The sequence below is a fragment of the Neoarius graeffei genome, chromosome 5 (assembly GCF_027579695.1).
Source record: "Neoarius graeffei isolate fNeoGra1 chromosome 5, fNeoGra1.pri, whole genome shotgun sequence".
NCBI lineage: Eukaryota > Metazoa > Chordata > Actinopteri > Siluriformes > Ariidae > Neoarius > Neoarius graeffei.
The window spans coordinates 65499096-65571184 of record NC_083573.1 but is presented as its reverse complement, the minus strand read 5'-3'; the positions used below and the strand labels follow the sequence as shown (position 1 = coordinate 65571184).

At 40.3% G+C, this 72089-nt stretch overlaps 1 protein-coding gene across 1 annotated transcript; it reads left to right on the top strand.

Annotated features, from left to right (window-relative positions):
* The first annotated feature begins 63067 nt into the window (after positions 1 to 63067).
* On the top strand, positions 63068 to 65848 carry pou3f1 (POU class 3 homeobox 1). Its single transcript, XM_060920655.1, has one exon. It carries the CDS (start codon positions 63072 to 63074, stop codon positions 64185 to 64187), a length of 1116 nt encoding a protein of 371 aa, XP_060776638.1. The 5' UTR covers positions 63068 to 63071; the 3' UTR covers positions 64188 to 65848.
* The last annotated feature ends 6241 nt before the right edge of the window (positions 65849 to 72089 follow it).

The following is a 72089-nucleotide window of genomic DNA, read 5'->3' as shown; positions in this document are numbered from 1 at the left end:
GCTGATTAAAATTCACATAGTCGGCAGATTTCGGAAATTGTGTGATGGATTGAACGAAAACCTTGACCCACCTGTCAAAAAATTACAAGCTTTCTCTGATGATGGAGATTAATTCTCTGCAGTAACATTTTGCCTGGTCCTTAGAATGCAAATAAGGACCTAGGAGCATCAGGTTGGTAATTGTTCATTAGTAAGGTGGATGAAAATTGATTTTCAGTCACAGTGGCCAGAATGTAAATGTACATAAGTAAGCTTATAAATTTCAAATGCAACTTTTCATAAGTAAACAATAATACAGCACCATTTCAGTGGTCACATAAGTGGCATGTTAAAGTTTTAAAACTGTTGAACTTTTTTGTGGATTATTGCTCTGAACTGATTGTGATATCCCTAGCAGCAGGATGTCCAACATGTACTAAATCAGCAAATCATAGCGGAGCTACCTGAGCAGAGCCCTATACTTAAAGGAGATATGCAGAACTTTTATTTTTGAATAAATTTCTGAGTGGATAGTATCTCCATCCTTGACTTTTGTATGTTGCATAAATGGGAACAAAAAAATATATATTTTTGAGATTTAAAACCAACTGCAAAGTTGGCATTCGAGCTGCCCCGCTGAGCCAGCCAGCCCTGAGTGCGTGACGTCACAGCGTTAACCAGTTTTAAGGCCGAGGCCTTTGACAGCTATAGACCAAAGTCACATAAATAAAAATTTATGGTGAAAGTAAGAAATACCGTTACCGACTTGCTCAACTAAGACTGATTTGACTTCATTGATTGTGGGTTGACTCTCATTAAAACAGGATAGGTGTTATAACTTATGCAACATACATGTACGTGCATGCATTTTCACTGATAAAATGTAAAAGGCTAATTAAATAATCAGATTAACTGAGACAATCACATTCTGAAGCAAATTAGATAATCTTATACTGGTAACTTAAATACACAATACAAGTTACATGTATTAATCTAAATGCAGGTAAACAATGAGTTGTTTTTGTTGTTTTGTATCCAAATGAGAGTCGCAGCTTACCTGTCTGTGTTCTCGCTTCTTGAAGGCCGATCTTGTGGCCGATTGTTTTGAAACAATCTGACTTTCAGTTCTTCATTCAGCTCTCCGTTCATTTGCTTCTTCCATGTAAGGGCGAGATGGCAGCAATATCCAGTTTAGAAATCAGACAGCTGCTCCACTCATTCTCCATTTTCTCCATACTGAGTACTCCGCCATTACTGCTCGGCTCAGGCAATTACTAAAACCCGGGACGGGACGGAACATCACCGGTTTTAGCAACAACTGCAGGGAGGTCACTGCCCGAGCGATAATATGTCACATCCCATCCTGTCCCGGGTTTTATCAACAACCCTCAGCTCACACTCTGGGAGAACTGGTGCAACTGAACTTACTTTCCTTTTTTTAAATAAATAAATAAATAAATAAATACTTTCCTTTTCTTGTAGTTTCTTTTAATTGTGGGTACTGCACCCTCTTTCAATACAGGCTTATAGCCAATGCTCCTCAACAGATCAGAGGTTTCGTACGAGTCTTCAGTAAAATGTGCAGAGCAGAGGAGAGACCACTTCATAGGTGCCCAATGTGCCCGTGAACTTCTCGCAAAATGCGTCCAAATCTTTGCAGTTTGAACATTCTTGGGCCATGAATGCAACATAAATCCACCTTCCATCATGTTGCTGGTGGGTGCAGCAACACATCTACGTGGCATGGCGATACATTAGCTCAAAATGGAGGATTGGAGTTGCAGGCAGCTCTGTGTTTTAGCATAGCAGAAGTGGCGATGAGACCGGTAGACGTCCTGCTGTGAAGTTACGGACGTCAAGGTCATTCACTCAGACTGCTACCTATATGAATCACTTTAATAGTAAAAATTACTATATTAGATTTATTGTTAACGCTTAAAACTATTCCTGTACCATTCTTGCCATTTATAAACGAAAGTGAGGCCATGGTTCTGCGTATATGCTTTAAGAGAATGCATCGACCTGATTTTTGATGGCTTGACTGTACGATGTCCGTACATACATGTACCACTACAGGGAACCCGATCATAAGTGCAAGGCAACGTATCTCATAAACATGACCACTGGACAATGAAATTTGTATCTTTATTTACATAAGATAGATTAGTTTTATCCAGAGCCTATTTTTAATTTGCTTTTTAAAAAATAACATGGGATTATCCCTTCCTAGAACTGCCACCTTATTGTGGTGGAGGGGTTTGTGTGCTTGAATGGTCCTAGGAGCTATGTTGTTGGGGGCATTATGCCCCTGTTAGGGTTTCCCAAGGCAGAAAGGTCCTAGGTGACAGGCCAGGCCAAGAGCAGTTCACCAAACCCCCTTATGGAAATGAAAAAATCAAGGACCTTGGCGTCGCCCGGTATGGCGCGGCCAGGGCCCCACCCTGGAGCAAAGTCCGGGGTTGGGGCTCGTATGCGAGCACCTGGTGGCCGGGCCTTTGCTCACGGGGCCCAGCCGGGCTCAGCCTGAAGTGGTGACGTGGGCATGACCGCCTGTGGGTTCACCACCCACAGAGGTAGCCGTAGGGGGCCGGTGCAGTGTGGATTGGGCAGCAGTCGAAGGCAGGGGCCTCGACAACCTGATCCCCAAACACAGTGGCTAGCTATTGGGATATGGAATGTCACTTCGCTGGGGGGGAAAGAGCCTGAGCTTGTGCGGAAGGTTGAGAGGTACCGGCTAGAGATAGTGGGGATCACCTCCACACACAGTTTGGGCTCTGGAACCTAGCTCCTCAAGAGGGGCTGGACTCTCCACTTCTCTGGAGTCATCCACGTTGAGCAGCGGTGGGCTGGTGTGGGCTTGCTTATAGCTCCCCAGCTCAGCCGCCATGTGTTGGAGTTTACCCCAGTGAACGAGAGGGTCGCCTCTCTGCACCTTTGGGTCAGGGAAAGGGCGCTTGCTGTTGTTTGTGCCTACGGGCTGAATAGCAGTATAGAGTATCCGGCCTTCTTGGAGTCCCTGGGAGAGGTACTGAGAGGTGCTCAGACTGGGGACTCCATTGTTCTACTGGGGGACTTTAACTCTCACATGGGCAACAACAGTGACACCTGGAGGGGTGTGACTGGGAGGAACGGCCTCCCCGATCTGAACCCGAGTGGTGCTTTGTTATTGGACTTCTGTGCTAGTCATGGTTTGTCTATAACGAACACCATGTTCAAGCATAGGGGTGTCCAAAAGTGCACATGGCACCAGGACACCTTAGGTTGGAGGTCGATGATCGACTTTGTTGTGATTTCATCTGATCTCTGGCCCTATGTCTTGGACACTTGGGTGAAGAGAAGGGCTGAGCTGTCAACTGATCACCACCTGGTGGTGTGTTGGATCCACTGGTGGAGGAGGAAGCCGGACAGACCTGGCAGGCCCAAACGTATGGTGAGGGTCTGCTGGGAACGTCTGGCTGAGCACTCTGTCAGGGAGGTCTTTAACTCCCACCTCTGGGAGAGCTTCTCCCAGCTTCCAAGGCAAGGCAAGTTTATTTATATAGCACATTTCATACACAATGGCAGTTGAATGTGCTTTACAGAAGTAAAAACAAAAACAGTAAACAATAGAGAAATAAAATTACATAAAATAATTTTATTTTTATTCTAAAACAGGCGGCACGGTGGTGTAGTGGTTAGCGCTGTCGCCTCACAGCAAGAAGGTCCTGGGTTCGAGCCCCGGGGCCAGCGAGGGCCTTTCTGTGCGGAGTTTGCATGTTCTCCCCGTGTCCGCGTGGGTCTCCTCCGGGTGCTCCGGTTTCCCCCACAGTCCAAAGACATGCAGTTTAGGTTGACTGGTGACTCTAAATTGACCGTAGGTGTGAATGTGAGTGTGAATGGTTGTCTGTGTCTATGTGTCAGCCCTGTGATGACCTGGCGACTTGTCCAGGGTGTACCCCGCCTTTCGCCCGTAGTCAGCTGGGATAGGCTCCAGCTTGCCTGCGACCCTGTAGAAGGATAAAGCAGCTAGAGATAATGAGATGAGATGAGATTCTAAAACAATTAATTAAAAGAATTAAAAGAAAATAATAAGAATTAAACAATAGTAAAAATAAAATAATAAAATGAAGTAGTAGTTCAAATAGGATGAGAAAAGGGAGGCGGGGGACATTGAGTCTGAGTGGACCATGTTCTCTGCCTCCATTGTTGACGCAGCTGTTCGGCGCTGTGGCCGCAAGGTCTCCGGTGCCTGTCGGGGCAACAATCCCAGAACCCGGTGGTGGACACCGGAAGTAAGGGATGCCATCAAGCTGAAGAAGGAGTCCTATCAGGCCATGTTGGTCTCCGGGACTCCTGAGGCAGCTGATGGGTATTGGCAGGCCAGGCATGCTGCAGCTCGGGCAGTTGTGGAGGCAAAAACTTGGAACTGGGAGGAGTTCGGTGAGGCCATGGAGGAGGACTGTCGGTTGGCCTCAAGGAAATTCTGGCAAACTGTCCAGCGCCTCAGGAGGGGGAAGCAGTACTCTGCCAACACTGTTTACAGTGCGGGTGGGGAGCTGTTGACCTCGACTGGGGATATTGTCGGGCGGTGGAAGGAATACTTCGAGGATCTCCTCAATCCCACTGTCACGTCTTCCATTGAGGAAGCAGAGGCTGATGACTCAGTGGTGGACTCATCCATTACACAAGCCAAAGTCACTGAGGTGGTTTGCAAGCTCCTCGGTGGCAAGGCACCGGGGGTGGATGAGAGCCACCCTGAATATCTCAAGTCTCTGGATGTTGTGGGGCTGTCTTGGCTGATACGCCTCTGCAACATCACGTGGCGGTTGGGGACAGTGCCTTTAGAGTGGCAGACCGGGGTGGTGGTCCCTCTTTTTAAGAAAGGGGACCCTTGAGTGTGCTCCAATCACACTTCTCAGCCTCCCCGGGAAGGTTTACTCCAGGGTACTGGAGAGGAGAATTTGGCCAATGGTCAAACCTTGGATCCAGGAGGAACAATGCGGTTTTCATCCTGGTTGCCGAACACTGGACCAGCTCTATACCCTTCATAGGGTGCTCGAGGGTTCATGAGAGTTTGCCCAACCAGTCCACATGTGCTTTGTGGATCTGGAGAAGGCATTTGAATGTGTCCCTCGTGGTATCCTGTGGGGGGTGCTTCGGGAGTATGGAGTTCGGGGCTCTTTGCTAAGGGCTGTCCAGTCCCCGTATGAACGGAGCAGGAGTCTGGTTTGCATTGCCGGCAGTAAGTCCGACCTGTTCCCAGTGCATGTTGGACTCCAGCAGGGCTGCCCTTTGTCACCGGTTCTGTTCATAATTTTTATGGACAGAATTTCTAGGTGCAGCCAGGGGCCGGAGGGAATCCTGTTTGGGAACCACAGGATTTCATCTCTGCTTTTTGCGGATGATGTTGTCCTGTTGGCTTCTTCAAACCAGGACCTTCAGCATGCACTGGGGCAGTTTGCAGTCGAGTGTGAAGTGGCTGGGATGAGAATCAGCACCTCCAAGTCCGAGGCCATGGTTCTCGACCGGAAAAGGGTGGCTTGCCCTCTTCAGGTTGGTGGAGAAGTCCTGCCTCAAGTGGAGGAGTTTAAGTATCTTGGGATCTTGTTCACAAGTGAGGGAAGGATGGAGCGTGAGATCGACAGGCGGATCGGTGCAGCCTCCGCAGTGATGCGGTCGCTTTACTGATCTGTCGTGGTGAACAAGGAGCTGAGCCAAAAGACAAAGCTCTTGATTTACTGGTCGATCTACATTCCGACACTCACCTATGGTCATGAGCTTTGGGTAATGACCAAAAGAACAAGATCGCAGATACAAGCAGCCGAAATGAGTTTCCTTCGCAGGGTGGCTGGGTGCTCCCTTAGAGATAGGGTGAGAAGCACAGTCACTTGGGAGGAGCTCAGAGTAGAGCCGCTGCTCCTCCACATCAAGAGGAATCAGCTGAGGTGGGGAGGGCATCTCTTTCGGATGCCTCCTGGACACCTCCCTGGGGAGGTGTTCCAGGCATGTCCCCCTGGGAGGAGGCCCCAGGGAAGACCCAGGACACGCTGGAGGGACTATGTCTCTCGGCTGGCCTGAGAACGCCTCGGTGTTCTTCCCGAGGAGCTGGCCGAGGTGTCTGGGGAGAGGGAAGTTTGGGCTTCCATGCTCAGACTGCTGCCTCCGCAACCCAGCCCTGGATAAGCAGAAGAAAATGAGATGAGATGAGATGAGATGAGATGAGATGAGATGAGATGAGATGAGATGAGAACATGGGATTATTTACTAACACATTTTACAGAAAATATTCATGACAGTTTCATAAAAAACTAGTTAAAACAGTTTTATTAGTCCACTAGCTTGTTAAACAGTTAACAGTTTCTGTCGTGGGGAGGAGACAGATGTAAAAGTATGAAGAGCTTTATTAAAAACAAGCTAGCAAACAGACCCAAAACGTAGAAAAAGGTAGAGTTGAGAAACAGGCAGTGGTCGAGTGAGGTACAGACAGGATATCAGAGGTAAGACAATACTCACAGTCCAAAAACACAAACAGGGCCAAAACTAGAAAAGCAATGCAAACTACAAGGCTTGGTAATGTCAGAGGCAGGGTACAGAATGTAGACTTCACAAAGTCTGTGCATTACTTAGAGTCCTTATATGTATGTGCTGTGATTGTGCTCTAATCAGGAACAGGTGCATGGTAATTAGTCCTAATGGTGCTGTGTGCACGTTCTAGTCTGCAGCTGCGCACTTGGAGCCCCAACGCAGGTGGATGTGACTGATGTATCCAGATAACTGTTTGACATATCAAATTTGATATTCAATTGTTACTATACAGTAATGATGTAAAGTGAAAGTGCTGGTTCACTGCTGTCCACAAGGCACCCAGCAGAGTCACACCATAATAAATGTCGTGTTGTTGTTTCTGGTGCATGATGTGCGGTGTCAAAGAAAGGAATAAATATGCATTCGTAACTGCAATGTGTATCTCATTATTGGTATCACAGTCACAAGACAAGGCAGCAATTTACTGACACAAAATACACAATTCGGTGTAATTACAAAATTTGGTGATTTGTATGCTATAATATTATTCTATTCAGGCTGATTTTATGCCCTTGCAAACGTTTTGCTCATGCACTCATCAGGAACTCTGCCTTTAGGCAGTGCCTATATGCCTATATATATATATATATATATATATATATATATATATATATATATATATATATATATATATATGAGTGATTCCACGCTTATGGGTACTGAAATGGGGACATGAACTTATTCACCTAAAACCATTTCTTTTTTTACCATCAGGTCACAAAACATGTAATCTTTAATGAATGATATGTTAAAAGATAACTTTAATTTTCTGAGATGTAATAAAAACATATTTATATGCCAAAGTCAAGCCTATGAGTTCCAAAATGATGTCTGTTACATTACTTCTGTTACGATTGTCCATCTCGCGTCTGTTACAAATTAATTACAATCTAGCTATATACCGTGTTAATCTTATTGAAAGAATGTGTATGTTTATTCTACTACACACGTTTATTAATTATATTTGCTAAAACATCACCTTCCTATGTTTCAAAAAGTAATTCTACATTGTTAAAATTGAGAATATATATGTCCACAACACTTCTGTTACGTTCTGACTTTGGCATATAAATATGTTTTTATTACATCTCAGAAAATTAAAGTTATCTTTTAACATATCATTCATTAAAGATTACATGTTTTATGACCTGATGGTAAAAAAAAGAAATGGTTTTAGGTGAATTTTTAAAAATAAGTTCATGTCCCCATTTCAGTACCCATAAGTGTGGAATCACTCATATATATATATATATATATATATATATATATATATATATATATATATATATATATATATATATATATATATATATATTATTATCAAGTGAGTATATGTGTTAGTGAGACAGTGAGAGAAAGCCTGGAGCAGTGCACTTCCAATGATCTTCCTCATTGAGTAGTTTGGGTGTTGTGGAGGTCAAGAAGGTTAAACATAAGGTCATGACACTGAGCTTGCCCTCATACTCCTCTGCTCTCTGTGCCCTAAGGTAGGCACTTGAGTTAAGTCCAGTGGAGTAAAGCGATAACTGACAGAAAGAACACAGTTCTTGTATAAGATTGAAAAATCCCTGCTGGAGATGAAACAGCATGTTGCTGAGAAAGAAAACACACAGAGAAAGAAAGCACTGTGCATCTTTGGATTTCACTCACTGAATTTTCCAAAGATCCTCTCTGTCAGTAACCCATTTTTAGCTACGTTGTGGAAATATTTACAAATCACGAAAATAATACATTTCCTCATGTTAGGACTAATAGCTCTGCAAATAATAGAAAATGATGAATCCATTGAATAAGCATCAAGCAACATGATCACACATCTAGTTTCATTTTCATACTCCAGATCCAGAAAGACAATTTAACAGGTTGACCTTTTATTTTTTTTTATTTTACTTTTTTCAAAGTGATGTTTTCAGAGAGCGCAATAATCATAATCTGTATTTTTAACTTTCACTGAGCTCAAGAAACTGACACAAGCAGGTTTAATGAACTATTTTTTAATTAAATCAACAAATGCATTTTTGAACAAATAAACAGCATGTCTTGCTGATTTTTTTGTGGTCCCACAAAAATGGCAGACAAACCTGATGGAGACTGTCTATCACACGTTAGAGCCTGTGGTGCCGTCAGGTGAAATTAGAAGAATGAAGCCTATAGTGAGGAAATGAAGGAAAACAGTCATAGAGGTAGATATCATTTTTCAATTTGTATCCGGGGGGATATGGTGTCCCTCTGAAGCAGCTCTCTCTCTCTCTCTCTCTCTCCTTCTCTCTCTCTCTCTTCGCTGAGTGATGGTGAGGAGAAAGAGGTGGAGCTTTAGCACAGCTCACTCACTTCACCTCACATCACCAGTGGATGTGCTGAGCTAACATATATATATACTGTATATACTGTATATGCATACACACACACACACAGGATGTTTAAAAAAATGTGATATTATTTGAGATGTAAATATCCCAGAAACTACATAGTCTAGGCAAATGAAACTGAACAGGCTTAATGTTGAGCGATATAAGATTTATTCTTCAAAAGCTGAATGAGAAATTCAAAGGTATGTGGATTCTATGAATGATTTCACAAATTTTCATTGTTTGTGAACCATCTCTTGAACCACTCGACCATCTCTTCCAATGCTGGTGATCGTCCAGATCCTTTCGGCTGCACAGACAGCCTTCCTCTTTGAACTTTTTGTGCCGTGTCCAGATCTGCATTGCAGTTGGTGCATTTTTAGAGAATTCTCTCATAAAAGCACGCTGCACAGTCTTGTTCGACTGTATTCGAGTGTACTCTAACACACAAAACACCTTTTCTTTTCCAGTGAATGGCATTTCTATACTTAAAAAATATAAAAACAAAAAACACCTCATCTCATTATCTCTAGCCGCTTTATCCTGTTCTACAGGGTCGCAGACAAGCTGGAGCCTATCCCAGCTGACTACGGGCGAAAGGCGGGGTACACCCTGGACAAGTCGCCAGGTCATCACAGGGCTGACACATATACACAGACAACCATTCACACTCACACCTACGGTCAATTTAGAGCCACCAGTTAACCTAACCTGCATGTCTTTGGACTGTGGGGGAAACCGAAGCACCCGGAGGAAACCCACGCAGACACGGGGAGAACATGCAAACTCCACACAGAAAGGCCCTCGCCGGCCCCGGGGCTCAAACCCAGACCTTCTTGCTGTGAGGCGACAGCGCTAACCACTACACCACCATGCCACCCCCACAAAAAACATTAAACATAAAATTTTGACCTGTTTCACACATGCTGTTAAAATTTGAGGTAAATTGAACAAGAATTGGCAGTTATTTTAGATATATATGAGAGAGGATGTTACACAGTTGCACGAAGATATGAAGTTTATCTTCGAGTGGTGAATGTATAACGAGTGAGCAAAGAGAACGAGTGATATATTTTTCAACACTCAAAGATAAACTTCATATCTTCGTGCAACTGTGTAATGTTCTTTATACTATATGGACACATCCAAAAAAAATATGCAAGTTAATCAAAAGAATTTTAATTTTGAATTGGTTCGCCATTTTGACAACGCACATCTAGTCAGCGGGAAAACACTGGGAGTGACGTCATCAGAGTGAAATATCGGGAAATATGTCATTCAGATCTGTGATGTATTTCATATGAAAAATGCAAGTTTTTCAACACGAGAAGATAAACTTCATGTCTTCAAGCCAACATATGACTTTTCTCTTTATTATATAGACACATTCACAAACAAAAAGTACCCAAATTTATCAAAACAATTCATTGGAAGCCTAGTTATTCTACTCCTTTAAGTTATGGATCATCATAAAATATTATGCTTGTGCTCCTCTCATTTTACAAGCTTTTTAATGTTAAATATTCTGAGTTTGTTTATTAGAGGTCATGCATAAGAATGTATGGCAGATTTAACTATGAACATTAATGACTGAGTTAATTATGTTTAGCAAGATTATGTTGAGAGAGAGAGAGAGAGAGAGAGAGAGAGAAGCCCAGGGCCACCCCAGGAATGAATTTACTGTCTGGATTTTCTGTGAGAATCCGCCTTGAAAACCACTAGCTGTTGAAAAAAGAGAGGAGAAGGAAAAGAAAGGAAAAAAAACAGCTGAAGATGTAAATAATTCATGCAGACAATATGACTTTTTTATGTAAATTTGGTGCATTAACCCTCTATTATAATGATGGACGACAGATATGGGTGATGTTTCCTTGGTAAGAGCTAATGGATGACCATCATAAATTCACTGCACATTTTATTGTGTTGCCAGGAAAATTGTGCCTGCAGGCAACGTTGTTTACTTTTATGTAGAAAAAAAAATATCCCGTCTGTCTTCAGAGGGGAGAGAGGAGGGAGCAAGAAAATAATGGGCGCGATAGTGAATGCCTTGTTCCACACCTTTTGCCACATTTGAGGTGGGTTCAACCCAACTGTCTACACTGTGCATGTGTGTGTGTGTGTGTTCTGCTACCCACTCTTCTTCCTCCTCTTCCTCATTGTGATATCATTCCAACATGACTCCATATTAGTGTCCCTCAGTTTTGTTCCGTTTTCTTTTAACTGACCTTCATCTTGTCATCTGCATAAAGTAATAATGCCTGTGAACAATTTGCATTTAACTCTCTACATAAAGGTAACATGATGTTATTACAATATGTCGTGTTGAATGTATTCTTCACTCGGAAAATATTGGTATGTTGTCATTGCTGAAATGACTCAATGCTGTCATTTATCATTGCAAAGTTAATAGACTCTTACACTTCCTGTATTCTTTCGCCATCGTTTTTCATCATTCTGTGACAAATTAGAATCTGTCTTTTTAAGAACACTTCCAAAAGAAAAAAAATGACAATCCCAATTTATTGTACTGATATTGAGCACAGTGTCTGTCAGCGAGCTACTAGAATGCGGTGAACTTACCAGCTGTGTGTGTGTGTGTGTGTGTGGGTGTGTGTGTGTGTGTGTGTGTGTGTGTGTGTGTGTGTGTGTGTGTGTGTGTGTGTGTGAGAGAGAGAGAGAGCAGATGGCAGAGAGCAGGTGTTCTGCAGCAGGCAGGCTGGTGAAACACCTCAGGATTCAGCAGAGCATCAGTGCCACATCTGGCCACCGGACACAAAACAGGCTGTGATCGAAAGCAGTGCGTTCTATCTGCACATTATGTTTAGGGTCTGTACTTGTCATGGGCCCTTCTCTTTCTTTTTTGTCTCGAAATTACAGTAAATATGCTACACGATGGCAACTGAAGCCAGCCTGGTTAGCATATCCTGCTAAACATATAGATGATAATTACCTGCACAGCTGTCTGGTGCCATGTTTTGTAATAGGTCTCGCCTCACTGCCTGGTCCTTCGAGACTCTTCTCTGTGCGTTGCTAATTTCTCAATTTGTCCGCTGCCTTCTTCTCCACTTTCCCACAGTTAACCTTGCTCTTTCTATGCCTGCTCTTATCCCCCCACGTTCTTCCCACTTTGTACAATCTAGGCCACTATGCCTTTTTTTTTCTCTGGCATTGACATTGCTATGATTTATTCCACTGAACTGAAGGTACTGCCTTCAGTGGTTTGGAATGATTCATGGACAGTTGCCATGTATATAATAGCATATAACAGTGTTTCAGGGAAAATACTTTTAGGTTCATTAAAAAATGCACATAAGAATAATTAACAAATTAGTCATCTGTTCTGTCAAAAGGAAAGGCAGGTGTCTCTAGGTGTGTGTGTGGTGCCGAGTCTCATGCTACTCCTCTGGAATACCAGGTAGTGATTGATAAAGAGGGACTAAGACCTCTGTTCTAGCTAATTAAACATCTTAGAACCTTTACTGAAAGTGGAAACCCATGTGGTGATCTACACAGGACTTTTAAAGATTCTTCCATAGGGATAAACCAAAAGAACCCCTAGTGTGCTAGATTTCACCATATTTTTTTGAAGACTTTGGTTCAGAGAGAAAGATCTGAAGATCTCAAATCACTCATCCACTTCAAGGTTTCAGAAGCACAGGCCCTGAGCTCTGGCTGGGGTGCAGGTGGCAGCTTCATCTGGAATTACGGTATTACAAACATCCAATTGGGGAGTCTTTAGAAATGATCTCTAGTATCTTTTGCACAGGACTTGTATACATAAAGAGATTACATCTTGATTATTTTAATCACACATATCTTCTTCAGTGTTCTGCCTGTCATCCATCAGAGTTTCTAGGGAACGTTACAGTAGTGGTTTCCCGTTGCCTTCTACCGGATTATTATAGAGGTTTTCTCCTCTCAACCTCTCAACCACTCTCTCACACACACACACACACACACACACACACACACACACACACACACACACACACACACACACTCCTAGTGGCAATTTAGAGTAGCCAGTTAACCTAACTGCATGTCTTTGGACTGTAGGGGAAACAGGATCGCCCGGAGGAAACTCCACACAGAAAGGCCCCTGTCGGCTGCTGGGCTCGAACTCAGAACCTTCTTGCTGTGAGGCAACAGTGCTTTTGGTTGTTGACCACTCTATTGGAATGTCCTACACACACACACACTTTTGTACTTCTATCTTTGGGGGAACACTCATTGACATGATGCATTCCCTAGCCCTTTACCCCAACCATAACCATCACAACTAAATCCCTAACTCCAACCCTTATCCTAACCCTAACCTAAACCTAATTCTAACCTGATCCCTAAAACTAAGCCTTAACTTTCAAACAGCCGTTTGAAGAAGTGAGGACCAACCAGAATGTCCTCACTTCCCAAAATTGTCCCAACTGTATTGGATCAAAGAATGTTCTGGTCCTCAACATGTAGCAAGTAGAAGTACACACACACACTTACAGATCACTTACTGCTTACTGTACAGTGAATGCACTACAATGTCAAGGGTCCTACATCACAACTGGTGTTTAAAGCCCAGCAATTAAAATATTAATCATCTTACTATTAATTAAGGTGGTTAAGTGCTGGTTGTGGTTTTATTAGTGCCACCATTTGGACGCCTAAGTGACACTCCTAATGGGGCCACTCTAAAAGAGTGTAATTGGGTCTGGCAATTCCATTTATTTGCACGGCCACTTGCCTGTCCTTCTGCCATCAATAATTCATCTAATTACCGATATTGTGGTGCAAGTCACTCTCAATTTAGGAGACAAACATGATTATTTTATAATAATACTGCTCAAAACATATGCATTTTCTCTCTCCTAGCATTAGTTCTATTAATTGTTAATGCCATGTTAACACAATGAGTAAGACAAACCCAAATGAAAGAACAAAAGAAGATTATATCATGACCTTTACAGCATGGATTAGCTAAGCACTGATTGGGCACTTGGACAAAAGTCAGCAGCAAAAACAAATGGCTATATCTGCTTTATTGTTTAAGATTTTTTTTATTTAATATATGCCACCTTTGGGTGAAAGACAGACAGCATTTCAGGTGCTGAGAAAAACAAGTGCAGACTAGTGGAATCTCTGCAGCCCATAATGATCTGGGTAATAATGATGTCAGCAGTGCTGCTGGAGCCGAGCCGCTCTGCTGTGTGTGAGTATAGCTGATGTAGATTATGTGGGGCAGTAAAACAGAGAGGAACTCCCCTGTATATGCGGGAGGTAAATGAAGTCTCAGGGGTGTAATATTCTCCAGCTCCAGCAGATACATTTGTTTAATTCTCATCTGTCAGAAAGCCTGCTCCGGCCCGCATATGTGCATAAAAGAAACGGAGGGGGAGGAGAATTAACGGGACAGAGGAAAGAGAGAGAATTATGCACGCAGTTAAATACATGCTTCTTGGATTCTTCCATGTCTGCCATTGATAAATATTACTCCAATCCATGGTTGCCTAACTTTCTTGTCTGTTCATATCTGATATATCTTTTTTGTTGTTGTTGTTGTTGTTGTTTTGTGTGTGTGTGTGTGTGTGTGTGTGTCTTTCACTGGGTTTCCATTGCAGTTTTGTGCACAATAGAAGCGATATTTTAAAAATTTCAACAAAACACAATTTGAATGGTCTGTGTTTCCATGAAGCGATTTTGTGCGATTAAAGCTGGATTTTCTCCTCTCACAATATTTTTTATCTTGCAATAGCTCTTACAGAGTGCTCTTTTTTCAGAAAAGTACTGTTCCCATTTGCTCTTCATGTCAGGAATGTAACTGAAATACAGAAAACGTGTTTCCATTTCACTTTTGCAAAATGTTGCTTTATCAAATCATCTGAAAAACCACCTCACATGAGGATAAAAACTTTTTGCGATATTTAAGAACTTGCTTCGAAATTCATGTGTTTCCATTACTCAATTTTTAGTTCACTATTTCAAATTGCAGGTTAAGCAGGTTAATCGAAATACAGCTACTGAAGTACCAGGGAGACACTGGAGCTCAACACATTCTTGGCCATTTCCAGCACTCTATGGAAGAATAGATCCTCACCCCCTCAGTTCAAGAGTTTCTTATTATTGCAAACCTTATGTAGTGAAATGCATCATTTTTGTCTGAAAGATTGTTCAAGTTCCATGCAGTTTATAGAATATGAATCTCATCTCATTATCTCTAGCCGCTTTATCCTGTTCTACAGGGTCGCAGGCAAGCTGGAGCCTATCCCAGCTGACTAGGGGCGAAAGGCGGGGTACACCCTGGACAAGTTGCCAGGTCATCACAGGGCTGACAGTTAGACACAGAGAACCATTCACACTCACATTCACACCTACGGTCAATTTAGAGTTACCAATTAACCTAACCTGCATGTCTTTGGACTGTGGGGGAAACCGGAGCACCCGGAGGAAACCCACGCGGACACGGGGAGAACATGCAAACTCCACACAGCAAGGCCCTTGTTGGCCACAGGGCTCGAACCCGGACCTTCTTGCTGTGAGGTGACAGCACTAACCACTACACCACGTGCCACCCTAGAATATGAATATTCTCATTCTCATTATCTCTAGACGCTTTATCCTGTTCTACAGGGTCGCAGGCAAGCTGGAGCCTATCCCAGCTGACTAGGGGCGAAAGGCGGGGTACACCCTGGACAAGTCGCCAGGTCATCACAGGGCTGACACATAGACACAGACAACCATTCACACTCACATTCACACCTACAGTCAATTTAGAGTCACCAGTTAACCTAACCTGCATGTCTTCGGACTGTGGGGGAAACCGGAGCACCTGGAGGAAACCCACGCGGACACGGGGAGAACATGCAAACTCCACACAGAAAAGCCCTTGCCGGCCACGGCCCGGACCTTCTTCCTGTGAGGTGACAGCGCTAACCACTACACCACCGTACCGCCCAAGAATATGAATATTGTGTGTAATAATATTAACCTAACCAAAGTGAAGCCTAATCTCTTCATAATCTTTCATTCATTCATTCATCTTCAGTAAATGATTCATCCTGGTCTGGGTCACAGTGGATCTGGTGCCTATCTCAAACACTGGACACAAGGTTGGAATACACCCTGGATGGGACATCACATAGAGCAAATTTGGAGTAGCCAATCTGCCTACTAGCATGTTTTTGGGAAGTGGGAGGAAACCAGAGAACCCTGAGGAAACCCATGCAGACAAAGCAAAAAAATGCGAAATTGCACAGACGGTAACCTGAGATCAAGATCGAACCAGGGACCAGGTAGGTGTGCCACCAAGACACTGTGATTAACCTACACTCTCAGAAAATAAAGTACATTATTGTACCTTTAGAAGTACAATGACTTGTCACTGGAGCAGTACCCTCTAAGATACTTATTTGTACCCTTTATATGCTGCTTGGGAACATAGATGTACCTTTTTGGCCCTAAAAAGGTACACATAGTCACATTGAGGTCCAATAATGAACCCTAAGGGGTATATTAGAGTAGATTGTACCTTGAGGGACAGAAATAGACTCCTACTGTACTCCTATTTCTGACAGTGTAGTGTTGGTAAAACCAGTCATTATGTACAGTATCAGTCAAAGTTCAGATACACTTTCTAATTCAGTGTTTTTTCTTTATTTTTATGAATTAAAATACACTTTTTGTGTTAAAATAATGATGGATGCCATTTCTCTTTACTTAGCTGAGTGGTTCTTGACATAATATCAGTGTTGTCGTCGTCACTAAACCTCAAGTCCGAGTCCAGTCTCGAGGCCCCAGTGTTCAAGTATGAGTCAAGTCCAAGTCATTAAAGGAAACTTCAAGTCAAGTCCACACGACTCCAACCGCACCATTTGATGGTGGCTGTTGCTGCCTTTATGTGAAACCATCTCTGCTACTGTGTTGGACTAACATTACTGCTTGACAGCCCCATTTTAGTTAATATGCTACAGATAAAAAAACTTGTCCATCACTCAGAAAGCTCTGCCATCAACAGGGCAAATAACATAAGAGAGGGTTAACACTAGCTAGTTAATTGGTCAGCAAGTCCTGCTATCAACAGGGCAATGAACATAGCATGTCACTACTCTGGATGGAGTCTTTCCAAATGACAATTGAAGTTCAAGGTTGTCCCCATCATCTCCTCAATAGTTCTTCTACATATGGAACACATAGAAGTGCATTTTTTCCCACTGAATGAGAAGTCTGTATAAGGAAAGCAGACAATCCTAGGGGCTTCTTTCCAGGCATTTTAGCACCATTAACATTTGTTTGTTCATGAACACGACGTATGAACAGGTGAATGTGCATTCTCTTGCACAAAATTAGTATAAAAATTAATGTAGATATAAATATCTTAGGTGGCACGGTGGTGTAGTGGTTAGCGCTGTCACCTCACAGCAAGAAGGTCCGGGTTTGAGCCCCATGGCCAGCGAAGGCCTTTCTGTGTGGAGTTTGCATGTTCTCCCCGTGTCTGCGTGGGTTTCCTCCAGGTGCTCCGGTTTCCCCCACAGTCCAAAGACATGCAGGTTCGGTTAACTGGTGACTCTAAATTGACCGTGGGTGTGAATGTGAGTGTGAATGGTTGTCTGTGTCTATGTGTCAGCCCTGCGATGACCTGGCGACTTGTCCAGGGTGTACCCCGCCTTTCACCCGTAGTCAGCTGGGATAGGCTCCAGCTTCCCTGCAACCCTGTAGAACAGGATAAAGTGGCTAGAGATAATGAGATGAGATAAATATCTTATACCAAATTATTATGGCATGTTACAAAAAAATAAAGAAAAAAACTAAGTCCTCGTCTCCAATTTACGAATCCGAATGCAGTTAATGCACGAATCCGAGTCCAAGTCCGAGTCATCAGTGCTCAAGTTTAAGTCAAGAGTCCTTAAAATTAGGGCACGAGTTGGACTCAAGTCAGAGTCCTGGACTTGAGTACTACAAGCCTGCATAATATGGATTACTACAGTTGTGGAATAGGGCTATTTACTGTATTTTTATTATTTACTGTTTGATCCCAAATACATTAGGCCGCCCATTTTTTATCTTTAGGTTCACGGATTTTTTCAACATATTTTTGATGATGTCGGTTGAAATAAAAATAAAAGTGTCCTTGTCCAATTTTTTTTTTTTTGCATGGCAAAATTTCAATGTCAGATTAAGATTTACATACATACATACATACACACACACACACGTGTGTGTGTGTGTGTGTGTGTGTGTGTGTGTGTGTGTGTGTGTGTGTGTGTGTGTTCTTGTGTATAAGTTTATAACACGGACTAGCATTCCAGTACTTACTTCTCTGAAGGTATATGTGGTCATATGACCGTTGAGCTCTCATGAGCACATCGAAGGCTGATACATTCGTGCTACTTGATTCGATAGGACTCTCTGTGGCACCATCCTCTTCTAATTCCACAGTCAGATACTTGCAGCCAAAATCGCGAACTAACGTTATGGCAGGCATATTCGGCATCGCGCTCGTTACATTACCACCTTCTTTCTGAGAACCAAAGATCGTTTTGATCTTTTCATTGTTTACTTTCAATGCTTGAGAGACGAAATCACCCACGTTTTGGTTAGTGAGACAGTGAAAAGACTTTTCTTTACCACACTTTATGCTTACATACAGTTGAGGCGATAGCTCGGAATCCATGCTGTCAGCGTCAGCCATGGTCAGCACGAGGTTGACACTGTCGTAAAGCGGTCATAAATACCATAAAAACATTCAAGTGAATACTCAATGTTGTAAATAGTTTTGTTTTCGGACTCGGCTGAAGTAGATATATACAACACACATTGTCGTTTGTATTTGCGATTCTGATACTTTTTACTTAAGGAAATATGACCTAGTACCAGGGATACAGTGCTGTTACAAGAAAAATATGTGACTATTTTTTTTTTACATTTCTTTTTGTACGTTTCAGCGGTAAAAATAAAAATATGCACAGACTTTTTATTTTTCTAGCGGTAGTATTTAACTGCCGTTGGCGGATCCATGATCCGAAAAATCTAAAATGAGTCACCTTAAGAAGGCAAGAAATTGCACTAATTAACTTTTGACAAGACACATCTGTTAATTGAAAAGCATTCCAGGTGACTACCACATGAAGCTGGTTAAAGGAGAACTGAAGTCATTTTTAAACTTGCTTTATTTCTTAATTAACGTGTTATTCAATTACGTTTTCTGTTTTAGTAACCTTATATCGTGACTCGTATTGGCAACTAATTGCAATTAAATATTATACTTATCAGCCTATTCGTTTTTTAGCCATGTTGAATTTAGTTCGTTTGGTCCGCGGCAGGCGTCGCTTATTTGTGCGATCTTCATGAGACTTGTGCGAGACTTCGAAACGTGAAGTGCCAGCCAGGTGTCAGTACCGCCATTTTGAAAACTGTTTTCCAAATGAAATATTGCACAAAAGTGAGTTTAAATGACAATTACTGCCTACTTTTTCAAACCTTCCTGATTGCTATCAAAACAAACAAAACTTCCGGCTTGATTACATCAGCATTCGAAAGAGGGCGCGCGCATCTTTTGACAATGTTGGCAGAGGTTGGTCACTTTGATTTCTGCTGTACGTTTTACTTCTGTCCTACGATGTCTCGCACAGGTCTCAGCGAATCTCATTTATGGCCATTGCTTTGACATATGGACTGATATATTACAGAGCATATTTCAAACACTCATAACTTGCTATAGCAGTGACAAAATAGCTATCAAAAAATGCATTCCTATATTTAATAAAATGAGATAAATAGAATTTTGATAATAAAAAATTTGCCTTCAGTTCTCCTTTAAGATAACACCAATAGTGTGCAAAGCGTCATCAAGGTAAACGCTGGATACTTTGAAGATTCTAAAATATGAAACATATTTTAGTTTTTAACACTTTTTTGTTTACTACATAATTCCATATATGTTCCATTTGTTATTTCATAGTTTTGATGTCTTCAGTATTGTTCTATAATGTAGAAAATAGTCAAAATACAGAAAAAACAATGAATGAGTAGGTGTGTCCAAACTTTTGACTGGTACTGTATTTATAATAAGGGCTAATGTTGTCTGATTTTGCTGTGGAATTAGAGAAAGTAAAGAACTCTTGATTAGGTGTATACACCACACAGTGAGTTAGAAAGCAAGTCCCATCTGTGCCATTATTATTTGAATTGGTAAAAAAGAAATGACTTGCATCTGAAACATGGGCCCTTCTCTATATTCAATATTGGCATGGATTTAGGTGAATTACGAAGCTGAAAATCAAGGCTAATTTACACCATTTGAGCAAACTATAAATAAATGTCACATCTAGCATCCAGGCCTGAAGTCATTTCCTGAATCGAGTAGATTTAAGGCAGTTGTTTTCAAAATGTTTTCAGGATAGTGTTTCGTACATACTATTTAGTGGAACTGTTGTGGAATCAAAAATTGACTCTCAAACTCATCCTAGATTCACGAACCTCATTAAATAGATATTCCGGCATGCAAGGGATATCAGGAATGTTGAAGTGTAATAGCAGCTGCAAAACCTGAAAGGGGGCAGTATGTTGTGACAAAAACTGCAAACATGTGATTGTGATTGTGACGAGGACATGTAGAGTGATGACACCTAAAAAGGTGTGCTCTGTACATCGAAACACCTAGAACCATACATCTAATGTGAAGATTCCTAGAAAAGCAGAATCATGTGCACCTAAACACCTACAACCTTTCACCTAGAATAAGGGCACTTAAACACCTACGTAGAACCATACCTCTACAGTGAGGACACCTAGAAAGGTGGTATCTGTACTTTGTATGCCTAAACACCTGGTACCATGCATGTAGAAGGAGAAAACCTAGGTGTACTCTGTACACCTAAATAGCTAGAACCATAGGCTACACCTAGAACAAGAACATCTACAAGGTGGAGTCTGTACTCTAATTCAACAGATTTTAAGCTCCTACACTTCCCTTAGATGCAGGACAACATGAATCATGCTGCACCTGGAATTAGTCACTTTAATAAAGCAAATATGTGTTCATCTCTTTGTGTTCGTTTACCTGGTGGGTGGTTCCAGCCTGGTCCTCAGCACGCCTTGGAGTACAGCAGCTGTCACTGCAAATGCGCATGTCATTGAGGGGAGACATTAATTGCCTTTGCTGGGTGGCAGCAGCGCAGCGCTCAGGTGTGTTCGGGGGCCGTCGGCGTGCAAATGAGATTTGGAGCTTCGCCGGCACTGTCTCCTTGCTGGAAATAATTGATCCACGGGGTCCACCTCAGAGGTGCACCTCCTCTCTCCCACTACAGTCCTTGACAGTCTCTGAATCTCTGATTGGTTAGCAGTCAGCAATAAATGACCAGCCCCTGACCTGGAACCCCCCTTTTCCCCAACACACCACTCCTTCACAAGGACGTCCAGAAGCTGAGGTGGTCAAACTAAGATTGTTTTTACTCTCCACTGTCCTCCATATAGTACTTTTACAACACACACACACATACACACACACACACTCATTTATGTTTGTTGTCGCTGGTCCAAGTTTTAATTAACTGGGGAGCACTTGCTCGGTGCCAGGATTCATGGACCACCAACACCAGCAGTTATTAGCTCATCCGGCTGATTGGTGATGAGCTTATGCCATCATGTGCATCCATCCATCATCCATTGTCCGTCCAGCGTAATCCACATTTCACGAAAATCGCTTCTTCTCTCTCAGTTCTTCACCGATTTTTATTCTTTTTGGCAGGAAGGTACGTCTGCCTGGGGTGCATATGGCTTCTATCCAAATTTGCATAATTGCAATTAACAATGAAGATATGGAGTAATTAATTCCTAACAAGCAGTTTCCACACAAATCGCTTCTTCTCTCTCAATTCTTCATCAATTTTGATTCTTTCTGGCATGAAGGTAGGGGTACCTCGGGTGCATATAACTTCTACCAAGATTTGCTTAATTACAATTATTAATGACATTATGGATTAATTAAGCAGGGGTGGCACGGTGGTGTAGTGGTTAGCACTGTTGCCTCACAGCAAGAAGGTCCAGGTTCGAGCCCCATGGCCAGCGAGGGCCTTTGTGTGGAGTTTGCATGTTCTTCCTGTGTCCATGTGGGTTTACTCCAGGTGCTCCGGTTTCCCCCACAGTCCAAAGACTTGCAGGTTAGGTTAATTAGTGGCTCTAAATTGACCATGAGTGTGAATGGTTGTTTGTCACTATGTGTCAGCCCTGCGATAACCTGGCGACTTGTCCAGGGTGTACTCTGCCTCTTGCCTATAGTCAGCTAGGCTAGGCTCCAGCTTGCCTGCAGCACTATAAAACAGGATAAGCAGTTACAGATAATGGATGGATGGATGGATGGATTGATTAAGCCTTAATGAGCAGTTCAACAAAAATTGCTTCTTCTCAGTCAGTTCCTCATCATTTTGGATTCTTTCTGGCAAATAGGTCGGTATTCCTAGGGTGTATATAGATTCTATATATAGCTTGTATATAGCTTGCAATATTTATTGCGCAAGGTGGCCCACTATCTAAAGATAGTTCCTTCTGGACTAGACGGGTCCGGACTGAGCTACGCCGTCATTTATGGTCTTATGTATTATTGAGGAATCAGGGTGTTGAACTTTGAACTGCAAAGTCATATACAACTTTTTCATATTAGGTTCAAAGTGTCATGAATAAATGTATCTTCTTGTGTGTTCAATAAAAATCAAACTAATTTCCCTGTTCAAATTGTAAAAAAAAAAAAAAAAAGCTCTAAAACACTACATTTATTCCTTGAGTTGCATGATGTACAGTATGAACAGGATATTAATTATGTATTAATGTAATTTATTACATACTTAATTTTCATTTTTTTCAAAATATCAATTTCTAATTGAAGTCTAAAAATGAGCAAAACATGATAAACAAATGATATCACATGTAAGTGGTTCACTTCCTCTTGACACTTCGCCCGTAGTCAGCTGGGATAGGCTCCAGCTTGCCTGCGACCCTGTAGAACAGGATAAAGCGGTTAGAGATAATGAGATGAGATAAGACTTCTCAGTCACACTTTTTTTGTGGCTGCATATGCACTAGAGGGTCTCCATTATATTTCACCTTATGCAGTGAGCATTTATCGTCCATTTGGAATAAAAAAATGTCATGTATTGTATAAGAAATATTAAAGTGACATATCAGCGACAATAACACATTACTGTGTGTAAATAAGTAATATTTGTGGAAATCCAAATAAACTCATCTCATTATCTCTAGCCGCTTTATCCTTCTACAGGGTCACAGGCAAGCTGGAGCCTATCCCAGCTGACTACGGGCGAAAGGCGGGGTACACCCTGGACAAGTCGCCAGGTCATCACAGGGCTGACACATAGACACAGACAACCATTCACACCTACGGTCAATTTAGAGTCACCAGTTAACCTAACCTGCATGTCTTTGGACTGTGGGGGAAACCGGAGCACCCGGAGGAAACCCACGCGGACACGGGGAGAACATGCAAACTCCACACAGAAAGGCCCTCGCTGGCCACGGGGCTCGAACCCAGAACCTTCTTGCTGTGAGGCGACAGCGCTAACCACTACACCACCGTGCCGCCCCTCTAAATAAACTGTGTATCTGAATTAGAAACATTAAGGTTTATGGTAATTGTGATGATATTGGTTCTAATATGAATGCAATGTGCATTACTGCTAATGTTGCAAAAGTAGTACTCTTGCTTTAAGAAATTAACCCAGACATCAGTTTCTTGGGGGCGGCACGGTGGTGCAGTGGTTAGCACTGTCACCTCACAGCAAGAAGGTCCTGGGTTTGAGCCTAGCAGCGGGCAAGGGCCTTTCTGTGTGGAGTTTGCATGTTCTTCCCCGTGTCCGCGTGGGTTTCCTCCGGGTGCTCCGGTTTCCCCCAAAGACATGCAGGTTAGGCTGATTGTTGGCTCTAAATTGGCCATAGGTGTGAATGGTTGTTTGTCTCTGTGTTAGCCCTGCGATGGTCTGGTGACTTGTCCAGGGTGTACCCCGCCTCTCACCCATAGCCAGCTGGGATAGACTCCAGCTTGCCCGTCACCCTGCACAGGATAAGCAGTTACAGATAATGGATGGATGGATGAATAACAATAATAATTTTACATCCAATGCTTCCTAAAAGGAAATAGACACATGGCATGTACATGTTCCTCTCACATCAGCACATCAGTAATTTATTTTGAAGACTAGTATGATACACTCCCCAGACACTTTAATAGAAACATCTGTCCACTTCCAAGTTTATGCAATCATGTGGCAACAGAACAATCCATAAAATCTTGCAGATACAGGTCAAGAGCTTCAGTTAACACCAAAAATCAGAATGTGGGGAAAATGTCATCTCAATTTCTCTGACCAATGCATAATCACTTGTGCCAGAAGGAACGGTTTGAGTAGCTCAGGCTCAACAAAACCGGTGAAGATTGAAATAAGACCAGGTGTTGTGTCTCCAGTCTTCAACTTGATGTTTTCCATGGGCTTGTTCCTACTGTAGCTTCTGATTCTTGCTCTTGGCTGACAGGAGCAGAAGCTGATGTGGTGTTCTACTGTTGTAGCTCATCCACCTGAAGGTTTGACGTATTATGCATTCTGAGTTGCTTTTATGCTGATCATGGTTGTTCCTGTCAGTCTGTCCATTCGCCTCTGACCTCTCTCATTAACATACCATTTCTGCCCACAGAACTGCAACTCTCTGGATGTTTTTTTGTTTTTTGCACCATCCTTTGTAACCTCTAGACGCTGTTGTAAAAATCAAAACAACCTGTCTGGCACCAACAGCCATTTTGTAAATTGAAATACCTTTTTTTTCTGCTCATAAAGAACAATCTTTGGACTTTTTTTTTAATAAAGCATTTTGTAAATCCTCATTACAGAGCAGATTTTTTGTTTAACATTATCCAAGTGAATGTGGATACAGGGTCTGCAGATTGGGTGGGTGGGTTTTAGTGCACATTGCTACAGGAAGAGATGAGAGTTATGTGATCTGATTAATTAAAAGCATGCATTCTCCTGTTCACCCTTCCATGCAGCATGTAAGCTTGTTTGAGTTTTACAGCATGATCCCACGAGGGGTGTGTGGGTGGGTGGGTGCGTGCGTCTGAGGAGTTACTTTAGTCTCTTTAGTAACGTGGCTTCTTCTCTTGCTTTTCAGGGAGCACTAGTCATAGAAGAGGGGGAGTGCTTAGTGTGTTTCATGGTTAATTCTGTGTCAATTAGTTGACTGCTGCCTTCCCTCCAGTGAACAGCACAAGCCTACAGAAGCCTACAGAAATCCTCTGGCTTTGACAGCCGCACTGTTCAATCATTTATCCTAAGGCCCCGGGCCACGTATCAGTGTCAACAAACATTCCACTGAAATCATATGAACCCGCCTCTGTTCTCAAGCTCTTTTTTTCTCTCTCACACTCATGCAGCCCTTTCATTCCCACTTCTATCTCCTGCTCTTTCTTCATGCTCCCAGCTCCCTTTCTTTATTTCCTTTTCTCCATGTGGAGTCTTGTGTAAAGAAAAAGGCCTTGTGGTTTGTTTTGCTGCAGTATAACAGTGTAAATGTCTCTCTGCAAATTCAGAGCAAATGTGCGGATGGTAGTTTAAGTTGTTTATTCCCTTTGGGACAAATGTCAGCAATTTGAGCTGAGAACATAATCCTGTCATCCTTCCCCATCTCAGTTGATTTGTATACACCAAAACTCATCCAAGTTGGTTTCAAGCTGCAGTGGATATGATTTGGTTTATATATATATATATATATATATATATATATATATATATATATATATATATATATATATATATATATATATATAAAACAGTTATTCGATGAAATCAAGTCACACATGAGCTGATAGCCATGTATGATGAGACTGAGTGGAATAACTGTTTTATTCTATCCACATTCACTGGATTTTGAGAGACAGAGCATTTTTATTTTTTTGCAAATTCAATAAATAAAAACTTTGTATAAAATGTCATTTCCACTTCAAAAGTAAACAAACTGGCAAAATGACAGTAGCAATTTATGAAAAATGCTATAATAATAATTATTGAAAAATAAAAAAAGATACATGCTTACCATGAAATACTTTCATTCCATATTTTGTTGTATTTTGGGGGGTTTTGTTTTCGAGTAGAGTTTTTATTTTGTCCTCGGTTGGTTCAGCAACACGCGCCGTCATTTTGTTTTTCTTCTTTTGGGTTTTTTGACTTTTAGCAAACCAACTTAAAGGTGCATTACTGCCACCGACTGGGCAAGAGATATGGGGGGGGGGGGGGGGGGGGAGACAGGCACCTATATTCTTTTAGATATTTCTGTTTCTTTTAAATACTTGATAACAAAATGATATATCTGACTCAATGTGCTCCACCATTTTGTTTTTCTCTACACACAGTATATGAGCTGATAGCCTAGTAGTAGAGTAGCCAATCAGAGCACGCAATTGCTGATATCCAGTGAATGTGGGTTGGAAAAAAAAAATATATATATATATATATATATATATATATATATATATATATATATATAATAAAAGAAAAATTCTCAAAAAGATGGTATTCCTGAGTAAGTCACTGTCAGGGCCATTGATTCTGGTTTATTTAGGGTTTTCAGACACTATTACACATACGTAAGTCATTTCACCACAACTTTAGAAAGATATCCAGCTTCGCACATAGCTGATATTAGTGTATAAGCTCACTAACTTTATCTAGCTAGCAAAAAGATACACTGTGGATGAATAACAAAATACACACCAAAAGCAACCAGGCATGTGAGTTTCTTGGTTCTGTGCCATGTTCTCATGTGTGCACAGAACCAAAGGTTATAATGCACTGTGTGCTTGTAGACTGCTGAGGGATCAGTGCACAGCAAACACAAGCACCAAAATGGCAAACACACATTCATGTTATCAATGTGTTTTCATAAGCCTTTGACCATATTTACTTTTTACATAATTATTACAAATACTGTTTAAAATAGAATATTTATAATTTCTCATTTTAAAATGTATCTGTTTTGAATTTATGAAGGAGCAAAACTTAATGGCTCAATATTTCAAACCATGGAATTATCAGAGCATTTCAAGGAATTTACCAAAACTCAATATCTGTTCTACAATCAGCCTGTGGTTTTATTATCAGTTGTCTAGTAATTACACATAAATCACTGGTGGAGTCTTCAATCTTTCCTCTGCTTTCAGTCAGGAAAGTTCACAGAAAATCAGGAATAATCATTTTTTAAAAATTGGAGAATAACATATCTTTTTCATTGCCTGTGTTTTCTGAGTGAGTAAACTGTAGAAGTGATGGAGACCAATAAACAAATGCAGGTGTTGATTAGTAAACCACACAAAACTGTCTCCACATGTCCTTGTAGACAAAGAATATTCATGGTGGGCTCCTGGTTCAGGACCTCAGCAGTGTTGTGATGTGTTTCTACCTCCTCGGATACTGAACCCAATACAGAGGTCCATACATCTAACACGATATTGCCCCATACATCGAACGTATAGTGTGTATTATTCATCCACCTCTCCATGTGGCCTGCCTCATCATTGCTTTGGGAATGAGGCAATAATTTTGATCACACGTCTGACTGATTGCTCTTCCGTATAGAAAGCAAACTTTCTCAGTCTTTCAGCTCTAGTATAACTATATATACTTATATTATATGGATACAAGTGTTTTATTGGGAAATACACCACTCGTATTTTTCATATGAGCTACATCATGATTCAAAACCATGACATAAATCTCTATATGTCACTTGTGAGGAAATTGGTGAATTGTTTTGATAAATTTCAGCACTTTTTGTTTGTGAATGTGTCTACATAATTAAAAAATCACACATTGGCTTGAAGATATGAAGTTTATCTTCTCGTAATGAAAAACTTGAATTTTTCATTTTAAAAAAATACATTGCGGATCTGAGTGACATACACTACCGTTCAAAAGTTTGGGGTTGCCCAGACAATTTTGTGTTTTCCATAAAAAGTCACACTTTTATTTACCACCATAAGTTGTAAAATGAATAGAAAATATAGTCAAGAAATTTTTCTGGCCATTTTGAGCATTTAATCGACCCCACAAATGTGATGCTCCAGAAACTCAATCTGCTCAAAGGAAGGTCAGTTTTATAGCTTCTCTAAAGAGCTCAACTGTTTTCAGCTGTGCTAACATGATTGTACAAGGGTTTTCTAATCATCCATTAGCCTTCTGAGGCAATGAGCAAACACATTGTACCATTAGAACACTGGAGTGAGAGTTGCTGGAAATGGGCCTCTATACACCTATGGAGATATTGCACCAAAAACCAGACATTTAGTAGAATTTAGCTAGAATAGTCATTTACCACATTAGCAATGTATAGAGTGTATTTCTGATTAGTTTAAAGTGATCTTCATTGAAAAGAACAGTGCTTTTCTTTCAAAAATAAGGAAATTTCAAAGTGACCCCAAATTTTTGAACGGTAGTGTATTTAAATAATATTGGCTGGCTTTTTTTCGTGGTATATCAGATATATTCCTTTCAGCTAGCATGATATTGAATGAGTCAAAGATGAGTTCAATATCATGTTAGCTGAATGGAATATATCTGATGTACCATGAAAAAAAGCCAGCCAATATTATTATTATTATTATTATTATTATTATTATTATTATTATTATTATTATACATACACATCCATTTCAGGTGTTCAATGCATCTTTCTCTCTCAAAATTCTCTCAGAATCTTTCGTATTTCATAAAGCAAACCTGGCAGCCATGTTTGTTTACAAATTGTCACAGTCACTCGCTAGTGCAGAAGTTTTATGTCTCCGATGTGTGACGTCATGTTGTCTTGACAACCATGCAATATCGTAAACCATATTCAATGCTCATTCTCCATTGGGTAGAGTGACGTAATACATGTAGTATAAGTGATATGCTAACAATATTGCATGCTATCAAACCAAATGAATGAAACCTGCTAGAAGGGAATAGAACACGTTTTTATTCCATCAAAAAAGTGTCCTGTATGTATAATTCCTGATATTTCACTCCAATGATGTCACTCCAAGTGTTTTCCTGCTGACTAGACACGCGTTGTCAAAATGGTGAACCAGTTCAAAGTTAAAATTCTTTTGATTAACTTGCATTTTTTTGTGGATGTGTCCATATAATATAAAGAATATTACATATAAATATATGTACATATAAATTGCATATGTGTCGTGGCACTGGATTTTTGTACCAGATGCTCTGTTTACAGAATGCATAGAAACGGTGTTGAAAAGTGTGATATTTTTGCACCATTTTCGCTAGCGGATCCAGTAACTATCAACAAATAATCACCTCAATAGCACCTGTATGGGATACATTTACCACTTTTAACATCATCCATGACTGTGTTGGACTGAAGCTGGTTCTACAGGACTTGAGACAGGGACTCGTTTTAAATGACTACCATGTAGTTACTGTCCAGAACCAGAAATGAGTCAACACTCGAGAGCATCCATTCATTGTACATGTACTGACTGAGTCCGAGTCCTGGTCTCCATGTTTTCAACACTGCATGTTCAGAGGTTAGAAAGAATAAAGACACACTGTATGACTGACTATCTTGTATCAACAACAGTTCTAGCTTTGTTGGTAACATTTTGTATAGGTTAAAGTTGGTCCCATGTTTGAAACAGAGTATCAGAGACTAATATTCTGACACCATTGGCACAGTGCCAAAAATGAATTTGGCATGGTACCAACCAATTAATAATGCATCAAATTAAATTACCTATAACTGTTTTGCAAATCCATAGTAAAAGTAGTGTCATTCTGGTACAAAAATACACTTTAGGCCTAGCTAAAACACCATGTACATCATGGACATTTTGAAGGCTTTCTGCCTGGAAAATGGACCATTCTGGGTTGCATGCACATGATTTCATGTTAGATTTGCAGTAACTTCCCCTGGTTCAATTTCACTTAGGTTTGTACTTCTGCACACAGAGGTTTGGTAGTGTAATGCAGCAAGTATAACTCAAAATCCATAATCTGAGCATCTGGTATGAAAATCTGGTGGATTGACACATACAGTATAAACATTACATAGAAATATATAAATACATAGAAATATATAAAGAATGGTGGTGCAAAGATATGAAGTTGTGGCAGCGGGGGCGTGGCCAAGCAGCAGTTTGTGAATGGAGGGTGGGGTCAGGGAAGGTAAGTGGCTAAGTCATTCCACCTGCTGTCGATTTAATGTGGGTGTGTGTTTGTTACAGGGATGGAGCATAAAAGGAGAGGGAGAAAAGGAGAAAAGGAGCTCTCTCCCCAACCACAATGGATTTGTGTGTGAGTGAGTGAAAGAAGGAAAGCTAAAAAGCAAAATAAAGTGTTGTATGCAACCATCAACTCTCACCTGCCATGCTTCTGTGCTCCACCCACATCAGGAAGTGTTACAGTGGTGCTGAAACCTGGGTGGAGCACAGAAGCATGGCAGGCGAGAGTTGATGGTTGCATACATATGTTATTTACCAGCTGGGAGGTCCATATCATGAAATACCGTGACCGAGGTCTTGAAAGTACTGATCGAGGCCCTCTGGCCCGAGATCAGTATTCAAGGCTGAGGTCACGGTATTTCACCATACGGACCGACCTTAAGCTGGTAAATAATATGTTTATTTTTTTCTTTACCAAATTCTAACAGAAAACGAGAGCGCCCGAAAGGGAAAACCGAGCCGAGCCACCATTTTGAATCATCATTCACGGCTGTAATGCAAATGGCTTCCTCCTCGGTATACAAGTGCACTTCTATGGCAGGAAAACAACTACTTTTTGCCGCCTATTTATACAAAATTGAGTCATTCAGGATTCGGACAGGGCGGCACAGTGGTGTAGTGGTTAGAGCTGTCGCCTCACAGCAAGAAGGTCCGGGTTCAAGCCCTGTGGCCGGCGAGGGCCTTTCTGTGTGGAGTTTGCATGTTCTCCCCGTGTCCGCGTGGGTTTCCTCCGGGTGCTCCGGTTTCCCCCACAGTCCAAAGACATGCAGGTTAGGTTAACTGGTGACTCTAAATTGACCGTGAGTGTGAATGGTTGTCTGTGTCTATGTGTCAGCCCTGTGATGACCTGGCGACTTGTCCAGGGTGTACCCCACCTCTCACCTGTAGTCAGCTGGGATAGGCTCCAGCTTGCCTGCGACCCTGTAGAACAGGATAAAGCGGCTAGAGAGAATGAGATGAGGATTCAGCCATGTTTTTGCTTGGCGTTAGCAAGTTAGAGGTTTTTAGCTTTCTCCTGAAATGTTTTCTTTTAGTTTGTCTTCCTCAGGGTAGTAAAACTCGCTTTCACTGTGAAGATTGTCGTTATCGCTATCCATGCTGTAAAATTAATGCTATTTTCCTGAGAAATGCTGGCAAAAATGTATAAGATTATTGACAATCTTATAAATAAATCTTATTAAAAAAAGATAAATGTTGACAAAAAAAAGCTACTATGTTCTTTGTTGTGAACGAGCGAGTTGCCAGAGGTCCGTAACCGGGGTCTGTACCGTAGAATACGGACCCGCTTGCCAGCCAATCAGAGTGCAGGATTGGATGGAAACCGCACTGCGAAAAAAATAAACCACTTTATTTTGCTTTTCAGCTTCCCTTCTTTCACTCACTCACACATGCATTGTGGTTGGGGAGACAGCTCCTTTTCTCTGCTCTCCTTTTATGCTCCATCCCTGTAACACACACACACACACCCACATTAATCGACAGCAGGTGGAATGACAGCCACTTACCTTACCCGACCCCACCCTCCATTCACAGACTGCTACTTGGCCACACCCCCACTACCACAGGAGCTTATCTTCTCCTGTTGAAAATACTTTCACTCGTCTGCTTTGTTCATTCATGAAATATGTTCACCACTGGAAGATAAACTTCATATCCTTGTGCAGCTGTGTAATATCATATATATATATATATATATATATATATATATATATATATATATATATATATATATATATATAACCAGTCAAAAGTTTGGAAACACCTTCAAATTCGATGTTTTTTCTTTATTTTAATTAACTAAAAGACACTTTGTGTCTTAAAGTAATGACTGTTATTTCTCTTTACTTAGTTGAGTGGTTCTTGACATAATATGGATTACTACAGTTGTTGAACAGGGCTATTTACTGTATTTTTATTATTTACTCTTTACTGGTTGATGGTGTCAAATGCATTAAGAAGGCAAGAAATTCCATTTTTGACAAGACACACCTGTTAATTGAGAAGCATTCCAGGTGACTACCTCATGAAGCTGGTTCAGATGATGCCAATAGTGTGCAAAGCTGTTATCAAGGTAAATAGTGACGACTTCAAAGAATCTAAAAAAAATTTGTTTTTTCAACACTTTTTTTGTTTACCATATAATTCCATATGTTCCATAATGTTATTTCATAGTTTTGATGAGTTCAGTATTGTTCTACAATGTAGGGAAAAAAATAAAAACATGGAATTTGAAGGTGTTTCCAAACTTTTGACTGGTACTATATATATATATATATATATATATATATATATATATATATATATATATATATATATATATAAAAGGATCTGGGCTCGAGTCATTTTGTAGAGCGATTTTGCTGAAATCAGAAGGTTCTTTTCAGTATTTCCATGTCTTCAGATTAATGGACCCCAATTTAAAAAAAAAACTAATCTCCTTTCTCTCATATTAGAAGGAAAAGTGTATGATGAAAGGAAAAAATATTACATTTCCTCTTTACCCATGTTGAGTCTGACACTTAAAACCAGTCACTAATTCTGCCACATTGCTTCTTGGTATGTTTTTACAGATCTGCTGGCAAGATCTATAGTCAAACTGTGAACATTGTCAATAAATGTGAATGCCATAACCCAGGTAAAATTATTACTAACTTGTAGTTTGGACTGATTATATTGCTATCACATCCTAGACTGGTCTTCTACTTTGCTTAGGGAAAATCTCAAGACAAGGTTAGGTTTTGTTTCTACTACAAGGCATGCTCTATGAGCAAATGTCTTAAGCTGAATAAATATTACAGTACTATATCATGAAATTAAATATTTTCTAGCAGTTCTTTCTAATTGAAACCTAAGAAATTAGCTGTGTTTTACTGTAATGCATAATTGACGGTTCACTTCTGACCGGAAATACAGCTGATCAGAATTCAGCTGATCTGAATGAATAACCAGTTTCTAAGGTGTGGTGACAGACAGGCAACTCAAGTCTGTTCTGTACAAATGCAAACTTTTTAAACCATTTGACTGTAAAAATGTTTTAATACCTCGTGAAAATACGGCCAGAAGGAGACAAACATTAAGAAAAGTGTAAAATGCACTGTACAGCTAGGTCAGTGTGGTTCATGAATGAACACAGAGCTCTGTTTTGGTGCCAGCTGGCTAAAACTACACAAATAATTCTGTGGCACAACATGGGCCAAGCTGGAGTCATGCCAGTATAAACCATCAGCAAATTAGTACCCAGGATGAGATCACATAAAGAATCTCATGTTTTTCAACATTGGTGTCAAAAGTAGACTTGTACTGGTTGTTGTATACTACTATATCTATGTGTTTGTTTAATTCAAGCATTTAATTTCAAATAAATTTGAATTTGAAATATTTGAAATAAATAACTTACTGATTTAAAAAAAATCAATTAATTAATTTATGTAAAATCTGTTATTACTTTCTGAGAACCAGAAGATCAAGGCGGTGAAGCAATTTATCCATATTTAGATGTATCACTCTATTTACACCATGTGTAAGAAGGATGGTATTTTTCTGCAGTAGGGGTGTGCCACCTCTGTTCCCACACACACGGACCAGGACTCATTCTTCAGAAGTTAATTTCCTGATTTTCATTTAGGAGTGGCATACTTTCAAAAGTGCTGTAGATTTTTCATGTCACGTCTTTGTCTTGCTCAATCTGCATTTTTCGGCCCTGTGTCAGTCATTGTAGAATGCTTCCTGTTTATGCTCTGTTGCTGCTAATAAGCTAGCAGTAAAATTACTGAAGCTAAATTCATGTCTGATTTCAGCTGTAGTAACATAGGGGTCGGGTTAGGGTCAGGGTTACAGAGCTCCTTAATGCTAAATTATGCAAACCTTGATGATGAGTAAGGAATCTGTGTATTAGAATTTGATGCAAACATGTAACAATGCTTAAATATTAGTTGTGTTTTTTTTTTCCTTCAAGGCACAGTGAAGGAGTGGTCATAAGTGCAGTTGGCACACTTAAAAGTCAACCTTTCAATTGGCATAAAGATCCAAGCCTGAATGGAATGAGGTGGCCCCATCTAACCCCACTCCAAGCCCTGTCAGCCTATCAGTGTGGAATTCATCCAAGGTTATTTCATCAATGGCTCATGTATCTTCTGGGATTGACAACCCCTAACAACACACGCTTACACTCAACCACTTCACTCATGTTTTATTTACTTTGGCTGATGTGTCAGATTTGGCAAAATGATGACAAGATATACAGTGGTGCTTGAAAGTTTGTGAACCCTTTAGAATTTGCTATATTTCTGCATAAATATGACCTAAAACATCATCAAATTTTTACACAAGTCCTAAAAGTAGATAAAGAGAACCCAGTTAAACAAATGAGACAAAAATATTATACTTGGTCATTTATTTATTGAGGAAAATGATCCAATATTACATATCTGCGAGTGGCAAAAGTATGTAAACCTCTAGGTTTAGCAGTTAATTTGAAGGTGAAATTAGAGTCAGGTGTTTTCAATCAATGGGATGACAGTCAGGTGTGAGTGGGCACCCTGTTTTATTGAAAGAACAGGGATCTATCAAAGTCTGATCTTCACAACACATGTTTGTGGAAGTGTATCATGGTACGAACAAAGGAGATTTCTGAGAACCTCAGAAAAATCGTTGTTGATGCTCATCAGGCTGGAAAAGGTTACAAAACCATCTCTAAAGAGTTTGGACTCCACCAATCCACAGTCAGACAGATTGTGTACAAATGGAGGAAATTCAAGACCATTGTTACCCTCCCCAGGATTGGTCGACCAACAAAGATCACTCCAAGAGCAAGGCGTGTAATAGTCGGTGAAGTCACAAAGGACCCCAGGGTAACTTCTAAGCAACTGAAGGCCTCTCTTACATTGGCTAATGTTAAAGTTCATGAGTCCACCATCAGGAGAACACTGAACAACAATGGTGTGCATGGCAGGGCTGCAAGGAGAAAGCCACTGCTCTCCAAAAAGAACATTGCTGTTCATCTGCAGTTTGCTAAAGATCATGTGGACATGCCAGAAGGCTATTGGAAAAATGTTTTGTGGACGGATGAGACCAAAATAGAACTTTTTGGTTTAAATGAGAAGCGTTATGTTTGGAGAAAGGAAAGCACTGCATTCCAGCATAAGAACCTTATCCCATCTGTGAAACATGGTTTTGGTAGTATCATGGTTTGGGCCTGTTTTGCTGCATCTGGGCCAGGATGGCTTGCCATCATTGATGGAACAATGAATTCTGAATTATACCAGCAAATTCTAAAGGAAAATGTCAGGACATCTGTCTATGAACTGAATCTCAAGAGAAGGTGGGTCATGCAGCAAGACAACGACCCTAAGCACACAAGTCGTTCTACCAAAGAATGGTTAAAGAAGAATAAAGTTAATGTTTTGGAATGGCCAAGTCAAAGTCCTGACCTTAATCCAATCGACATGTTGTGGAAGGACCTGAAGCGAGCAGTTCATGTGAGGAAACCCACCAACATCCCAGAGTTGAAGCTGTTCTGTACGGAGGAACGGGCTAAAATTCCTCCAAGCCGGTGTGCAGGACTGTTCAACAGTTACCAGAAACGTTTAGTTGCAGTTATTGCTGCACAAGGGGGTCACACCAGATACTGAAAGCAAAGGTTCACATACTTTTGCCACTCACAGATATGTAATATTGGATCATTTTCCTCAATAAATAAATGACCAAGTATAATATTTTTGTCTCATTTGTTTAACTGGGTTCTCTTTATCTAGGTTTAGGACTTGTGTGAAAATCTGATGATGTTTTAGGCCATATTTATGCAGAAATATAGAAAATTCCAAAGGGTTCACAAACTTTCAAGCACCACTGTGTGTATATACCGTAAAATACCAAATAATAGCCCAGGCGATTATTTGTCTCAATCACGTAAGAGACCCGGCGCGTATTAGAGACTAGGCGGCTATTTGGAACAGGCGATTAATTCCTTCTTCACAAATACCTTCCCCAAAATCTACCTCAAAACGGGGAAAAAAATCATTCTCAGATAGGCCTACTTTTAACCAGTATAACTTACAGTTTGTTTAGAGTTAGATTACAGATAGCACGGTGCCGACTTCGGGGAATTTTGAAGACGCAGAATGCATCTTCGCATGGCACAGTCGGGGTGGATAAAGGATAAATCACACACCTTTTCCTGTTAATGACTAGTTAAGCGCATGCTTTACAAAATAATCAAGAAACCACACCATTGTCTGTGCGCAGCACTGTGATTTAATTACTCTGCAAAGTTATGGTCACTTGCTATCACCCTCACCCATGCAGCCTCCACCCTTTGCGCTTCGCGATGTCTGTCAATCTGAAATTGCATGGAGGGCGCGACGTTGAAGCAACATAATTAGGGTGCGAAGTGTCAAACCAAAGGGTTTTTTCTTATGCTGAAAAATAAGTGACCTGCAGTGGCTACATACTGTCATCTTGCATTCTCACATTTCTCTCCAAGACGTCTCCCTATTTGGCGGATATGAGCCTATTCCCCGAGTGAGTTGGTACGGTGGCTCGACCCCGTAGAAAACTTAAAGTTCGGATGAAAGTTAGTTGAATAGGTTACTGACTTGTAGGCCTACATGTTGCCTGCCTGACGCGTGCTTCTGCCCAACTTGCACGACAGATTACTTGTTGAAAAGGCCCCTTGGATTAGATTGGCCGCGAGCAGACTGAAATGCATGTTAGAACGCTCTCACCTTTTTTGTAAAGCGTCTTCCAGATCCGAATGGGTAAGGGCAAGTGAAATGGTATAAGGTCTTTAATAAAACTCAGTGTGTGCTTTGACGCATGCATTCGGCAATTTAGGTCGTTTAACAGAAGCAGCAGTCCAACCTTGGAAACCCGCAGTCCTCAATGTCACCACACACGCTGGCTTTCGTTGGGTATACCCAAAGGGGTGGCTAAGACATCTGTCAAAAGTTACGGAGTTGCATTCCTCAAGAAATATTACGGTAGACCAAGATTATAACATTGAAATGGCATGTTTATTATCACGTAACAAAATGTTGTAAACAGTATTATAGAAATAATTTCATTCATTCATTCATTCATTCATTCATTCATTCATATTGTTTCGGTAGAAAACTATGCAATGCAAAATCGTTTAAACACCAGAAAACCAGAAAAGTGCTGGGCCTCAAGATTCTAGATAGAACGTTCGGACGCTTTTTTTTTTTTTTTAGACCCCGGCGAGTATTCGGAACCGGCCTTTATTTGTCACAACACACGCGTACACCCGGCCGTTAAAGGGAACTTGGCGGTTAATTGGAACTCGGCTATTATTTGGTATTTTACGGTATATATATATATATATATATATATATATATATATATATATATATATATATATATATATATATATATATATATATATATATAAACAACTTTATGGGTGCACCCTAAAACTTAATTATCCATCTGGATCCATTTGAAAAATTGCCATTTCCTTGGAACCGTTCCTTCTTTAATAGTGCAATTTATATCTGATAGTGTCATAGACTCTTTGTTAGGAAATGCAGTGCATGTACAGGCAATGTTGCCCCCGAAGCATAAGCTGTGTTTCACCCATCACCCCCCATGCTCCAAGCCCTCCCCTGCTGCCCCCCACCCAAAAAAAGTGCAGCATCCAGTAAAAAAGCAGGCCGATTATACATTTGGAGGGATTAAGTCCCTGATAATCCACCAAAACAAAGATCTCCTTTCTGAATAGTGAGAACAGGCAGCTTTGGACTGCGTCAGTTAGTCCTTATGGGACTTTTCCCTTAGAAAGGCACACATTCGTTTCTTTTCCTCACCTACTTCGCACCCCTCACCCAACCCATGTGATGCCCAGCCTTTAATGAGGCAACATGGGAAATCTACGTAATATCCATTAATAGATCTGAGGAAAGCAGATTTTCCAGGGCCACATGACGGCACTAGAACACCATGCATCCTAAAATACGTACTCAAACAATAACTTTAACAACAACAATCAAGCCAAGCAATGAGCAGTTCAATAATATCAGCAGAACAGTGATGTAAGACACTTGCCTCTAATTTTAGGAAGACAATATTGAAATATGTACTATAATTGAGCAGCCTGAGCAATTGTAGGCCATGGGACGCGCTTTTAATTTCATCACTCTGTCAGCTTTTATTAAAATCCATTCATCAGAAATGGAGGAGTGGGGAGGCATGGGGAGCAGTGGCGAGATACACCCAGCAGAGGCTGTGTGAGACAAGAGGGCAGGGTGTGTGTGTGCGTGTGTGTGTGTGTGGTGGGTGGGGAGTGAGGATCAAGAGGAGAGGGACTCACGTCAAGAGATTGATGGCAGAGATGGGGTTTATGGGGCTGTTGGGACGTCCAACCCTCCCCCAAAAAACCCACCCAGCCCCAACCTCAGGTCCATCTGTAACTGTCTGGGGAGGTCACTGAGGCTGGCGGATGCATCTCTCTTGTTTTCTAAAGAACAGTCCGCAAAAAATAGGACACAGTGTAAATCATAAGACGTGACTAATTATGAAATGTGTTTTAGAAGCCTGGCTGGACAAATCTGATTTTACTCAATCCATGAATTCACTTTTAAAGGGGTTTCCTTACTTATCATTAAATTTTAGCAAAACTGGAGAATTTGAGCACATTGTACTTGTTTGTTTTATAAGACTGTGCTTACGTATACATGGTGCATTTACAGCAGCAACTTTTCCTTCTCATGACTTCTGACTTCTGAATCTGTACGATTTTCATATCTCTTCCCTCTTTGATCTTTCCCAATGTTTCTCTGTCTCTCCAAAAGCCAACAGCACCACTGTTACGTCCCCGAGGATTAAGTCCAGGGAATGGGGGAGGCAACAAAGTACATCAACCGAGAGAAGAAGAAAAAACAAAATAGAGGGGATACGGAAACACATGAGTGAGTAAGTGAGTTTATTTATAAAACAAAAAAAGATAAAGGAGCACAACAAAACAGAAAGTAAAACCCAAAACCACTCCCTATGAAGTCAAGGTTGCGCACCTAGGCACACCACATCACCACTATTAACACACATACACACACACAGCGTAATCGCTGTTATCAGAAATCAGATTTCAGTTATCCAGACAGCATAACTGCTGTAATCCGACAACACCAAAAAACACACACAGAGTGATCTCTGTAATACAGGGTTAAACTGCACACAGACACACAGCATCCACACTGCTGTCTAGCCAATTTCAAGTCCATAGGTTTCCCCAGGTCTTTTAAAACAGCCACTTCCGGTGAACAATTAAGCGCAGGCGCAAGCTAACCACTCACAACAACAGTGGAGAGTGGTACCTGGAGAGAGACAAAAAAAGACATAACCCCAAGACCACAGCCGTAACCCCCCCCCCCCCCCCCCCCCCCATAAGAGCGAACGGGTACTTTGCTAAAATACACATGGCATACAAATACAAATGACATTACATAACAACAATGTGTACACCATTCAATTTTTTTTTCAATTGGATCCTCTTACCCACGGGACAGTGCATCAGTCCCTTTTTTATGCCTGATCTCAATGTTGTAGCCTTGTGCCAGCAGAGCCCAACGCATCAACCGCTGGTTATGGTTGTACATCTGGTCCAAGAAGACAAGGGGGTTATGATCAGTATATACAATTACTCGAGAAGAACTGGAGCCAACATACCCTTGAAGTGTTGAAGGGTGAGTAGCATGGCTAAGGTTTCTTTTTCAATAGTGGAGTAGTTCAGCTGATGATGTTTGAACTTGACCGAGAAGTAGCATACAGAATAGCATACACCACCATCCCCATCCTGTAGTAATACAGCACCAGCTCCAGAGGCACTAGCATCAACTTCTAGTTTGAAAGGAAGCGAGAAGTTAGGTGCAGCCAGGACTGGAGCGCTACAGAGGAGAGATTTAGCAGCATCAAAGGCATGTTGACAATCATCATTCCAATCAAAAGGAACAGCAGGTCCACACAGTTTGGTGAGAGGAGCAACCACAGCAGAGAAGTTTTTACAGAAACATCTGTAGTAGCCAATCATGCTGAGAAAACAATAGAGTTCACGTCTGGTAGTGGGAACTGGATAGGACAGCACAGCTGTGACTTTAGCATCTACTGGATGGATCTTACCTGTTTCCCCAGGTAAGTGACAGTTGCCTTAGCGAACTCACACTTGGCAAGATTAAGGGTTAACGAGGCCTCAGCAAGCCGCTGGAACACCAAAGTCAGACTGGCAATATGGTCTGCCCAGCTATTTGAATAAACTACAACATCGTCAAGGTAGACATTACAGTGGGGAATATTCCCCAACACCAGGTGCATCAGGCACTGAAGGGTGGCAGGCACATTTCTCATGCCAAACTCCATAACCGTGTATTGCAGGAAATGGTCGGGTGTCACAAACATGGAAATATCAGAGGCTCTGGGTGATAAAGGAACCTGTCAGTATCCTTTGAGCAGATCAAGTTTAGTAATGAGCACTGCTGGGCCAATGCTGTCAATGCAGTCCTCCATGCGAGGCAATGGGAAGGAATCTGGTACCGTAACTGTGTTAACCTTATGGAAATCTGTGCAGAAACGATGGGTGCCATCAGACTTAGGAACCAGCAAACAAGGGGAACTCCAAGGACTGCAACTGGGTTTGGCTAAACCATTTTCCAACAGATACTTAACCTCTTCCTTCATTATCTCCCTCTTTTCTATGGGACAGTGGTAGGCATGTTGCTTAACGGGGGGAGCAGTACCGACATCAATGTCATGGTGTAACACACTTGTACATGATGGCAGATCATTGAACAAAGTGGGGTAGGAATGAAGGAGCATAACAACATCATCCCTCTGACACTTAGGAAGATAGGACAAATGGGTTTCTATGTTAGACAGAAACTCAGAATTTGAAAATCTACCACACAGCTGACTGTCAGTTAACCCTCTCAAACCATCATCAGACAAAGATCCTACACAAACCAAGGAGGCAGATGTCTTATCGGGGGCAGCAGTCTCCAGAGTTTTTTTCCTGCTCCCCCTGAGTAGCTTCCCTGGAATTATAGGGTTTGAGCATGTTAACATGGCACAATCGTGTTTTTTCCTTCGCTCAGGGGTGTAGATGACATAATCTGTGTCAGACACTTTACTTTTTACCACATATGGACCTAAGAAACGGGCAGAAAGAGCAGAGCCAGACATTGGCAATAGAACTAAAACTTGATCACCTGGCTGAAACTGTCACTCAACTGCTTTCTTGTCAAAGCACTTCTTCATACTCTTCTGCAAGGAGGAGAGGGCTTCTTTTGCCAAGGAAAATGCATGATGCAAATGTTCTTTACACTATGACACAAACTCTCGCACACTACATTTTGAGGAAGAACTAGACATGAACTGTTCCTCAGCATCAACTTCAGTGTTTGATGCCAATGTTCAAGTATGCCCTGTGACTCTGGGTGATATGCACTGGACACTGAGTGAGAAACGCCCAAAGATTGCAAAAGTCTTTGAAAGGAAATTGGTACCTTGATCCATCTGCACTTTTTTCGGTAAACCAAAGGTGGTGAAGAACTTTGTCGATGCATTTGTGACAGCTGATGCCATGATTTTTCTCAAGGGAATTGCTTCTGGAAAATGAGTGGAGACACACATTACAGTTAGTAAAAACTGGTTACCAGACTTTGTTCTGGGCAGTGGGTCAACACAATCGACAATAACATGCTCAAAGGGTTCACCAACAGCAGGAATGGGGTGCAGAGGGGCTGGAGGCACCACTTGATTAGGCTTACCCACAATTTGGCAGGTATGGCAAGTCTTACAAAAGGGCACTACATCAGCTTTCATTCCTGTCCAAAAGAAATGTCTCAGGATCCAATCATATGTTTTAATCATACCTAGATGACCAGCCCATCCATGCTCATGTGCTAGTTCGAGTACATGCTGCCGATAACCAACAGGAATGACTATCTGGTATACTGTGCCCCAATCCCCACCTAAAATGTCTCCTGCTTCACCTGGTCGTAAAACCCACTTGCGCATCAACACGCCATTATCCATAAAAAATGACTGCTTTTCCTTGCACTCGCTAGTGTCCTTAAGGACTGCTCTGAAACACTTGGCTAAGGATGGATCATCTTTCTGGGCACTGATGAGCGCCTCACGGGTCAGTGGCAGTGATACCCCAAGAGCAGTGATAGGTTCTATCAACCTCTTGGCTTTAATGCTGTGGGGTTCAATTCACCAACCGGTAGCACCTTTTCCTCTGTCGAGACAGAAGCAAACAGGGAATCAGACAAACCAACATCTGGGACCTGCTTATTAGCTTGAGCTCTCCTCAGAACACTAACTGCAAAAACATCTGGATGACATAGAGCCAGGTCATCCTGCCCTCCCCCAGAAATGGGAACATCAGTAACCACAGGAGCAGGAAAGATTTTACCACCAGCGATGTCATTTCCCATGATAAAATCAATGCTGTCAATAGAAAAACAAGTGAGGACCCCTACTGGAAAGAAACCAGTAACCAAGCTAGAGTTCATATGAATGCATTGGAGGGGTGCAGGCACGAAATCCATCCCAATACCTCTCACTATGTTACTCATGCCACAGACAGATGTAGCACTCAAGTACTGTAAACTATGTAGCTGTTAGAAGCTACGTTGTTAATTTTGTTAGGGTTGGTCTATGTGTATGGTTAATTTACTTGTTTTTGGTGAGTAGGGCAATATTTAATTTGGAGGAGTTTGTGGTTAATCCCACTCTGAGCGCAGTGACCCTCATATGTGTGACTTCATTGAGACTCACTACCTGGATGAACAGGTGAAGTCCATTAAGGAGCTTGCTGATTGGGTCACTAACCTGCGCCGTATGGGAGTGCCTCAGAACAGCATGGCTGAATATCTCTTTGATAAACACACACTGGGTAGTGAGAGCAGCTAAATGCCCTCCTTCACTTGTATGCCATCCTGTATGCTACTTCTCGGTCAAGTTCAAATGTCATCAGCTGAACTACTCCACTATTGAAAAAGAAACCTTAGCCATGCTACTCGCCCTTCAACACTTCAAAGGGTATGTTGGCTCCAGTTCTTCTCCAGTGATTGTATATACTGATCATAATCCCCTTGTCTTCTTGGCCCAAATGTACAACCATAACCCACGGTTGATGCGTTGGGCTCTGCTGGCACAAGGCTACAACATTGAGATCAGGCATAAAAAAGGGACTGATACACTGTCCTGTGGGTAAGAGGGTCCAATTGGAAAAAAAAATTGGAATGGTGTACACATTGTCATTATGTAATGTCATTTGTATTTGTATGCCATGTGTATTTTAGCAAAGTACCCGTTCGCTCTTATGGGGGGGGGGGGGGGGGGGGTAGTTACGGCTGTGGTGTTGGGTGTGTGTCTTTTTTTATGTCTCTCTCCAGGTACCACCCTCCACTGTTGCTGTGAGTGGTTAGCTGCGCCTGCACTTAATTGTTCACTGGAAGCGGCTGTTTTAAAAGACCTGGGGAAACCTACAGACGGGGGCCATTGGCCACACCCAAGGAGTACACAGCTGGTCATCAGGCCAATTGTGGATGCTGTGTGTGTGTGTGTGTGTGTGTGTGTGTGTGTGTGTGTGTGTGTGTGTGTGTGTGTGTGTGTGTGTGTGTGTGTGTGCACAATTTAACCCTGTATTACAGAAATCACTCTGTGTGTTTTTTGGTGTTGTCGGATTACAGCAGTTATGCTCTGTGGATAACTGAAATCTGATTTCTGATAACAGCGATTACGCTGTGTGTGTGTGTGTGTGTGTGTGTGTGTGTGTGTGTGTGTGTGTGTGTGTGTGTGTGTGTTAATAGTGGTAACGTGGTGCACCTAGGTGCGCAACGTTGACATCATAGGGAGTGGTTTTGGGTTTTACTTTCTGTTTTGTTGTGCTCCTTTATCTTTTTTGTTTTATAAATAAACTCACTTATTCACTCACGTATTTCCGTTTCCCCTCTATTTTGTTTTTTCTTCTTCTCTCAGTTGATGTACTTTGTTACCTCCCCCATTTCCTGGACTTAATCCTCGGGGACGTAACATATTTGGACGTAACATACACCGTAGCTTCTAACAACAGCACCACTGTTACGTTCCCGAGGATTAAGTCCAGGGAATGGGGGAGATAACAAAGTACGTCAACCGATAGAAGAAGAAAAAACAAAATGGAGGGGAAACAGAAACACGTGAGTAAGTGAGTTTATTTATAAAACAAAAAAGATAAAGGAGCACAACAAAATGGAAAGCAAAACCCAAAACCACTCCCTATGAAGTCAAGGTGCACCGTGTCACCACTATTAAGACACACACACAGCGTAATCGCTGTTATCAGAAATTAGATTTCAGTTATCCACACAGCATAACTGCTGTAATCCGACAACACCAAAAAACACACACAGTGATCTCTGTAATACAGGGTTAAATCGCGCATGCGCGCACACACACACAGCATCCACACTGCTGTCTGGCCAATTTCAAGTCCGTAGATTTCCCCAGGTCTTTTAAAACAGCCGCTTCCTGTGAACAATTAAGTGCCGGTGCAGCTAACCACTCACAGCAATGGTGGAGGGTGGTACCTGGAGAGAGACAAAAAAAAAAAGACACACCCCCAACACCACAGCCATAACAACCACCAATCCAATCAAAGGCAAATTAAATGAGTTATTATTTCAGCCCTCTCACCTAATGACGTACAAATGTAGATAATTAATGAAAAGCATAGGTGAGGACCTTTTTCACAGTGTCTTCACTTTGTGTTCTTAAATAGTACATGACTGCAATCACAATCCAAGTATGATAAAAAAAAAAAAACAACAGTAAAATAAAATGAAGTGTGACAACATATGAATTTCAAATGTGTGGGGAGACATCAAAGTGCACCATCCTGGGTGCCTTCGACAAGGACGCTCGCTGATTTTTAATTCCGTTGCCCTGATTGTATCAGCAGCCTAACAAAGAGCTGTGCAGGCCCTGCCGGAGAGTGGCATCGGGCAAGGAGAGATAGAGAGAGAGGAAAGAAGAGAGATGGAGAGAGAGTGAAATCATAGAGGAGAGAAGAGGAGATGGAGAAGTGGGAAGGAAAGAAGAAAGCGGAATCTCTTCCAAACACAGACGGCTGGACCCTTTGTTGTCCTAGTGATCACAGGGACCCTTTCATCAGGGAGGGAGCAGTTTCCACTCCTCTCTATTTTGGTAAGGGAGCATGTGTATGTCAGAGTAAGTGTGTGTGTGTGTGTGTGTGTGTGTGTGTGTGTGTGTGTGTGTGTGTGAGAGAGAGAGAGAGAGAGAGAGAGAGAGAGAGATTTGTTCCTATATTTATTATGCTACTGTAGCACTGTAGGTGCACAATGTCCATACTCAAATTCAAACAATAATAAAATGACTTTTCTTCAATAAAACTTTGTGACTCATTTTCTCAGATGAACAGGAAAGGTCAGTCTGAAACAATTACATAAAACATTATTATTATTATTATTATTATTATTATTATTATTATCTTGATCCTCTGTTGAATATACCTGTGAAAAAAGGGGGTTTGTGTGTCTTTTTTCCAGAAGATATGATTATTATTAATTTGTAATACATATTCCAACTGGGTTCCCAGTTCAATCCTGAACTCAGTTTACTGTCAGTGTAGAATTATGTGTCTGTTCTTCTCATGTCTCTGTGGGTTTCCAACCAAAAACATGCTACTCTAAATTGCTGCAGTTGCCCATGTGTGTATGTATGATGCCCTGCAATGGACTGGTGTCCCATTTAGTCTGTGACTCCGCTTGCATCCAGCTTTCCCAGGGTATCATTTGCTGAAGATGAATAAATGAATGAATGAAAATGTTTTCCAATGGTATAAATTCAGAAGGCATCCACTGCTAAGTAAAGGACATGAGAGTTGATATACAGTTGTACATTCAAAATTGGATTTGATATATAATGTATTTAATGAACATACACAAGTGAGTACATCAAATAGTATTTGTTCAGGTTTTTTTCTTGGCAGGATGTCGTGGGTGTGCAGAGGAAGGTGAATGTGCATAGGAATGACTCAGGCAGCATAATTAGCTCAGAGCATGAGGGCACAGCAGCTATACAAACATGCAAGACATTTGGGCTATTGGCACAAGCTTGTGCCAACATTACCAACTGTGCCAGACTGGCTGACAAAGTAGACAGAGCACTGTATGCATGTGTGGAGTTTACACAATGGACCACTAGTTGTATGAATCAAAGGGATTCAGATTTAATCTGTACATCTACAGTACCAGTGAAAAGTTTGGACACCCCTACTCATTCATAGGTTTTTCTGTATTTTGACTATTTTCTACATTGTAGAACAATACTGAAGACATCAAAACTATGAAATAACACATGGAACATAGATGGAATTGTGTGGTAAGCAAAAAATTAAAAAAAAATATATATATATATATATTTCATATTTTAGATTCTTCAAAGTCACCACCATTTCCCTTAATGATGCTTTGCACACTATTGGCATTATCGTAACCAGCTTCATGAGGTAGTCACCTGGAATGCTTTTTGGTTAACAGGTGCCTCATCAAAAGTTATTTAGTGCAATTTCTTGCTGTCTTAATGTGTTTGAGATCAAACTTTAAATAATAAATCATGAAAATACAGTAAATAGTCCTATTCCACAACTGTAGTAATCCATATTACGTCAAGAACCCCTCAAGTAAGAAAAGAGAAATGATGTCCATAATTACTTTAAGACATGAAGTGTCTTTTAATTAATAAAAATAAAGAAAAAACATTGAATAAAAAGTATGTCCAAACTTTTGACTGGTGCAGTAGTTTAGATAAATTTATTTACTACTGTATATTCGTGTAATTTAAGAATACCATAACGGCTTGTTTTACTATGCTCACAGTGTAAGAAGTGCAGACTGCAAACAGCTTGCAATCTAATTTTAACCCAGAAAAATGATAAAAGGAATAATTTAGCCAATAATGAAATGTACACAATTATGGCCTTTACCACAAATATACTGTAACTGGTCAGACATTATATGTCCTGGATTTAGTTAATAAGTTGTTTTATATGTAATTTCACGGATTTATATAACTTGAATACCAGACTTGTTTTAGTCAATTAACCCCTTTGGACACAAGGAAAAATGCTATGGAACTTCATGTGTACAATTGTAGACATTATGTCCAACGCGGTTAATTGCAATTCCTGTCTAAAATATCTGTAATGTTCTGCATGTTCATGTGAAATTTTTCATAATTTGGTTTCATCTCACCAAATCGTCTACCACGTGAAACAAAATCAAGCAAAGCATTTCTACTGTATGTCTTTCTAAAACAATTTAAAACACATGGGTCTTGTCCTCGGCGGCACGGTGGTGTAGTGGTTAGCGCTGTCGCCTCACAGCAAGAAGGTCCGGGTTCGAGCCCCGTGCCCGGCGAGGGCCTTTCTGTGTGGAGTTTGCATGTTCTCCCCGTGTCTGCGTGGGTTTCCTCCGGGTGCTCCGGTTTCCCCCACAGTCCAAAGACATGCAGGTTAGGTTAACTGGTGACTCTAAATTGAGCGTAGGTGTGAATGTGAGTGTGAATGGTTGTCTGTGTCTATGTGTCAGCCCTGTGATGACCTGGCGACTTGTCCAGGGTGTACCCCGCCTTTCGCCCGTAGTCAGCTGGGATAGGCTCCAGCTTGCCTGCGACCCTGTAGAACAGGATAAAGCGGCTAGAGATAATGAGATGAGATGAGATGAGATGAGATGAGATGAGATGGGTCTTGTCCTAGCTTAGTCAAATGTAGGGTCTCTGAGATAAATAAACTTTGTTTATTTTCACGAACATCATTACTTTGGTAAACCTTAGCTCCCACTTATTTAAGAATCACTCATAACTTAAGATCTCATGAAATCCTAAACTTATATGTAAGGTAAGTATTTATGTGCTAGCATCGAGGGGGTGAAATATGGTAATAACCAAAGGTGTATTTCCTTTTATTTGTTAAAGTGAGATCCTAATTATCAGTTTTAATGACCCTTACTTTCTATGCTTTTGGATAATCAAAGATCACACCACAAAATACCTCATGGATGCATGTTTGCAACACAGTGTAACTGGATAAGTAAATACAAATGGAAAATGCAAAGTAAATACAAACGTTCAGTTTTGGTCTGAAGTACTGAAATCATAAGCTAGGTTAACACTTATGAAACACAAACACAGAAACTTCCAAATGCACAAAAAGAAAGTGAATAATGACAATGAATTTATTGACTTACTTTATTCTTTTTTGAAATACGACAAAACATTATATATATATATATATATATATATATATATATATATATATATATATATATATATACACACACACACACACACTTTGTAGATGAGAACAGAACAACATTTATTTAACTTGATTTACATTAAAAATTCATATCATTTTCTTATTAATGTTGTACACTACAGCTATTTCACAGTTATTCCACAAAATTGAGTCGTACATGAGCTGATAGCCGATGAGACATGTAACACCAAGTTGGCTACAAGCCATGTAAGACGAGATTGAGTGGAATAACTGTTTTATTCTATACGCATTCACTGGATTTTGAGAAACAGAACATTTTAATTTTATTTTTTGCAATTTCGATAAATAAAATCTTTACATAAAACATCCGACAAAATCATTTTCACTTAAAATGTAAATAAACAAGCAAAATGACAGTAGCAATTTATGAAAAATGCTATAATAATTCTTGAAAAATAAAAAGATATGTTTTTACCATCAAATGCTTTCATTCCATATTTTGTTGCTTTTTTGTCATTTTCAGAGTTTTGTTTTTGAGTAGAGTTTTTATTTCGTTCTCAATTGGTTCAGTAACACGCGTTGCCATTTTATTTTTCTATACTCACAGTATATGAGCTGATATCCTAGTAGTAGAGTAGCCAATCAGAGCGTGCGAGTGCTCATATCCAGTGAATGTGGATAGAATAATCATTGATATTCACTAATACAATGAAAAAAGTGAAAACTCCTTGAGCTATACAGTCAGTCCTTACCACCGAACTATAACAAACCTGGCCACTTAAAGTAAAATATCACAATAGTAATGAACTGTTATTGAACATTTCTCAGGCTCCCAGGTATTGATTTGAGTATGGTTAGAAATTCTGTACATAAAATTCAGAATTGCTTTGACAATATCTTTGTTACACAACTGCAGTTATCTATTAACTATTTCTCAATAACTAAATGAGAGTACATCAATGTAAATGAGGCAATTAATGATTTGCCATTACAAATTATTACACTGTATGACAATCTTTTCTTCATCAAAGTCTTTGAGAACATGAATATAGTAGGACTACAGTATAAATTGTTATGATTGTCACACCCATGCATTTCTCATTCAGAAGCTGCTGTGTTGTTGTTTTTTCTTCTTTTTCATTGATTTTTTCCCCCACAACTTCCTCCTTTAGTCATGTTACTGAACGTGAGAGAGATGGCCATGCTGTTTACAACCAGGTCATCACACACAGGTGTGTGTGTGTGTGTGTGTGTGTGTGTGTGTGTGTGTGTGTGTGTGTGTGTGTGTGTGTGTGTGTGTGATTCTCCTCTTCTTTTCTTATGGCGTGCTAAAGACTTTGATAAGGACATATACATGATACTGTGGGTGTTTCAAAAGAGAAACTGAGAAGGAGGCATGACAGAAAAGTAGCACATCCACAATCCCTCAGGGACTCACAGCAACCAAGCTTTCATTCAACAACCTGTCAGTTTCCTTAACAAACATACTCTGATCAAAAATTATGGTGCATCAGTAACAATTCACATTACCAGGTTGTAATTTGCTTTGGCAGTGTGTGTAGGCATGTATGAGTAAAGTACGCCCTCCGTGGCTATTGGCAGCCCTTGTAAAGATTAGTAAAAAGGGTTGGGGGGGGGGGATCCACCTTTTGGTGAAGTTGCTTCATCCCACACTGAAAAAAAAATGAGAAAAATCCAACCTTTAATTGAAATAAATGTATTCAGAGAAAAACAAATCCCTCATCAAGAAATAATTATTTTCTACAAAAACACATGCACCACTATTATTGGCACCCCAGCATTTAATACTTTATACAACCTCCCTTTGCCAGTAAAACAGCACTGAGTCTCCTGTAACATTTTATAAGGTTGGAGATACAGAGCAGGGCATCTGAGACCGTTCCTCTTTACACAATCTCTCCACATCATCCAGGGTCCGAGACCCTTTCTTGTGCGCTCTCTCTCTGTCTCTCTCTCTCTCTCTCTCTCTCTCTCTCTCTCCTCTTCAGCTCACCCTACAGGTTTTCACTGGGGTTCAGGTCAGGGGACTGAGATGGCAAGGGCAGAAACTTGATTCTGTGGTCAGCGAACCATTTTTGTTTTGATTTGGACATATGCTTCAGATCATTGTCCTGCTGGAAGATCCACTGACTACCCAGTTTTAGTTTCCTGGTAGAAGCAGCCAGATTTTGATTTCAAATGTCCTGGTATTTCATGGAGTCCATGATGCCATGTACAAGGTTTCCAGGGCCTTTGGAGGAAAAACAGCTTCAACATCACAGAACTTTCACCATATATTACAGTTGGGATCAGGTTCTTTTCATTATAGCCACCCTTCTTTTTACAACAAATCCACCTTGAGTGTTTATTGCCAAAAAGTTCCATTTTTGTTTCATCAGACCATAGAATACAGTTCTAGTCAAAGTTGTAGTAGTGTTTCATAAACTCTAGGCACTTATATTTGTGGTTAACTGACAGAAAAGTCTTTTTAATTTTTTTTTTCCGGCACACCTTCCAAATAATCTGTTGGTGTGGAGGTGGTATCTGATGGTGATTTTGAACATTTGGAAACCCCAAGATTTTACTTTTTCTTGTAATTCACCAATAGTGATCCTTGGGGATTGACTGATTGATTGATTTGTTTGTTTGTTTGTTTGTTTGTTTGTTAATTTATTTTTGCCTCTTTTACCAACTTCCTCTCTGTACATGGGGGGAATAAACTCAGGTCCTCTTCCAAGTAAGTTTGTAACAGTTCCAGTTGGTGTCCACATTTTTATTATTCCCCTAACAGTAGAAATGGACATTTTCAGCTGAGTGGCTTTTTTTTTTTATAACCATTCCCTGACTTATGAAGGTCAAGACACTTCTCCCTCATTTGGTTTGTGTGTTCTCTCTTATCTTTCCCATGTTGGTGGATGACTAACCCTGTGTCCGAAATCGCTCCCTACTCACTATATAGGGCACTATATAGTGAGGACACCATTTTATAGTGCTGTCCGAAATGATAGTGAGGATTACTGCACCCTATATAGTGCACTCAAAGTATCCCACAATGCATCACGAAAAGTAGTGTACAACCAGTGGTCACTAACCAAGCAATATATACCATCATGCATTGTGGTTGCACTGAAAGACATCAAATTAAAAGTCTCAAATTTGATTTAACAAAAGGCAGTGGCAAAGAAGAAAGTATTCAGCCTTGATTTAAAAAAAACTGAAAGATGCAGGTACTTTGTATTGATTAATGTGGGAAATACGATCAGTATAATATGTATTTATCACAAAAACACATGCACGTATTTATTATTTTGAAAACCCACAAGCCGGCTGATCTGGCACATTTTAATTGTGTGACAGTAATGACATAAATACCAGTGTGACGGACTAGTGTCCAAAAGCATTTTTTTTTTCATTTTACCAATGAGCTCACTATATAGTCCTCTATATAGTAATTCCCTATATAGGGAGTAGGGAGTAGTGAACAAGTGAGTGATTCGGACACAGGGGAATTTGGCCTCTGTGTCACCTCATATTTGTACCCCAGTTAATCAGGAAGTCATCGATGACAGCTTGAAAGTTCCTACACACTCCAGTCAACTCAAAAATGTACAATTTAAATAGGAAACCTGCTTCAGTCACATTTTCACTATAATTTTCAGGGGTGCCTGTAATATTGACACGTTTTTGTAGAAAATAATTATTTCTCGATGAGGGATTTGTTTTTCTCTGAATAAATTCATTTCAATTAAAGGTTGGATTTTTCTCATTTTTTTTTCAGTGTGAGATGAAGCAACTTCACCAAATCGTGGATTTTTTTTCCAACCCTTTTTACTAATCTTGACAAGGAGTGCCAATAATTGTAGAGGGCACTGTGTGTGTGTGTGTGTGTGTGTGTGTGTGTGTGTGTGTGTGTGTGTGTGTGTGTGTGTATATATATATATATATATATATATATATATATATATATATATATATATATATATAAAGTGTAGTATAGAAAAATTTCACTCTGACACCCAACTTTTGAACATTATTAAAAATTTATTCTCGACAAACGTTTCGGCCTTCAGCCTTCGCAGTGTCAAAAAAACAACATGGTGCTATGGGCTTATATATACAAATTTGTGAATTCTATACACTTCAAAATAAAAGACAAAGAAAAAATAAACTATTAATTACACAATTTAATAATTCAATATTATTAAAATTTATTAAAAAGAATGTGATTTTTAGATTTATATTCTTTTTGCTTTTTTAACCCATAAGGGGCTAAAGTAAACAATTGTGACATCCAGTACACTTCCCTATTTAGAAGCACATTGTCTAAACTATCTTGAGCAGCATTAACTATTGTTTCTATACAAATGAATTCAAACTCATTCAAATTATGGGGAGACTGATTAAAATGTTTGGCTACTTCACATGTTTTTTTTTGTTGTTTTTCATACTAGATTTATGGTTACGCTACTTTATATATATATATATATATATATATATATATATATATATATATATATATATATATATATATATATACACACACACTTTCCTTCCATAATCCACACAAAAACACAGCATGTAATGTAAGTGTACATGGCCAAGAAACAGTACTGTGGGACTCTTTCAAATAAGTATCAAACCCTCAAATCAAATCAGCGCACTGATAATTGAGAATGATGATGTAGGAAAAGCCAATTGCAAGTCACATGAGCATATCTCAGTGAGATGAATCATCCACTCAACGCAATGCAATTGATAAAAAAAAATCTGACAGACAGCAACACATGCATACAATAAGCAAAGCGTGTGTTCCCATATTTCAACTACAGCCAAACCACACGCTGAGTTTTAATGGCAAATCAACAAAGCAAGAACATGAAAGGAGGGCCAGCTTCTCGGCAGAGAGCAGAAATTATTCATCAGTGGTGGAGTGTTGCACTGCAGGCGAAAGAACCTGCAGCACCACTGCTTTTTAATTGCCAGAAAATGAGTGTAAACGAGGAAGAAGAGGTGGGGGGTTAGAATTCAGATAAGTGCAGCAGTCAGAGATGCCTCTCCTCAACCTTCCTCCTTGCCCCGTGAAAAAAAGGCGGAAGTGACAGATAGAGGGAGTAAGACTGCATAAAAATGTATGGAAAGATTAGGTCTGGGAGGAAGTTTACTCTGCTTGTTTTGGATGGGGAACCTGCAGGTTTTACAGATACCAAATGTCAGAACAACTGTCTGACCTACATGCTGAGAGAAACATGGGTGCGCTTGTACTCTAATAGCAGAATGGGCTTTTGTGATGGTAGAATAGAATTTTAAAAAAGGGTTTAGAAAAAATAATGGCAGAGGAAGTGAGGGACGTTTCGCAAATGTCATATGCACTCCTTAAAGAAGCGGTTAATTGTGGTGACTGTGCAAGAGAAAATCTAGTAAGTGAAACTCTAACTGGACAAAATCTCTGTGTGTGTGTGTGTGTGTGTGTGTGTGTGTGTGTGTGTGTGTGTGTGTGTGTGTGTGTGTGTATTTGCTACATTTTGAGGACCAAAATATATTTTTACCAATAAAGTTGGGACATTTTGGGGAAGTGAGGATATTTTGGTGAGTCCTCACTTCTTCAAAGGATTGTTTGAGTGTTAAGACTTAGTTTTAGGGTTAGAATTAGGTTTAGGTTAGGGTAAGGGTTGGGGTTAAGACCCAGTCCCACAATACCGATATCTCATCTCATCTCATTATCTCTAGCCGCTTTATCCTGTTCTACAGGGTCGCAGGCAAGCTGGAGCCTATCCCAGCTGACTACGGGCGAAAGGCGGGGTACACCCTGGACAAGTCGCCAGGTCATCACAGGGCTGACACATAGACACAGACAACCATTCACACTCACATTCACACCTACGGTCAATTTAGAGTCACCAGTTAACCTAACCTGCATGTCTTTGGACTGTGGGGGAAACCGGAGCACCCAGAGGAAACCCACGCGGACACGGGGAGAACATGCAACCTCTGCACAAAAAGGCCCTCGCTGGCCACGGGGCTCAAACCCAGGACCTTCTTGCTGTGAGGCGACAGCGCTAACCACTACACCACCGTGCCGCCTTATACTGATATCTATAACTATAAATATAACTACAACTATAATGATAACTAGAAATAAATCAGTCCCCTGCAGGTTATGTGGTTGGTGCTCACACCAGACCGATAACGATGCTTATAGCCCAGGCCTGGGTTTACCAGTATCGGTGAGATTGTTTCTGGAGCCATTTTTCCAGGCCTGGACCTGACCTGATAAAACATCTGACCAATCAGGACATTGTTTACATGTGACGTTGTCTGAACACATGCTATTTTTCCCAGGCATCTTTGTACATCCTTGTTGCATCATGAAGTCACGGAATACGGATTCACAGAAAATAAAAAAATATAATACAAAGCACGGATCTTTTATTCACAGATATTGTGATATTTTCCATGAAATATCAATAGTCAATTAATAAAGTCACCATATAAATGCAGGTAAGATATTTTAACTATGAACTTTGGCAGTCCAAACATTTAATTGTTTTAGATTTCTTAATTTTTTATCCATGATGCATCATCTGTATGAAATCCGTAACCAATCTGTAATATACTGAAGCATCCGTGACCAATTTGTAAATTATTAGCATCTGTGATGCATCTGTATTAAAATCCATAAACACTCCGTGTTTTGTATCCTTTTTTAATTATATTTCCGTAGTCTGTGACTAATCTGTATTATACAGTATCAACCACTGGAGTATGTACATGAGTTGTTTTGAAGTCCAAGATGTACAGTACGACCCAGAATAATGTGCTACTACTTGGAAATACTTCCATGACTATTTCTAAGTTGCATGCATTTATTTACCTGAGTGGCTGTACCAAGCGATATTATAGTCAGGATTATAGTTGTGGTGTGTGTGGTTCCAGTACTGGAACTAAATTCAGATATAGGTATAGCTATAGTTATTGGTGTTGTGGGAGTGGGCCCTTAGGCATTTAGTTGTGATGGTTATGGTTGGGGTAAGGGGCTAGGGAATGCATCGTGTCAATGAGTGTCCCCACAAAGGTAGAAATACAAGTGTGTGTGTGTGTGTGTGTGTGTGTGTGTGTGTGTGTGTGTGTGTGTGTGTGTGTGTGTGTGTGTGTGTGTGTGTGTGTGTGTGTGTGTGTGTGTGCGCCTGCTTCTGCTTTATTTCAAACATTCCCCCTATTGAATCAATCCAAATCTTATCTGAGTCTCTCCTTATAAACTCTTATAATCATTAGTCCAGTGTTTCCAAATCCTCTTTAGCTTCTCTGCACCTGTTTCCAGGACCTGCGAGGCTGAAATTGCAGCTGGGCTTTGGGGACTCCACCTCTGCTATCAGGGCTGACCCAAATGCAAGCAGCTCTCAGACTGGTCAATCCGCAATTAAAAGCAGTCTAACTCAATTCAGTCTGCCTACAAGTGCTTGAGTGCAGACAATGCTGAGACATGAGCGGTCAACCTCTGGGCACGACCCCTCTTAAGTGAAACCTGGTCACTTTACCGCTGACTTTCCCAGTCTCAAGTCAAAACACCTTCACTCATGAACAAAGTATGATCTGACAGACACATTGTGGACTTTCCTTCCACAAGCTGGGGTAAGAAAAAAAATTGAAAGACAAGTGACATTTTTGTGGGTTAATTATGATGGTAAGACTGTGGTTTCCTGACATCTGCTCACTTGATTGTGTGAGCTTGGCATGACCCCTCTGTCCTCTGGCAGTGAACTCCATAATTCAGTGAACTCAAGACCAGTAAGACCCTGACAACCTCACTCTGACAGAGCTCTCTGATTGGTCTATTAAATTTATACAGGTGGAAAAGTCACTCAGTCTTTAAGGGTCCTTGTAGCATAATGAAAAGACAAAAGAAAGAAAAAGTGACAGGCCTAGTAAATGTTTCAGCAGCACACACACACAGTAAGAGAGCTGGGTGACTGGGCTCCATTAGGACTGCATTAACATGAATTACTATTTAATTAAGACAAAGCACATGATTAATAATTTTAGAGAGAGCTCCTGGATATCACTTGTGTGTATATTAATGAGCGTGATGCTACAACTCTTCTCTCCAGCCACTTAGGTTTAACAGTCTACAGAGGTTTTCACCTCCACGAACTAAATATCTCACACTGGAATATCGAAATAGCACATTTTATCTTTGCTTATTGTATTAATATAAAAGTGACAGTATAGCATTATTCTTAAGCTCAATGAGATAATAACATAGTAATTCAGTAGTAACAAGAGTATATTTCCATCTCGCTTAAAATCGTTATTTGAGACACAGATTATTCTTGAATATGGATGATTTATGCAAGGCTCTCGAAACCACAGAAAATAATTTACTGTCACTAACACATCAAAAACAAAGTGTGTCTGAATTTACAATAATATTTTAAAAGGAATGCATACAACAAAAGTACAAAAGCTCTGCTGTTAAAAGAAAGCACTTTTTCTTTTTGGAATTATGTCTCTTCTTGTTAGGAAGCTCTCGTACTTAATGAATTGCTGTCACATAAAAAGATGTTTTTAAGTAGACTTTGAGTAGGACAGAAAATGCTTCAAATTTTGATTGTAAGCTTCAAAGGAGCACTGATTATTTTCTATTGTTTTCACAGTTCTTCAGGCATATGTAACTAAAAGTAATCCAGAAACATTTAACGTCTTCTACAGGAATGATATTTACATCCATGAAATTCTAACTTCATACTGACAAATTAAGAAATTTTCATTTTGTTGATTTAATTTTTTTCCAAGTTCCATTATATTTTCTTGAACTAGCTGCTTTTCTAGATTAAACAATTCAAGTCATTTACTAACTAAAACATTTGGACATTAACTCAAATACAGAAGGAGATTTCACCAAGGCATGTAAAACATCAGCAAAGCTTGAGCTATCTCAGTATGGGCCATGATTAAGCTCAAGCCACTAAGGCAATTTAAAATGTACATTCTTAAAGCAGTTTACAGGATTAAAACAAAGAATGCATGCTTGTTGTTGTTTTGTTTTGTTTTGTTTTGTTTTGTTTTGTTTTGTTTTGTTTTGTTTTGTTTTGTTTTGTTTTGTGGGTCTGACAAAAACGCTGTCCTGATAGTAAAACTTGAAATGATTTGAAAATATTTGGTGCGACAATATCCTCTTGGGTTTAAGCAGATCTCAAAAGGGATCAGAATAAGTTCAGTCCCTGTGGTAGCAGTCTTTTCAACATTTTCAGGCAGACTACATTATAGGAATGGAAAGAAATAATAGGGATTTGATCAGCTATTGAGGTGATAGACAGAAGAGAGCCCCAATGTATTCAGGTGCATGCTTCCAACCCCTTCAGCCCACTAGCTGTTTACTTCTCTATCAGCTGCTTACTAAGAACCAGGCCACCATCCATATTCAGGCAGTACAAATTCCACTGCTTATCGCGCCAGCCTCCTCCAAAAAGCTCCCTGTCTTCCCTTCTGCACATACATACATACATAAACACGTCTTCATGGAAGTCAGTGGCAAGTGCTCACCCGGGAGGGGCATCAGGATAAAGATCACCTTGAATTCAAAGTAGAGGATTGAGGCCTCGGTGGACAGAGTGCCAGCCACATAGGTTAGAACACCAAACAAAGTATGTATGTCTGTCTGTCTGTCTGTCTGTCTGTCACTACGTACTATACGTGTGGCTGCGGCTGTGGCTACACTAAGAGGTTTATCAGTATGTCTCTGGTCCTCCATTATACTTAGCCGAGGGCATATTTTATTGTTGAAGGTGTGAAAATTGTAATAAGTCCAAGCCAAGGACTACAGACGTAACTAAGCCTAGCATGCTGAAAATTGAGTTTACACCTGTACCATCTCTGAGGAATTGAACTGCGAGCTTCTGCAAGGAACAGCAATAATTCCCACTTCCAAAAGTAATTCTTGATATAAATATCTACATCACTTTAAAAAAAAAAGTTTTCTTCACTCACTGTAAGAAATTTCAAGTCGAAATTTCACCCGCTGCTTTAAACTCAGGTCGAAGATAACCTTATAACACTGACAACCCAGACAAGACTCACAAGTAATCAGGACAATGTAAGTGAAAACTTGAGTTCAATTTCCAAAACCTGTGGAGTTAAAGAGAAGAAACGAATTCACATTATTTAATGAGGATATTATTTATTTATTTATTTATTTATTTATTTATTTTTAAACAGTGGACACAGTGGCAATTAAAATGGAATGTAAGTGGAGTTATACATTATATAGCCTACTTTTTTCTTCTGTATAAATTTGAAAAAAAATGTTTGTGAAGAAATAAAAAGTGAGAAAAAATAACATGGTTGATCTGCACAGTTTCTCACATTCTTCATGTTCAGACCCACTCAGAGCTGAGCTGAGCTGAGTTGAAGAGCACCTCTGTACTCTTTAGTTCTGTCTAGGACGAAGGGGACTGTCTTTCTGTGTAGGTCTGTCTTTCTGTCTCTCTCTCTCTCGACTAATTGCGTGTCGGTGCGCGTATATTCATGTCGGCGTCTTCAGAGCCCCGCCTAATTAGCCCAAAGATAAGTGGAGAGATGGAGAAAGATTGCGCACACCTTTTTTTTTTACCGAAAAGAGGAAGCGTTCCTTCGCGTTTCCCTCGGGAGTCTGGCGCAATGGCCTGAGTTTGTTAGCCAAAAGAGAGAGAGGGAGAGAGAGAGAGAGAGAGAGAGAGAGAGAGGGAGAGAGAGAGAGAGAGAGAGAGAGAGGGAGAGAGAGGGAGGGAGAGGGAGAGAGAGAGAGAGAGAGAGAGAGAGAGAGAGAGACGTACCTGAGTTGCACTCTGTAAACTGGAAGCGCGCGCGCCCATTAGCCACGTCTGTCAAAACAAATGTCTAAATGGATGGGTGGAAAAGGGAGACTTGGCGGTTGAAGTTGTGTGAGGCGAATATATAATTAAAACACTTTAGGTTTGCGTCTATCGTAATGTTTTATTAATGAATAAGAACTGTAAGCGTTTGGGGGGGGGGGGGGGGGGACAGGGCAACTCTCGGTGAGAGGACATGTTTAAGTCTCCCAAGTCAAGCTACAGTAGAGTGCTATTATCCTGCATGCTGATTTTTATATTTCATTTCATTTCAATTTTTTTGTTTGTTTAACTTATGTCGTTACAATAACATTAGACATCCAAAAAGTAAATACCTGAGTGGGGCAAGCTAAATTAATCAGTCCATTATGACTTCCAGGAAGTGCAGAATATTCTTAATTTGAAGTGTTACATTTAAAAAAAAAACAAATACAGGAAAACTTGAGGCTCTTTCATACAAACTGACCAGCAAATGACTTCACTGGTCTAATATTTATTGCCTTATAATGTTGTTTGTTTATTTCCTCAGAGTTATGCAATAGTGTTTTTAAGCATAAGTAGCTTAATTTAACGAGTATTAAACAATGTGTCTAAACAAACTGGCTATAAACATTATAGAAACAAAATGGAGTATTATCTATGTCTTATATATATATATATATATATATATATATATATATATATATATATATATATATATATATATATATATATATATATATATATATATATATATATATATAAAATAAACCCCAAAACTAATAGGCTTAAAGTTTGAAAATGTCTGTAGTTTTTATTGCAGTTGCTTGATTCTTGTCTTGCATGATTCATTGTTGTTTGTTTGTTTGTTTGTTTGTTTGTTTGTTTGTTTGTTTTATAGCCTGAATAAAGGGAACTTTTGTCTGCACGTTTCCGGGATGTACTTAATTACTTGTTTGTTTGACAGACACGCTGCTTCAGGATATGGAAGGGTGTTAATTGTGTAGATTAGATCACGTGATTTTTCAAGGGGCGTGGCATATTGAGAAAATCAGTGAACAACGACGCGATACTAACGACTTGTTTAGCAAAACACAGCCTGTGGAAACTCATCGTTATCACGCAAACTATAGCAAGTCTATCCACAATGAAGACTAAAGCTGTCTGTGTGGAAGGTATCTGGATCGTTTGTGTCGACTTGTTTTAAATATCATTTAAAAATCTGATGTTGTAGAGTAATACAACAGCTACACACAGGCTGAGTCTAACCTCTTTAAACTTCGTTAACTGCTGCAGCCAGAATTAGTGCATCCACGATGGTGAAAGAGCACAGCTGTTCCCTACTGTCTGACAGGAATGGTGCAGAACAGGGCCTATTCTTTGGCTTTTTCCTGTAACGCAAATCACTCATCAGACACATCAGTGCAGTCCTTTCAGCAGCCTCTCCATGGCAACCTCGCGCGTCCAGGGAAAAATGCCCCCCGCGCCACACAAGGCCGTATTATCGGCGAGCATCTGCGTGCTTTTGTAGCCAGCGGGGGAACTACAAGAGTCGGTCTGTGCCTCTGCTTTGCCACGACTCCCCGAACAGCGATCACTGCGCTTTTTATAGACTCTCAAATGAGCAGGAGCGGACAGTAAAGCATGCTCATTAAGTGCGTCCCGGAAAGCGAGCTCTGAGGCTCACGATAAACTCTGTATCACACCATCCATGACGTCTCCGTCATCTCCTCAGCTCTGTTTAATAGACTCCATTCCCATTCAGAACCTGTCACACACTTAGGCTATATTACAACAAGACCAAATTGATATCCAATAATAGCGCAGTGAAGGAAGTTGATATGGCATGAAATATTGGCCTATTTAAACAAAATCTAATTTAATTGCACAAAATTATAGGATTTGAGAAGAAGCATGTGGCATGATCAAAATCAAATACATCAGGACTGTAAAGATTAATGTCACGATTAGGATTTATAACCGCCTACTTTAATAGGTGATCATATATAAATCAGGTAAAAATCGTGTAAAACAAAATAGCTAAATACAGTTCAGCAGAATATTTGTTAACGAGAATGTTTGCAAGCAAAAGAAGACTGTCAAAATGGCGTCTACTTCCTTTCTATAACGTTCAGGCCAAATGTTTAATAAATACCCTGTAGGCCAAATGTTTAATAAATACCCTTTAGGCTTGGCTACACCTGTCTCATGATGCCACTGAGGTAAATAAATAAAGTATGAGTGGACATAACCCCGCCTTTGAAAGAGTGCTGAGGAGCACCTGTGACCCTAAACACACACACACACACACACACACACACACACACACACACTGAATGGACACACGGAAGGAAAAGTGAAAACTTACCAATGTGAAACATTTTGCTTTCATGTCGGATTTTCCCAAATATTATGTTGCATTTCTATTCAAAACCCTGTGGAAATAACCCACTGAACACAAGACAAATGCGACCGTTAGCATTAAAAAAAATTACAATAAATAATTGAAATAGGACTGATACCCCAAAAAAATCTTCAGCAGCGGCTCCGGATGCAGAAGGAGTGTGTGTTCCTGATTGCGGAGTTTTAGACGACTGAAACAGGAGAGATGTAAGATTTGTTTAAAGCCCCGCATTTCCATTTAAGAACGTGATTGTGTTTGCAAAGATCCCTTTCAATCTTCACAATCTCCCCCTCTCTACCCCTCAGCGTCTCAGAGGCTGCTTTGCAATTCATAGAATTGGTAATTTGCTATTGGGACAAAACGTGAAGAGAAAAGTAATCAGATCAGCCGGGAAAGCGGTGCAAAAAGAAGCCAGGGGAAAACGCAAGATTTCTTGGAGTTGCTGTTCAGGGGGGGACATGGATACAGGGATACATGGAAAGAAGATGTATAGAAATAACTGTGGCTAGGGTGACATTTTCTCGATTCAAACATTAGGAAATTAACTAGGATGACAAAGAGAAAAAAAAAGGGGGGGGGGGGATCATGAAAAGCCGACATTTATTCTGAACAATGCCATGCAGAGTAGCAAGTGGAAAAGTCATCAGAATTAGTGTCAGTATGGGAAAACGACAGGCTGCGAGAAAATGAAGGGCTCTGTTTAGAAAATAAGTAAAGCCTTTAGAAAACCTTCAGTTTAGTGAACTTGAGAGCGCGTGTACGTGTATTGAAGTTCAATGAAATGCATCTACTCTGTCAGAAAATAAAGTACAACATTTTCTTAGATTGTATAAAGTATGGCAAAAATAATAATTGCTTTGTAGAGATAGTGCAGCCTCTCACTGTAACCAACATGTCAATGCTGTCGAGTGATTTGCATGAATCATGGAAGGCTTGTTGGAATACTTTCGAATACTAATGCGTTTCAGAGGAGAGCTCTAGTTACTAAGAGTACTAATTGAAGTCGGGAAGAGGGGCATTCTTCCCCCGGACTAAAGAGTACGGTACTCCCCCACGTGGTCATTTGCAAAACAACCTACCAGCCAGTGATTTCCTCCGGCTTTGCTGCTCGCTGTCTTGACTAGTGGGGAGAAGGAGAAGAAAGGGATTTCAAAAGAGGGAGAGAAAGCTTTGTGAAAGCCGCCAATTGCGAGTAACTGGGATCACGGCGGGAGACAGCCAACCAAACAGCCCGCGCGAGGGGAAAACACGAAGCGTCAGTCGAGCTCGAGGCGGCCGGCAGCCAATGCACGCGCAGGGGAGGCGTGTCCACGCGCTGCTCCAGCGCCTCCCCGCGTGGGCTGTCGCGCTCGCGCTCTAAAAAGCTCTCTCACCTCCGGAGCGCGCGTCAGTTTTCGGAGTAGGAGCCATGGCGACGACAGCTCAGTATATCCCGCGGAATAACTCGTTGCCTTCCAACCCTCTCATGCACCCGGACTCGGACCGGATGCACCAGGGCACGACCTATCGAGAAGTGCAGAAGATGATGCACCACGAGTACCTTCAAGGGCTCGCGGCGTCCAACGCGGGCCATCCAATGAGCCTGACGCACCACCAGTGGCTGCCCACATCCGGCGCAGACTGGAGCAGCGGGACGCACCTCGGCCAGCAGCCTGAGCACAAGGCCAGCGTGCCTGCGAGCCGCGACGAGCTGACCAGTGGCTACCACAGGTCGCATTTGGTGCACCAGGCTGCACAGAACGGCCACCATGGCTCCTGGGCACCGAGCAACACCACGCATCACCTGTCGCCGCTGTCGCCCGCTTCAGGGGGCCACCAGTCACTGGTCTACTCTCAGACAGGCTATGCGATGCTGAGCCCGCAACCGTCGCTGCATCACGGCATGCGCGAGCCGCTGCACGACGATGCCGGCGGTCATGAACATCAGCTCGAGTCTCCGCAGCAGCCGTTTGGGCACCACCAGGACCACTCAGACGAGGACGCGCCCAGCTCCGACGACCTTGAGCAGTTCGCCAAGCAGTTTAAGCAGCGGCGCATCAAACTCGGCTTCACACAAGCGGACGTCGGGCTTGCGCTCGGCACGCTCTACGGCAACGTGTTCTCTCAGACCACCATCTGCAGGTTCGAGGCACTACAACTCAGTTTCAAGAACATGTGCAAACTTAAGCCGCTGCTCAACAAATGGTTAGAGGAAACAGACTCGAACACGGGCAGCCCGACTAACTTGGACAAGATCGCAGCGCAGGGCCGCAAGCGCAAGAAGAGGACCTCGATCGAGGTCGGGGTGAAAGGGGCGCTGGAGAACCACTTCCTGAAGTGCCCCAAACCCTCGGCGCACGAGATCAGCACGTTGGCCGGCACGCTGCAGCTGGAGAAAGAGGTCGTGCGCGTGTGGTTTTGCAACAGGAGACAGAAAGAGAAAAGGATGACCCCGGTGGGGGTCGCGCATCCGAGCATGGAGGACGTTTACTCACAGGCGGAGACCCCTCCGCTTCACCACACGCTACAAAGCCCCGTCCAGTGACTGTCCTCCTGAGTGAAGCTCTTATTTCAACAGAAACACAACAAGAACATCGATAGAGAAAAAAAAGGGGGACTAGGGATTTCAACAGTATCTAATTTTTCTATTTATTTATTTTTGTTTTGCATTTGTTATCCCGAGTGACAATGCACGCAGCAAAGTTGGGTGAAAAAGATTTTCTCGCTGCAGACCGGAGACTGTGGTGCAACAACAGTAAACGGGACGCAAATGATAAAGGGGAACAAAATGCATGAATGACTGCACAGTCAAATTGATGTGCATTTTAGGGAATCCCGTTTTCACAAAAGAAAAAAAGCAACCGTATTGATTTGAAAGTGTTCTGTTGGAGAAAATAATAATTCGATTATTTCAGCGCTGCTCAAAAGGAGCCATATGCCACAAAAGAGATCTCTCTCTCTCTCTCTCTCTCTCTCTCTCTCTCTCTCTCTCTCTCTCATCGCTGTTGCAGGGTTAACCTGATGTGGTGGTGGTTGTCTGATCTGTTGTCAACAAAGGAAACAGTCACGGTTTTTTGTTTTGTTTTGTTTTTACATTATAACAATTAACAGAGTCACTGTTGCAGTATAGTTGTCAGATCATTTTTGTTATGTTTGCTTTATTTGGGATGTTTTAACAGTGTTGTTTGTTTTACTGATTTGGACCTTTTTTATTTTGGACTTTCCGTGTAGGATCGACAAGTCAAACATTTTGCCCAAAACAAAAGCCACTGAGCCATCATTTGGAGATGCACCTTGTTTACAAATGTCCAGCACCTGATTTCCTCTGAACTGTAGAAAAGAGGGCACTGTAAATCATAACGATCTGAAACACACGAGTTTGTCATTTTGCGTTGAATTCGCCTCCTTTCCCTCTTTTTTATAAGCACTTATTTTTGCGTTAACATGGTCGCAATTATTTATGTTTTGTTCATGATAGCTAAAGCGTGATAGTTGTGTGATAAGATGTATAACGAGATGTTTTCTTGTTTACAGTTTCTGTAACTCATTCAAATGACAGAGTTGTCAACAATGGATGATTTTTGGTTTTCCATTCGTTTTGATTTCCGAAACAGGCTAAACCGGTTCTCGAAAGTGTGAGGGCGAACAATGGAAATAAAAGTAATATCTCAGGTACATTTCAGCGCCCGTATATTGTGCTGTACTCCTTTACTGATCTCTGTCTTCTTCTCCTCGGCTCGCGCCTGTCTGGTCGCGCTTTCTGCTGTTCCCGTCTCAAACAGCCCAAGTCCGCATCCTAGTGTACTAAGTAGTGTGTTCAGATAGTAAACACCTATTTGGACGTGCTATTTAGAACTGTAGTTTCTGGACCTATAGCTGTGGTCGCTCGGATTTATTCCACTGGCCTGTAAACGAATAGAGGAAGACGTGCTGATGAAATAATCCGCTGTGGGATTATTTATTGTTTTTCTGAGAGCAGGACATGAAAGAGGGATCTTGAATAAGTCGTGCGTTTTGTGTCGTTTCTCAAGGCATCTGTGAGAGCAGCTTTTTTTTTCAATTCTGTTATTTGAAACCGTGTGGGATATACAACTTTTCCAAAAAAAAGAAAGAAAAAAGAAAAGATTTTAAATAAATAGTTGTCATTATTATTATTATTATTATTATTATTATTATTATTATTATTATTTCCAATATGTAAATATGTCCAATATGTAAACATATGTATTTGTTCTGAGTTTGTTTTGGATTTGTTTTCATTTTTTTTTTGTTCTTTCCGGGCAGTTTTGTACACTTACTAATTCCAAGAAGATATTTTAATATTTCATTTATGGATTTGACCATTTATATATCTATATATTTATTTCTTAAAGTTGTTCGGAGCTTTCTATTTGGCTCTGTTAATTATGTTGCAGTGGATTACAAATGTTTTTTGTTTGTTTGTTTGTTTGTTTGTTTGTTTGTTTGTTTGTTTGTTTGTTTACTACATTGGTTGTATGTTGATTGCGAAATGTAGACTGCAAAGTCACGTTTATATTTATGTTATAGTAATATTTTATTACTTACATAAAACGTATATTCGAGAACTTGGCTTCTGTCTTTTTTTAAAGAACAAATTCCCTCCTTCTGCTTCACTATTCTCATATTATGGTTATTACAGAATAATAATAAAAACAAATACAACATAATCTACTAGACATCATATGTTCACAGTGCCGTTTAGCTAAATTCTCATTACTCCTCTCCTCTCCTCCACTTACTTTATTCGTTCAAGTGTGTTTTGTTATTTAAAACTTTGCTTCATATCGGTGCGCATCATATTCAATCAGGAGATTCAAATATAACTTTTTATTTTGTAAATAAAAATGTTTTACTCAGTGTTTCTGTTTTTCGCTCTTAAAACCCAGAGTACACTTTTAAAAAAAAAAAAAACTTAAGCTGCTATGTGAACTGCTACTTACCGGTGTATTTTTAGATTTTAGATTGAACAACATTTTTGCATTTAGATGTTTAGATGTTCACACCAACACACTGAATCCAGGTCTTTCAAACAAACACCCACTGCTAATATAACACTGTAGACTAGTCAGAACACAACTGAACTTAAACATCATCCTGAGTTACTTCATCTGCTATGTTTCCCAAAAATAGGAACATTAATAATGTAGAGGAAAGAAGAAACATTTACAATTACTACATTAAAAATAGCTACAATATGCACACATAAACACATACATTTGGCCATATTCTCTCTCTATATATATCAGAAATATATTAAAGCCTCTGAGAACAGCTCCGCCTACTTTTGGTATAGCTAATATTCATTTGTGTTTGAACTGAACATATGGCGCTGTGACTTCCAGTCTACTCTATTTTAATGCAAAGTGCATCAGTGTGACGGATGAAATGTGCTTTTAGCTGGACATATGGCCCTTCCAAATGTTTATTTCTTATTTTCTTTTATATATATATATATATATATATATAACATTTAAGATTACATAAAGGCTAAAGTGAGCAGAAATTAAAGTATTCAATCACATTATTTGACGTGTTTCAGAAATTTGGTTCCGTAAAGTTGCTGTTGCTGTCAGACGCGGTGGATGAAAGTGGCCGCTTTTTGCAGCGCGCGACTCAGGTGTGTCTCAATCTAATCCTTCCCCTAAAACAAACAAACAACTTCTCTAAACTGTTCAGGAGTTCAGGTGCGGTTTATGGAAAGGCGAGATTATTGCAGTGACGCATGTGAAATTTGAAATCACATGAAGCCACAGACAGACACAATGACATATCCGGGGGCAATGGGTTAAGAAAAAATATTTAAGAAAAAGAATGAAAAAAGGTAACAAATTGCAAATAAAGAGGAAGAAGAAGAAATTGCCTTTAGTTTGTTGCTCATTATTTGAGTTAGTATGACTGAACAATACTGATATTTCACCACACATATCAACTGCTTGGGTCTAAAGCCCAGAACATCTGATCCGCTGATAAAAGGCGATTTCACAATTTAAAATGTCACATTTTTACAATAACCATTGTGTTATTTTAACTCACCGCGATGTTACAGTGGACTAAATCTCGTTCCATTAATTCAGTAAAACATTTATCATATTGTCTGTGTGATTTAGAATAAAATAAATTGACCTTAAAATTTGAAAACTATTTTTTTAAGATAGATAATATATATATATATATATATATATATATATATATATATATATATATATATATATATATATATATATATATAGTCTATATCATATACCTAGATAGTAAAGTTAATAAATGCTTTTTAACTCTTCAGGTTTGATTACACTTTTAAATGTAAAATTGGCAAATTATTGGTCTTTTATAGCCTATTGTTATAAATATTAACTTATTGTGAGATTAATGCAATAAATTAAAATACAAAAGAAAGAAACAAAAAAGAAAACTATGAATTACATGAATTTATTTCCATTTTAAAACAGTCAAATATTCTGGACGACTTGGGCATCAGACGAGTCCTGAATTCTCTTCAATATCTTGAGAGGAATAGTGATGCTAATGCGCCCCCTACCGGCCAATAGATTCAATGCAACTGTACCTCCAGTCTACGCTCAGGCCCCAGTTTCCCAAAAGCATCGTAAGATCGTCTTAACTGGCAAAGACAATCTTCAATGTCATGCCACTGAACGCCGATCGTTGTGCTGCGTTGTCTCTAGGAAATTCAGCCTAGGCCTGATTTGGCCAAACAAACCGAAACAAAAGTATCTACTTAAATACTCTCTCTCTCTCTCTCTCTCTCTCTCTCTCTCTTTTTCTGGGACAATGGAAAGATTAACGTGCTGGAAAATATCCATAATAAACACACTGACACATATAAATTGTTCTAAATCCTGTCTGAACCTCACTATTTTCATCATTAGACAAATATGGCACACGTTCCATACTATTAATAAATTAGGACTGGTAGGTTGGACTGTGTGGTGTAAAACTTGATTGTAACTCTTTTTCTATACCCATTTAAAAATGAGACTGTAATATCTTACATTCATTTACCAATTACTTCAAGAGCAGACAGGACAAGCCATTACTGGGCTGCATTAATTGCATGAAAGGTTTCTTTACATTGCATGTGGGAAAGTAAGGGTCTGTTAAAACAAAACAAAAAGAAGCTGAACGCAAGATGAGCTGGAGTGCAAACATACAAAAGAAAACTGAACATGGGATTTGGAGCTTAATTTGCTTGCGTTGAAGGATAATAAAGTGAATTTTGATAATTCCTGAGCAGAAAAGTAGACTAGAGCAAGATCAGGAGATCAGAGATTTCATATAGTAAAGACTTGGACTGGACATAATTATGCTCCCAAATTATCATATATGTGAAAATACACAGATCCACTGTTGTGAACATGTATGGCTTTAAAAACATTTCATTAACTATATGAACTCTCTCTCCCTCCCTCCCTCTCTCTCTCTCTCTCTTTTTATTGCAATTCCAAAGGGAAAAAATACCAATCTAAAACACAAACAGTCAAATTACCCTGAGATAAAACTTAGATAAAATCTAAGCATCAGCACTGCTGCCCCATTTTTCTACCAAGAGTTTTTTGTTGTTTTTGTTTTGATATTTTGTTAAATGACACGATTTTTACCCATGCACAATTTGAATGGAATATTTTATCATTTATATCCATTTTATCATTTCTTCAAACTGTATAGCAATTTTGAATATGCTGACACTTGTAACAGCTCTAGTCCTAAGTACATAATATAACGCAGTACATAATATGATGCTATGCAGCTGAAAGGGAAAAATGCAAACTTGTCAGTGAGCCATTTTTTAACTATTAATCCAACTCTGCTTACATAGAGTGCTTCTGTAAGCTTTCTACAACTGCATAACGACAAATCTAAGGTTAATATAGAATGACTTCAGGGACTATACATGGACATAATAAAGATGAAAAGGTGAATAACAGAGCATGGGATGGTCCATTGATTCTCCATGGAAAGCATAAAGCAGATGTGGATCTCTGCTAAGGAAATTGGTTGTCTATGCATAATTATATTCAGCCATAGGCAGAGTCATTGCGGAAAGCTAGTGCTATCAAGCTTGCATGGAAAGCAATGGGTTTGTTTAGTGCTCTCTCTCTAACATATTATCCACTCCTGTCAGAGTCTGCACAGTCATATATCTGTGCTGTACTTGGGTGTTTGAGGCCTGACACCACCTCCTTCATCAGGAGACTATCATCAAACTCAGAAGATGTGGATTAGTGATGATTAGCAGGGATTATAGCTGGTTAATGGTGGGAAAATACATTAGGAACCATGGGCTCGTGGGGGGGAGGGGGTGTTCATGCTAGCGGATTTGCATTGATCCATGGCAAATGAATGAGGATTAGTCGCATCTATCTGCCAACAGATAAATAACATTAAGTGCATTATTTGGGTGCACAGTATTATTAATGGCATTACAAACACTACAACAATGCTGGTAATTATGCCTGAATAATGCATTTATTGCTATTTTTAAACTACTGTCTTTTCTGAGCGTGAAGTGATGCTGAGGAGCCTGGTGTACACATGAATCCCTTTAACATGCTGCGTAAGCATCCATCCCTGTAGCAAGAACACCCTGTATCTTACATATTTCATTAATCTTAAGACCCAGACTAAAATCAATCAACCCCACTTAAGACTAACCCAGACTAGCAATGATATTAATGCATCATTTAGATTCATATGCTAGTAGTAGTAGATCCACTACACACCCACTGCCATAGTGGATTACTACTCATGAGTAGCAATTCATCATATATTCATCATTCATCCATTTATCATCAGTAGCACTTTATCCTGATCAGGGTTGCAGTGGATCTGAAGAATATCCAGGGTATACTGGGCACAATGAACAGTTGATAACTTCAACAAACTAGACTTCATGCTAAAACTATAACGAATTTCCTGGTTATACAGTTGTGCTTTGTGACTATATAGGACAGTTATAGAAGCAAGTTATTTATAATTAAATGACTTTAGTTATTTATATTTATATTTATGACAAGTTATTTATATTTATAGAGTTAAATGAACCAGTGAGTTGGTGGGATTGTAGTTGACAGTGATAAGGGGAGTGGGAATTATTTCTTAATCACTGACTTTTCAAAAAGCATTTGAAGGAGAAAGTAGAAGTAAATAGACAAAGCAAACATTGTCCAAGCAAAGTACAAATTAGCTGAAGGGACCAGTGACCTAACTGAGAGATTTGTGTGCATTAAAGGAAAGAGCTGGTGATTGGCAAGGTTTTTTTTTTTTTTTACCATGTCTACTATTTCGAAGAGACACGGCATACTTACAAACTTGGCAATCATGAATGATGTTCACCTGAGTGTGCTCCTATGTGCATGTGTAATAATTTTATGCCTAAGAGAATGTCTGCTATTAGGCTTAACCATAATGGTTTTATAATAATAACTACAATTTACTGATAAATAGTAACTTTTTTTAGCCCTGGCACTCAATACAGTGACCAGCTGCCACTGTATATCTAAACCAAAGTTCATGGCTTTAGGGATTTCAATTTAAATACATTCTTAGAATTCAGATTTTGATAAGTAATGAGTAATATACATAGGCTTAGGTCATTTAAAAGTCCAAGAATATGACAAACAAAAGGGAAAAAAATACTTAAATACTTATTGGGCATACCGAACAACCTGTGTCATGTCCCCCATCTGTCCCTCTGAGTGACATGTCGATCCTGAGACACCAGGAAGATGCTGACCTCTTCTGCTGCTCAGACCTGCCTGATTCATCCTGATGCCCTACATCTGGCTGGAGTCTCATCACATTACTCCTATGGAGGACGGCCCCATGTGGACAGTCGAAAGTCACACTTGGGAGACTCTCTGGACACTTACAGTAATACATTTATAGCTGAGGACTTCAGTTGACTTGCTAACTTTAGGACTGCAGTTGTCATGAACAGCTTTGCACTCAAGTTTCCATCAATGAACAGTTTATAACTTCAACAAAACAGACTTAAAACCATAATGATTTTCCTGTTTACACAGTTATACTTTGTGACTATATAGGACACAGTTATTTATAATCACGAGTTATTTATAAATCACGCCATTTGTTATCACCCAAATGAGGATGGGTTCCCTTTTGAGTCTGGTTCCTCTCGAGGTTTGTTCCTCATGTCGTCTGAGGGAGTTTTTCCTTGCCACCGTCACCTCAAGTTTGCTCATCAGGGATAAATTCATTTATTAGGGAATAAATTAGTTTATACGTTTAAATTCTTTATTTTCTGTAAAGCTACTTTGCAACAACATCTGTTGTTAAAATCGCTATACAAATAAACTGGTGGCACGGTGGTGTAGTGGTTAGCACTGTCGCCTCACAGCAAGAAGGTTCTGGGTTTGAGCCCAGCGGCCAACGGGGGCCTTTCTGTGTG

Excerpts from the sequence above, each read along its gene's own strand:
- pou3f1 (XM_060920655.1), top strand. The coding sequence starts at position 63,072 with ATGGCGACGACAGCTCAGTATATCCCGCGGAATAACTCGTTGCCTTCC.